At 43.6% G+C, this 72,089-nt stretch overlaps 1 protein-coding gene, 1 long non-coding RNA gene and 1 pseudogene across 5 annotated transcripts; 2 read left to right on the forward strand and 1 right to left on the reverse strand.

Moving 5' to 3' along the window:
• Positions 1-6,783: 6,783 nt before the first annotated feature.
• KLF17 (KLF transcription factor 17) lies at positions 6,784-13,410 on the reverse strand. Of its 3 annotated transcripts, none has more exons than XM_083443929.1 (3): positions 12,656-13,410; positions 9,990-10,989; positions 6,784-9,275 (listed from the first exon to the last, which is right to left on the reverse strand). In XM_083443929.1, exons 1-3 carry the CDS (start codon positions 12,746-12,748, stop codon positions 9,100-9,102), a joined length of 1,269 nt encoding a protein of 422 aa, XP_083300055.1. In that variant the 5' UTR covers positions 12,749-13,410; the 3' UTR covers positions 6,784-9,099. The 3 variants fall into 3 exon arrangements, with proteins under 3 accessions (XP_083300055.1, XP_083300057.1, XP_083300056.1); XM_083443931.1 differs by having other exon boundaries at positions 9,990-10,977; positions 12,656-13,409; XM_083443930.1 differs by having other exon boundaries at positions 9,990-10,980; positions 12,656-13,402.
• A 9,766-nt stretch (positions 13,411-23,176) lies between these two features.
• On the forward strand, positions 23,177-48,059 carry LOC310680024. Its single transcript, XR_014512617.1, has 3 exons — positions 23,177-23,227; positions 46,548-46,689; positions 47,688-48,059. It is a non-coding gene; the product is annotated as an uncharacterized lncRNA (long non-coding RNA).
• Positions 48,060-56,563: 8,504 nt separating this feature from the next.
• On the forward strand, positions 56,564-57,539 carry LOC310680266 (exosome complex component RRP4-like; annotated as a pseudogene). The gene has a single exon. The product of its transcript is annotated as an exosome complex component RRP4-like (transcript).
• The last annotated feature ends 14,550 nt before the right edge of the window (positions 57,540-72,089 follow it).

Consider the following 72,089-nt stretch of genomic DNA (forward strand, 5'->3'; position numbering starts at 1 on the left):
TTTGATTTCTGCCATGAATCAGCTACGGTACCTCCATCTAGCATGCTGTTGAATTTAGTGAGCCATGGTGTGGCTTTATAGAAGTTGCTAGTGAACCCATGTTCCCTGGGTGATTCACCACTTGTGAGGTGTTTCATAGTGTTAATAAGACTTGCTTCTGAGTTGACATTGTCACCTCCCCCCCCCAAAAAAAATTAGAAAGCTACAGACATCATAGTCTAAGATATCCTTTTTGAGCTACAGCAACTAGAACTGTACACAGTATTCCAAGTGTGCTTGTATAAGGGCATTGTGCTACAGGCAGTTTTGTTTTTTATTCCCATCCTAATAATCCCTGGCATGGAATTCACCGCCTTCACAGCACACTGGGTGAACATTTCATTGAGTTGTCCACCAAGCTCCCTTTCATTGTGAGCCACTGCCTTTTTGGATCAAATTGGCCTATGTGTGAAGCTATTCCCCCCCCCCCATCACTTAAATTGACTCTCATTTGCCATCTTGCTGCTCAGTTCAGCCAGCCAGAGAGGTCTTTTGAATCCTTTGTAGCCTGCTTGCGTTTTCAGTATCCCGAATAATGTGAAAATTGAGATGCCACAGATGAAACTGTGTGGCTTGATGACTCATGGAATTTGGAAGCTAGGGCTATCATGATGACTATGTATTACCTCCAGGACCAGAGTCCGTAAGCCTCTGAATCCTCAGTGTTGCTGGGGAACACAAGCAGGAGATGGCTGTGGTGTGCTCATGCCCTGCTTGTGGACTTCTCAAAGGCACCTGGTTGACCTTTGGAGGAACAGAATGCTGATGGAGATGGGCCTTTGGCCTGATCCAGCCCAACCTTGTTGATTATGTCTCTTTACTCCCCTACCTGGGGTGTATGGGGTGTTCGGGCAAGGGTAGTACCACTGGTGGGGGACATGTCATGTTCCTTTTGAGGTAGTTTGTCCACCTTTGGTTCCCATCCAATGCAGCTCTCACCTTGTGGGTCCTGGAAGCTGTCAGCAAGTGACAGCAGCCACACCCTGGTAAACAGTTTTGACTGGCCGGCTTTACCAGGTAACAGTAGCCAATGGATCTTAAACCCTCAGTGATTAAGGGACTTATCCCTGCATGTGAAGACAGGCTCCAGCAGATTGAGTGGACAAGACCAACAGTGGGCCCAACACTCAGTAAGGTGGTTTCTGCACATGCTGTAGAGGGAAGTGAGAGGCAGAGGGGGCTCATCAACCTCGGAACAGAACCCGTCTAAGAGGAGGAAAAACTGATCCTAAACCTCCGCTGCCTTGTGGGATATCTTCAGGAGAAGAAAAGGCTAAGGAGTAAACCCTACACAAATCTGAAGCGTAGTCCCTAAGATGGTTGGATGGTGCCTTGTATGCCTCCTTCCAGCCACTCTTACAGCCAAGCTGATGCCAAAAGCTGAGCTGATGCTCTGCTTTCTTTTGGACCACTTCAGTGAGACTGGGGTGGGTGGGTCTTGTCATCTGTGCAGCCCAGGACCTCCATCTATACTGCTCAGGCTTGTGCCCCAGGGAGGTCACCGGTGCTTCTAATGCAGTGGTTTGACTTCAACCCCAGAGGTGCACTCCAAGGTCTCTTGAGACAGGCGGGTGCCAACAAACTCCCCTATGTGAATTTCTTATTCCATTTCAGGACAATTATTTAAAGTGCAATCCTATACATGACTACTCAGAAGAACTAAGGCTGTCAGAATTAAATAGGGCTTGCTCCCAGGCAACTGGGGTAATGCACTGCCGACTTGTTTTTGGAAAGAAGAAATACATATGATTCTAGCATTCTTATCGAGCTGTGTTAATAGTACACTATACAAAGTCTTCACAAGGGGGCATAATTCTACTTTGGAAATGTAATTGACGTTAGGACAAGATACAGTACAGCCTCTTTGCATCAAGACCTGCCAGCGACTGAGTTCTTCTGAGAACTCTGACCCTAGCTTTTGTTCTACAAGTGCTGCTCCCTGGAAGCTACCTAGCATGCAGGCATACAGAACTGCTACACTAACTCCACCCAAAGCAGCTCATGTTTGTGATTTTTACAAAGCTAACACAGAGAACACCAGCCACTTCATGATTTGCACTGAGGGCCTCATTCACTTCCAATGGTTGGACCATCACGTAACGTATGCAAGCAGTCAGGATGAGCTGGTTCCACTCGAATTACACACCCCCAGCAGTTCAGTGAGCAACACCTTAGAGGCCAAGTATTGTGATTCTTTCTGCCCTGTTTATAGGATCAAGGCCTCATCACAATATCCAGGTGATTCGTGTTTTCTGTCATCTTAGGGCATTGCCGTGCTAGTTGCGTTTTCATTTTCCCTTACCCCACAGAACAGGAGTTTATATTATCACCAAAGATGGTGGAGATGAGGAGCCTATAGGCCCTTCCTCTTGGTACCATCTTCTTTCCCCTCCATCTTTCACATTTTGCATAGCTGTACTCAGTCCACCCCCCTCCATCCCAACACATAACATTCCCATTAGTACTGCTTTTTCTTTAGATGCCATCTGAGCATTAGACTTGTATCCTATTTCTAGGTGTTGAATAGTCTCTTTAAATGTGAAGGTTCATTATTGTTCCACAAGATGTGTATGTCTTTAAGGGCCAGAGCAAATACCGAGACCCAGTTTTACAGCTGTGAAACAGTATAGCAGGTGCTGCTAAGTTGTGTTAATTAAGCTGTGTCAGCAATTGGTTATAGTATATAAAGAGCAGCACCTAGCTCTCTCAGTACCCTGGGGGATGGGTTGGTGTTGGGTCATGCTTGTTGATATATTTAGTGTAAAAGGAGTTTTTGTTTTTATTATTAAAACCTTGTTATTTTTGAGTTCCTTGTAATGCGTGGTCGCCCCAGCAAGCTTTCTGCAGCGCAACTAAACTGCAAATAGCCAACACCAGGGGCATACCTAGGGGTTGGCAAAACCAGCCCCAACCAGGGACTCAAGCCAGGGGTGGGACAATAATCACTTATCAGATAATGGAGTGTATGATGTATATATGCAAGATCAAATGCGAGAGAAGTTTCCCGTCCTTGTTGCACCATGGCACAAAGGTGTGCATTTTATTTATTTATTTATTTATTTGCCCTTTCTACTCACCTCGCCCTCACTCTGAATGCTTTGAGTACTTGAATCACGTAAAATGTAGTAATTTCTACAGTAGCTATTGTGGTAAAGTGTTTTTTTCTGGCACCAGTGCAGATACAGCTCCTTGCCAAAGGTGCAAAGGACCCTAGGTAAACCTCTGCCTATTTCAGTTTTAGAAGCTGTATAAGGAGTTTCAGAACAATAGACGCTCCAGCAGCCAAAGCTTAGGGAGTTTTCACCTGACCATCTTGCCTAAAACAGTAAATATTTGTATCCCATAACATTTTCGGTTTTGTTTGGTACACCACCTTCTCTCTAGTAAGCTATAAACACTATGGGAACAAATGCTTTATTCCCTCTTGCAAAATATATGAACAGAGCAATACACCACCAAAGATCTAAGTAACCGTGCTGTGGAAAGTAGGGTGTTGTACTCATCTTCAAAAAGGGGGGAAATTAAATCTCATTTAACTACCAACTGGTAAGCTTGACACTGATACCAGGAAAGGTCCTAGAACAGTTAATTCAACAGTTGGTCTGTGCACACTTAGAAAAGGATGCTGTGATTATAAAGACCCAATGTGGGTTTCTCAAAAACAACTCATGCCAGATCATGGGTGTAGTCAAGCCGGGGCAGGGAGGGGCAGCTGCCCTCCCCCCAAATCAATAAAAAATACATAGGAAAGGTTCTTCCCTGATCCCCTACGAAAAGGCTTGCTTCCCCCAACAAAAATCCTGACTATGCCCCTGTGCCAGATGAATCTCATTTCTTTCTTTTTTATAGTTACAAGCTTGGTAGATCAGGGGAATGCTGTAGACATAGTATATCTTGATTTCAGTAAGGCTTTTGGCAAGGGCCCCCATGATAGTCTTGTGGAGCAGCTGGTAAATGTGGATTAAACAAGGTAATTGTTAGGTGGATTTGTAGTTGGTTGACTGACCAAACCCAAACAGTGCTCAGTAATGGTTCCTCATCATCCTGGGGGAGAAAGTGACAAGTGGGGTGCCACAAGGTTGTCCTGGGCCTGTTGTTGTTCAACATCTTTATAAATGACTTAGATGAAGGTATTCAAGGGATGCTTATCAAATCTGCAGTTGACACCAAACTGGGAGGGGTAGTCAATGCTGCTAAAGACAAAATCAGGATTCAAGATTACCTTAACAGATGGGAGAACTGAACCAAAACTAAGAAAAAGAATTTCAACAGGGACAAATGTAAGGTTCTACACTTAGGCAGGAAGAACAAGCTCCACAAATTATAAGATGGGGAACACTTGGCTAGCCAGTAGTAGATGTGAAAAGGATCTAGGGGTCATAGTAGACCACTAGCTTAACAATGTGATGCAGAAACAAACAAACAAACAAAGCTAATGTTATTCTAGGCTGCATCAACAGAACTATAGTGTCCAGATCAAGGGAAGTAATAGTTCCGTCCTATTCTGCCTTGGTCAGACCACACCTGGAATACTGGGTCCAATTCTGGGCACAATTTCAGAAGGAGAGCAACCAAGATGATCAAGGGTCTAGAAACCAAGCCTTGTGAGTAGTGGCTGAAGGAGCTAGGGATGTTTAGCCTGGAAAAGAGGAGACTGAGAGGAAGTATGATAGCCATCTTCAAGCATCTGAAGGGCTGTCACATGGAAGATGGAGGAAGCTTGTTTTCTCCTGCTCTGGAAGGTAGGACTTGAACCAATAGCTTCAAGTTACAAAAAAGGGTATTTTGACTAAAGATCAGGAAGAACTTTCCGACAGTAAGAGCTGTTAAGACATTGGAGTGGTCTCCGTTAGGAGGTTGTAGACGCTCCATTTGAGGCTTTTAAGCAGAGATTGGATGGTCATCTGTCATGGATGCTTTAGATGAGATTCCTGCATTGCAGGGGGTTGGACTATATGACCCTTGGGGTCCCTTCCTACCCTAAGATTTTATTATTCTATTATCTGTCATTCCACATAATTTCCCCCCCACAATAATCGCAGGCCGTGGATATTTGCTGAGAGCAGGGGAAGTAAACTCTGAATCCAGCTCTTCCAGTGTTACAGGATGTTTGTAGGAACTAAGAGGCTTAACTATATCAAGAGCAGTGGTGCTCTCTCTCTCTTTCTTTCACAAACACATCCATACACTTGCCTGATTAATCAGGTATTCAGCTTATCCCACACCTCTTTCTCTGGTCTGTAAACAAAGACACTCCTTAGAGAAGTATCACACACACAAACCTGGATCTATTAGAAAATCTAATTTGAGGCCAAGATCTTCTTCCATTTATCCAGCCAGACAAGCATATTTCAAAATTCAAGCAGAGGCGGCCAAGCTTCACACAAGGGACCAAATTAGTTTATCAACACACAAGTATAAAACCAGAAATCTGCACACCAAACTAGCTAGTTTGAAATCAGGTTATGAGCTAGTGATTAACCAAATCCAAAATCATGTCAGCACTAGATTTAGTGAGTCACAACTAGTTCAAATGCTTCCAGCAGGGTGAAATAAGATTTACACCGTCAGCATGAGCAGAATCTAGCTCCCTCTGTTACAGCAAAGAAGTGAGTAAAAGTTATCCTTTCTGGTGAGATGCACACAATTAATTGCATGCTTTCTTCAGATCTCTCTACCAACCAGCTGCCCTAGAATATCCCCCACAGGATAGCTGCCCTTACTTCATTTTAAACCCCTTAACAAGTCTGCAAAGTTCTCAGGACAGATCGCTATATACACCCTCCCATTCTGCACCTCGCTAAGTAATCTACAACAGAAAAGCTCCCTCCACCAGCATGACTGAGTGGATGGCCACAGTCCATCATCCCTACAGATTCCTCTGTTCAGATGTAGCCTCCAGTTCCAGCCACAGCTCATGAAACCCATCTTGTTTGGGACAGTCATTTTGCCTGTGCTAATAGCTCCGCATCAAGTTTGCACAAGCCCAGCCCTTAAAATGAGTATGAGTGCCTGTGGGAGGGAGGGAGAAAGACCTGCTTGTTGGGCTTGGGACCTGCCAGAACTTAGTCACCCTTATTAATTTAAAGAGGAAGCCTTCGTGCCTAGCAAGGAGTGAAACTACCAGTAGATCCAGTGCGGGAGCTCAGCTGAGCCAGAGGGATGGGTCATGCCCAGCCTTGATAGAATTTGTGGAGGAACCTGTCCTCTAGCCACCTGGCATCACAGAGACTCAGAAGTCCTTGCTTCCTTTTAATACAGCTGCAAACACAATCCTGGTTCCTGAGTAGGGTGGCCAGCTGCAGACAATGATGGGACTCCTGCGCCTTTAACAAGTGTGTAAAAGTGGGGATTTTAGCAGGTACATAAACACCACTTACTTCCACACTACTATTAACGGGGAACCCTATCCCTCTTTGCACCTGGCCACTTCATACCTGAATTTCCAACTGTGTTAGCCACCCAAGCAAAATGGGGAGCAAACTGAAACTAGCACATCGGCAGGTTTCGTTAGTCCAAGTGTTACTGAACTCCCAACTCGTATCAGCCACAAGGGATTGGGAATGACAAGAGTTTCAGTCCAACCACTTCTGGAAGGCCACAGGTCCCCCACTCTTGTTTTTAAACCTAACTTGTGAAACAAAGAGCAGTTTCCTATTTTAAAAGATGTCTACCTTGCCATTTCAGACGCCATCCTCCTGCCCACTTTTTTTTTTTTTGGCAGTTAAATTAGAAATAAACTACTTTAGTTCAGATTTTTTTATTATTTGTCTGCATCAGATCAACAATCTTTAAAAGTTATGCATATAGAGAAAACTAACATTTTGCATGGTAGATTGCTCGATGGGCCCAAGCCAAACGCACACACGAAATTAACAATATAATACAGACAGGTGCAGTGCACATACCAGGGCTGAGGTCATTTACCCAGCCTATAAAAAAACAACAACAACAAAACAACAACAATACATTTACAGCATTTTTAAAAAGAATTACAACTTGTTTGCAGGAGCTACATATTGAGAGGGTCCTTTTCTCTTCGGAAAGAAAGTTTCAAGTATAGCAGAAATGGACAAAAATGCCCTTTACAAAAAAAAATGAAAAGTAAAAAAGCTGCCATGGCAGTTGTAGGAGAGGGACTGCAGCTGCAGCAGTACCTGGCTTCATGATCATCCTTTGGAAGGAGACACCAAAACAGATTTTAAAAGGTTATCAGTTAATCAACCGAATCGTTAGCCTTGTAGAACAGATTGCTTTCATGATCCAAACAGCATCTTTGCTTTGAGCAAAGGAATAGGCAGTTCAGGACAAATGATTGCAAGAACAGAACCATAGTTTTCAGTTGTACTTTAACAAAAATGTCGCTAGTACATAAATCTACAAGAGGCTTGGAGCATTCGTTGCCTTACACATTCGTTTAAGAAGCAAGCAAAGATGGCTTTCTTTCCCATTTACGAAGACAAGAGGTTGAAAATCATGTTACATTCTCACAAAGCACCTAGAGGTATTGCAACTAAGCAGATGTATGGACATCTTCTTGTCAGTTAAAAGCTAAGACAGTTTGGTTGCAGTACTATGCACACTTATCTGTGAGTAAGCCCTGCTGAAAAAAAGTGGGATTTATTTTTCAGTAAACATATAGGATTGTACAGTTAGCCAGCCAAAGCACAATTCTATATAAACTTATTTAAAAGTGGCTCCCACTGCATTCAGTGTGACTTGTTCCCTTGAAAGCAAAGATTGCATCCACAAGAAATTTAGCTGGTTGACAGCACCGAAGTAGTACACATTTATACCTTTATACGGCAACTTTTTCAAGGTTTCGCCTATAAATATGTGATATCTCAATTTTGCAGGAAAAAAGTGTGTTTGAATGTTAAGGCATTTTTGGCAATGCTTTAGCAGCATCCCTGAGTAGGACAAGGTGTGGGGGGGATTAACATTGCAACTCTAGGCATACTTTGGGGTTAATGGCTGGGGGAAAAGACAGGATTCCTCTGCTTAATAAAAGTTGTGTAGAAGATGTGAGCCTGCGTGACAACTTACAACTATACAACTAATTAAAGGTGCCAGAGTCTTGTCCTCTTTTTCAGCTTGGCCACCTTAGAACACTTGCTAAACTCAATGGTGCTTTTTTTTGAATGCATGGATTGTGCTGTTAGTCCCATTAAACTCAAATGAGACTGGCTTCTGAGTTAAGTATCAGCAGGATTGTCCTGCACTACATTGGTCCTTGAAACCCTTCAGCTCATGCAATCTTCCAGAATAAGTTTTGCCTTTTGTTCAGGGTTTATATTTTGGTTTTACAGCCTGTTCCAGAAGTGACCATTTTAGAAAAAAGAAAAAAGTTGACTTCCCCCTAGTCCCTTCCCTGGTCATTATATACATTGGCAAAACATGAGGTAACACCCCCCCCCCAATCTATCTTTGATTTAAAAAAAATAGTATGAGATGCAGATGTTTTAATTCACTGGGGTAACATAGTTCAAGCCAACCTTTTTGGATCTGTCCCTTTTGGCACCATCCCTTTGAACAAAAGGAGCCAGCAAGTTTAAATTTGTCCCTCTTTTCCTCAAGGATACCTACTACAAAAAGGTAGTTCGACAAGAGCAAGCATTTTACATTACAAGATAAAAAATAAAGACCATTGTACAGAGCAAAACATTAAAAAGTTAAACTCGCTTGAGGCAATTGACATAGTCTTTGAACTATGGCTGTGTGCACACTGAAGATTTGGAATGGGAATGGCAGAGATATGCTGCCACAATTATAGTGCCCACACACAAATATTTCCAGTGCAATTTTTCATATACTCTGCTGCAGTTAGATCTGTGTAACTATTCACTCTTAAATACACAAACGTTTTCCATATTGCCATGGATGAACCAACTGGGTTTCCTCTTTAAATATTAAAATGTTTTACTAATATATACATAATTTACCTCTTCCAATAAGAAAATATTCCATCCCTTCATAAATAGAGTTCAGAGTCTCTTTGCATCCCTGTCCCATCCCCCTCTTCTTCATCCCACCCAGGTGCCCCAGGGAGCAGGCCATGCTTCACACATGCCTCTTCATGTGCAGGGCCAGGTGATCTGACCGGGAGAAGGCACGGTCACAGAGGTGGCACTGGAAGGGCCGGACACCAGTGTGTTTGCGGTAATGGCGTGTTAGTTCATCTGACCGTGCAAATTTCCAGCCGCAGCCTTCCCAGTTACAGTGATAAGGCTTCTCACCTGGAAAAACAGAAAAGGAGAGAAAGGTGAACTTTCTAGCCTGGTGAAAAGGAGTCTCCACTCACCCTGGGGCAAACACTCGCCCAAATAAAAGACCAAGTGAGTCTATTCCAGGGAATGTGTTCTCCACTGATCTCACATCCCTGGTGAAAACTGGCCCCAACGATGTCCTACATTGGACATAACCGCTTTACATCAAACTAGCATTAGTTCAAACCTAGTCAGCGGTCTTAACTGGAGAGTTCTGTAAACAAACTTCCGGGCAAACAACAGGCACAGGATTGTACTGCGTGCGCCTTTCCAGAAACAATTTAATTCGCGGAATAAAGCAACAAGGCGCACTGGCGCTGTCCTGCCAAGCTCTGCTCCTGCAGCGTCCCCTGTACACAAGCCGCACATTCCCGGGAAGACAGGATTGGCCAAAGCACGCCCAAATGTCAGATAAGATCAGCCTGGCAGAGTTTGCTGCCAGTTTTCGCACACTCGGCGAGTCTGCCCCGCGTCCAGTTCTCCACATTGCTACACTCTGTGCGCCCACGAAACACCTCCGCGCTTCCCCCGCCCCGCTCCTCCTCTTGGGGAGCCCTTCTCCGCCAGCCCGCTTCCCCACATCCACCCACACGAGGCGATCCGCACCCCCCCCCCACCCCCCAGCGACCCTTAACTCCACTCCCAGCCCCGCGCCCTCCTGCCCGGGCCCTGCGCCCTCCTTACCCGTGTGGGTCCGCATGTGCGCCTTGAGATGTGAGCTCTTCGTGTAGGTCTTGCCGCAGCCGGCGAACTCGCAGTTGTGGGTGGCCGTGCGCTTGCGCGCCCAGGACCGGCGGCCCCTCTTCGGCTTGCACTCCTCCGGGGGCCCCATCGGGGCATAGTAATCCAAGACGGGCGAGTTGGGCGGCGTTACCAGCAGCCCGTGCAGGCCCTGGGCGTGCGCGTTCAAGGACTCCCGGAAGACGCTGAAGTGTCCACGGAACTGGGGCTGCATCTGCCCGGCGAAGTTGGGCGGGAAGAGGTGGGCCCCCCGGGGGTAGTGCTGGGGGGCTCCCATCTGCGCGTGCATGTCGCCGGCCACCTGGCACTGGGCCGCGGGGCTCATCTGCTCGCTGGGGAAGCCGGAGGGCGCGTGCTGCGGGAGGGGCGGCTGCTGCTGCTGGTGCTGCTGCATCATGGCCTGCATCAGGAGGGGCTTGTGGTCCAGAGGAGCAGGCCCCAGGCAATCGGGGCTGCCGCTCATCATGCACGACTGCCCGTCCATCGGCTCCTGCTTGACGCGCAGGTGCTCCATGGATAGGCCCCGAGCTAAGCCTGGGGGAGCGTGGGCCAAGCCAGGGGCGCGCAGCTCCGTGTATTCCCGCTGCTGCAGCTCGCAAGGGCCCGGCCCTGCTGCCGGGTGCTGTTGCATGTCCTGCGTGAAGAGCTCGGCCATGTAGCTGTGGCCCGGGCTGGGCATGTAGGACGCGGCGAACTTGTTGGAGGGCTGCTGGTAGTTGGAGCTGTCGCTGTCGTAGGTGGTGCCGCAGCTCTCGGGAGTCTCGGGCAACGGGTAGTTGGGGTTGGGGTGCGGGGGCGCCGCCACCCCCGTGGGCTGCCCGTTCGTGGTGTGCGCCAGGATGAACTCCAGGTCGACGAAGTTCCCTAACTCGTCCGCTTCCCTCTTGATGGTCGCGGCGCCCTCCACGTGGGTGGGGATCCTCTGCTGCTGCTGCTGCTGCTGCTGCGTGGATAGGAGCAGCGGGGTTATGGCGGGGAAAGAGTTAAGGTGCCAGGCGCAAACATGCTACTGGGGAGCCAAATCCAGACACTATTTATAGCACCCCCTAACCTGAAAAACGGGTTGCGCGCACCTTCCCTCTCCGATGAGTTTAAGGGCAGGGCGCGCCTGGCACTCAAATCACTTCGAATTAATACCAATCTGCTAGGCTCCACTGGATCCCACCCGGTCCCCTCGTTATGGTTTGGAGGAGCGGATCCTGCGTCTACACAGCCTGCTAGTACGCCAGTCAGGAATGAGCCGGGATCGCTTCCTGATCTCTCCAAAATGTACCCATCTCCTCTTGGAATGTAGTTAATTATGGAGGAGTTAATTGACTTGACCCCCCCACTAGCCCCGCCCTCTCTCCGCCCCCGCCCCAATATTTGATTGGTTCCGCTCAGCGAGAAGCCCCTCGCGCTGGAATATGACTGGTACGCTCCGTCCTTTGCAGATTACGGCGGTCTTTACCAAAACGTCCCGCGGAGAGTTAAGTTTAAATTTCTCGGCCGTCAAAAAAACTTCATCCCTGCATCCTTTCCAAGTCCCACAAAAATATGTTCAAGGTGTTTTTGTTTCTAGCTAGCCTTTACGTAAATTGTTAGATCGCCCAGAAATTGTCGTGGGACAAAAATACATTTTGCACGCAAATAAGTATAAGGGAGCCGTGACGACCTTTAAGAAGAAAAGGGAGATTTTAAGGAGGGGGGGAGAGCAATGCTTAACCACCTTCCTCCTCCACTAGCACGCTTTTCTGCTCAAAGGCTCTACCCCAATAGCCTTTTTCGTAGGGACACCCATTCCGGCTTCAAAATGCCCCTCTCCCAAAGTTTCTTTATTAAACGATCAGAGCTTGCACGCGCCGCCACTGCCCCTCGGGGTGCCTAACGCTGCGCAGGATCGGGACACAAATCAGGTAGGAATTCCAGTAACTGTGAGGGGCTAACTTTGCTACCGAACAATTCGGGCATCAATTCAGCCTGATCAGGAGCTCCACCCTTACTCTTTGCACGTACTCCTGGACCAGGATAAAACTCGCTTATATACATTCTAGTATCCTGCCCGCGCTCCAAGAGGCTGAGTGCGGTATTTTAGCCTCACAGCTGTGAGCTGAGTTTAAGGCATGTGCCACTCCAAAATTCTTAAGATAATTTCGATAAGTTTTTTCTTTTTTTTAAGCGAAAACCTCAATAACGTTGGTGTCCCCAAACAGCTGAGGCAAGAGTTTTAAATTAACATCGTTGAAAAATCTTATTGCTCGCAGCCGATCCTGACCTGTGTCATTTTTATATGATCCAAGGTAGTTTATCCTTCTACGAGTGCAAAGACCAGGAACCTCCCCAGCAAAGCCAGGCAGGTTAGAAGTGGGGTGCAGCCTCAAGGCGCCGTCGCGCAGAGTTTCTAACACCCCACCTCAAAATACACATCTGGATCCTGGCGGCGGCAAGGGGCGCAACGGGGGGCGATTAAGAACGGGAAAACTGTCCCCGGGGGCCAAGGGCACCTGCCCCGCAACCCCTCCAAATAGTCTCGGAGCGCCATTCCGTTAATATTAGTTTTAAAGGACGGGAGGGTCTTCTTTGCGCCTTGCCCCTCCGGCGCTTTCCCAAGCAGTTCCGTGCGCCCTCACCTGTACCATGTCGGGCTGCCGGTCTTCCAGCGGCACCAATCCGGCAAAGGTGGAGATCGACGGCAAGGCAGCTTCCTCCACGGCTGCGCTCATCTTGCACGGTGGCTTGAGCGGGAAAGAGCTAGGAAACTGCCCCGAGTCCGGCAGCTCCCCTCCAGGCACTGAACGAGCGCTGAACTTCTGCAAGCGCCAAAAAAAAAAAAAAAAAAAAGTTTCCTTGCGTTCCAGTAGTAAAACAGCTGAGCTCCCGTGCGCTCTGATTGGCCGAGGCGAACTACATATTCAGGAGGCTCATCTTTGGAATTTATTACAAAGGAAATGGCCACGCCCACTACAAAGGTCTCGGCTGTAGTCGAAGCTCCTTGACAAGCAAATGGAAATGAGCAAGAAAATCCCATTCTTGGTAAAGGAAGGGGGGCAACTTCCCACTTTTTTTTAGATCCAGAAGCAGACCTACTAAGTAAGCGGTCTTTACTCTGGAGCAATTGTCACGGAATGCTTCCGGTAGGCACTTCGTAGGAAATCGATTCGGAGAGAGCAGCCTACTCCTCGAGATCCACGGTGCTCTAGTGATTAGTTAGTGTCCGCCCGGGTTTGCGGAGAGGCAGGTTTAAATCCCCACGCTGGCCAACTGGCGATGGCTAAGAGACCACGCAGGAGGGGTTGTTGTATGCGAGGATAAAATTGCAGTGTGTGTATGAGAGACAGAGAACATCAAATACTGTACCCTGCTTTTCCTAGAAGGAGAGGTGGTGTGTGTGTGTGGTCGATAAATATAAGATACAACTTATAACTAAAGTCAGGATCCAGCTTCTAGGGGAAGCTATGAACCTATGCATGGAAGCTTGGAAGTCATTCTGCACACTTCATGCATAATTGCAAAAAACAGAAGTGCAAGTGGTGGTTGCCCAGTTAACTGTAATAGCAATGTCAGGGAGTTGTGTTTTGCCTCTGAACATCTCATGAAGCAGAGAAGGAAACAGCTACAATGAAGGGCTGTAAGAAGATCTTACGTGCCCCCACCCCAATGTCCACAGCTGAAAATGGCATAGTTGGGGCTACTGCTAAAGTTCCAAAGAACATATACCAACACCCATTAAAGCCCACAGTTATGTCTTATGCAGTTATGCTGCTTTCTATTTTGTTACATTGTATGTCTAATTTAAATTGTTTTCTTCCTTTCTATAAGGTGTCCTGATTTTTCTTTTTAAACTGGACATCCTATTGGTATTGTTCATAAGTTTTAAAAAGGGCATGAAATAGGAAAGGCAGATCAAGGTGGCTGAACAGGCATGTTTATCTTAGAGAGTGAGAAGGAATATTGAAAGTCACGTACAGTACTTCAACAACCTATACCCAATCAAAATGTTTCACAGCAGACTGAAATCCTCCACAAAGTCTTCACAGAAAGGCATCCCATAACTGCCCTTGGACTCAATTCAGAAATTCAGAGATGCCCATTGTAAAGGGATATTAGGGGTCTATAGAAATACAGTTCTGCTATTCCTCTTCAGTAATTGGCTGTGGAAGTAGCATCTATAGCAAATGAGTTCTGGTTCTGATGCATGATTTTCCCTCTACGGAAGAAGGTAAGTGGAGAAACACACAGGGTGATAGACATAATGTTTGGCACACAATGTGTTTCATGGGTATCTCCACAAAAAGAATGATTAGAATTGAGTGAAATAATTTAAGAGAAAGGTCTGACTTCCAAGTTTAGAAACCAAACGGGGCAAATTCTTAGCCCCACCTCCCAAAAGACAGCAGGAGGGAGATGTCACAATAGTGAATGAAACTCAAAATCATAATGAGATCAATCCTCTGCATGATTACTCAGAAGTAAGCCCTTGAAGCCTGTCAATGAGTTCTAAGCATAATGTGCATTAATCATCCTTTATATGCAAAACCAAAGTCGGTAAAAGTTCTGGGTAAAACTGGGACTTTAATCTATATTTGTGATGGTGTGTAGAAATCAAGGGTTGAACATTTTTGGGCAAAAATGATGGATAGTATCCAACTAGGCCATACTCAGAGTAGACCCATTTAAATTAATGGACTTGAGTCCGTTGTGATTTTGTATGTTATGTCCATATTAACAGTGTTCTGAGGACAGCTCCGTTGGTAGAGCATGCAACTCTTAATCTCAGGGTTGTTGTGCAAATGATTCCTGCATTGCAGGGGGTGGGACTGGAAGACCCTCCTGGTCCCTTCCAGCTCTACAATTCTATGATTTCCTAGAGCTATAGAAAACAAGCTGTTGAAATTAAACAATTAAAATCATTTTTTAAAATAGACAATCTGCTGTTTAAATTACGTACTCCTTCCTTTCTTCCTTGCCTCCTCTTATGTATGAAACTGCTACTCACATCACTTGAATGATGCTCTGCCTTAAATCCCAAACCTATCTTTTCTGTGAAGCCTTTGACACAGTCTCTATTTCCTATTGCAATTAAGCCTAAATATGTGTAAACTAGTAATGCATATTCTTCCCTTATTTACCCTGGCTTCAAGGTACAAAGAAAGGAGATTCTAAAGAAACATCAGAAGAAACTTTCAGATAGTAAGAGCTGTACGACGGGGGAATAATCTCCCTCTGAAAGTTGTGGACTTCCATGGAAGGATCCTTGGAGGTTTTTAAGCAGAGGCTGGATAGTCATCTGTCATGGATGCTTTACCTGAGATTCCTCCAAGCCCAAGGGGGTTGGGCTTGATGAGCTTTGGGGTCCCTTCCAGCTCTATGATTCTATGATTCTACATTCCCCTCTCCTTTCTCTGTTGTCTCCCTGTGATAGATTATAGGTTATAAACCCTATGGGCAGAGACTTATCCCTTTGTACTCGATAAAGCCTCGTACACGCTGGTATTTATATAAATCATCAACAAAATGTTGCATCGGGGAGTGTTCTAGGCAGCCAACCTTGGGTTTTAAAAGCCAGGATATTATAGATTTTTAAAAGTTTCTATATCATTGCTATTGAAAACAGTTGCTTTTTGTTTTATGCTCAGTGGATAATATGTTGTCCATTTATCTTCTAAGATATTTAAAAAATATTTGCAAACTCTTCAACATATCTGTCCTAACTTTATTTCCCCTAAGATGGACTTGTTGCCCAGTTTCGTTAGCCTTTCCAGCTAGGAGTACTTCTAGATTCTTTGCCATCTTTGTTGTTTTCTTGCGAACCCCTTTGTTGCCTGTTAGCAATTTTTCTGAACTGCAAGTGCCTAAATGAATGCAATACTCCACCTTCAGCTAGACCTGGGTGAGTACCATGTGAGTCTTAATGACAAAGAACACTTACTTCACTTCTTCTTAGTCTTAGAAGTGATGCTTCTGCTGATAACAGAAAAAGACATTCACCATATTTGTCACAGAATCGTATTGCTGACTCATGCTTGGTTTGTTATCCGAGCTAACACTGATACCATTTTCAGCACTCTTGCTGCCTGCCTGGTTGTTCTCCTATCTTATTCCCAAACATTTGTATCTTCTTTGCCACTTCTAACACATATCCCATATCTAACAGATCTGCCTTCATGTTTGTTGCTGTCTTCTCATTTTGGTAGTTTATTAGCTGGGTTTTGAATTTTGAGCTTCAGCAATTGATAAGGCTTACATTTCTCTTACACCTTAGGATTGAATCAGACTGGAGGGTCATATTGATTGGATTAGGGTTTTAGAGCAATATTAGCATCCCAATGCTGAAATTACATCCATTAGCAGCATGAGATTGCCTGAGGCCACAATGCTAACCAAAATGGAAGTAGGGAGTAGAAAGGTGTGATTGGTAAACTATGGAGTAAATAATGGGTTATTCTAGGCCTACAGATCTCGCATGTCAAGCTTCTTGAAGACCTAGCTCAAACGGGTTGAAGGAGAAAGTTCACAGATTTGTTGTGATGATCACATGAGGAGAGGGATAACCATCCTTGAGCCTTGATACTACAGTGGTACCTCTGGATACGAATGGGATCCATTCCGGAGCCCCGTTCGCATCCTGAAGTAAACGCAACCCACGTCTGTGTGTGCGCGGGTTGCAACTCGCCGCTTCCATGCATGCGCATGACGTCATTTTGACTGCGCATGCGCGAGCGGCGGAACCTGGAAGTAATGCGTTCCGTTATTTCCAGGTCACAGTGGAGCGCAGCCCGAAAGCGTTCAACCTGAAGCAACTTCAACCTGAGGTATGACTGTATAACTATAGCCCAGGTTCATATCAGAATACTCTAGCATGCAGTTCCTCCAGATGTAGGATCATCCACAAATTTTATAAAGTTAAATGTACTAGACCCAGCAGTACTTCTATGAAATGCCAGTGGCTGTTTATTTTCAGAATCATATTAATCAATTTGTAACTACCAATACAGTGGGACGCGGGTGGCGCTGTGGGTAAAAGCCTCAGTGCCTAGGGCTTGCCGATCGAAAGGTCGGTGGTTCAAATCCCCCCGGCGGGGTGCGCTCCCGTTGCTCGGTCCCAGCGCCTGCCAACCTAGCACATTGAAAGCACCCTCGGGGGCAAGTAGATAAATAGGGACCGCTTACTAGCGGGAAGGTAAACGGCGTTTCCGCGTGCGGCTCTGGCTTGCCAGAGCAGCGATGTCACGCTGGCCACGTGACCCAGAAGTGTCTCCGGACAGCGTTGGCCCCCGGCCTCTTGAGTGAGATGGGCGCACAACCCTAGAGTCTGTCAAGACTGGCCCGTACGGGCAGGGGTACCTTTACCTTTAACTACCAATACAGTCGTACCTTGGATCCTGAATGCCTTGGCTCCCAAACAAATTGGCTCCCGAACAATCAAAACCCAGAAGTGAGTGTTCCAGTTTTTGAATGATTTTTGGAAGCCAAACGCAGCTTCCTGCAGCCAATCAGAAGCCACGCTTTGGTTTCCGAACGTACGACTGTATTGAAGAGTTGGAAGGAACCCCAAGGATCATCTAGTCCAACCCCTTGTAATGCAGGGATATGCAGCTGTCCCATCTAGGGATTGAACCTTCAACCTTGGCATTATAAGCAACACACTCTAACTCAGCTATCCCAGTTACTCAACCCATCCATTCCTACCTCTTCAATAAAGTAGCAGAAGACAATAGGAATGTAGTTTGGATTCATCAAGGCTTTGGATGTAAGAAAGCTTGAGGAAAGTGACATAAAAGAGTAACATAAATTCTACTTTTTCTGCTGCTTGTTTAGCATGCCCAGAGCTGAGCCCACCTACAAGAGGATGCGTGCACATCAAGTTGTAGAAACAACACATGCATTTCCCTATGTGAGGAGATGCACAGGCTTAGTTTTAGGTGACAAAACCCAAATGTTTTGCTTGTTCTTTCCCACCCCCTGAACAATAGTTTTAAATGTCTGAAGCAACTCAGACAATATAGCAAGAAATGAAATAGGGAGGCAGGTGGTTGCTGCTGCTTCCAGGACTAGAACAGGGCCTCCCATCAATTATCTCTGACTTTCTGTTCATGTGTAAACTCATATCTAGTAATAGGAAATGCAAATATGCCCCTCCCCTCCATGATAAAAGGTGCAGAAAGCAACATGTACTACACACATTTTCAATAAGAGAGGAAATGCGAAAAGGTATATTGTTCTATTTGCTTACTACACAAGTGTGGACACATGACTTCCCTATGCATATTATTTCCATTCTCTGTGTTAGGGCATCCCCACACATGACTTCATAATTTGAAGTATTGTATGAATGCCTCTGTAGTTCATGAATGGATCCTATCCTCTCTTGGTTTCTTGCCTACCTACATGACTGATGGGGGAAGTTACGAGAATATCCCCTGATTTCACTATGGGGATGCCCAAGGGAAAGTACCTGCTTATTCTAATTACCTCCTCTGTTTCTGCACTGCAGCACCAGACTGGCAGTGCAAGCGCTGCTGCATGAATATGGCCTTACCTGCCAATCTGAAGCACATTTTCTTGGAAGAAGCCTAACAAGTGTCAGCTGCTACAAAATATTGCACTGTATGTATGCATACACCATACAAGAGATACTGACTTCATTTGCATATGTGTGTGTGTGTTAACCTAACACTCATGTCACAATAAACCAATTAGCCCTTAAACTGCCACAGCACCCTTGGTCTTATTAATTTTAATTACACGATAATGCCTCAGAAATTCTCTGCATTGGAATGTTTATGTTTCAGTCCTGATCTGGTCTTCAGAGTTCCCTTCTTTTTTAAAAAACAACAGCAGCAGCAACAGACCATTCACTTCCAAGTATGGATTTTTTTTTCTTTCTAGATAACTTGAGTGTCTGCTGGTGATGTTCGTTGTATATTCCAAGCAGTGATAGTTTTATCACTGAGTACGGGGTCTCAGCTGCTGCCTTTTCCGTGAGGTACAGTAGCTGTATATATGTGTGGCAGGAGCGAGATAATTGGTTTTTTTATGATAGAGAGAAGTTTGCAAAAATGTTAAATAAGCAGCGTTGTGAGTGGGAGAACCCTAACAGTGGGAGAACCTTTTGTGATCCATTTGAACATGCAGCAAGCACACCCCAAATGCAGACAGGGTTAAATGTTGTACAGAGTCCCTGTGACCAGTTAGACAGCTACTACTGATCTCAGAATATCAACATTAATTATTTCAGCTCTTCTGGCATGGGGTGTATTCCTTTTGACAAGCTGGGGCTTTCCATACCCTGGGCATGAAAGGCAGGCTCCTTCTCATATGAGCTCTGCTTCACCTGCCAATGTGCAGGATAGTTGGAAGAGTGACTGTCACTGGGGATATCTTGGCAGATTCCCAAACAGGGCATGGGCTGGCACACAGGGTGGTCTTCAGGCCCTTGAAGAACTACACAGGACTGTGCCAAGTAGCGAAGCAATGTGTCTTCTGCTTTCCCTCTTTAGCTGGGATCTGGCTTCCAGCCACTCAGTACCAAGAAGCTCCTTAGCTGTTGAGTTTGTCGAGGAGAGATAGGTCTTATCTCCCCAAGCCTCTTGTCAACACAGGGTTTCCCATATCCAGTTACCTTTCTAAGAACTTTGGGTTGATTCTGCTGTTTGGAAAGTGCACAAGACAATTCTAAGTAAAGTGGATGCACTAATAACCATCAGGAGAGAGGCACACTGGATTCTCGAGCCTGAATCAAAAAGCTACTCTTCCAGTTACTCTCCTTACCAGACCATAATTATCCGGGTGGAGCAGGACAATAAATGGTTGCCTTAATCCAGAAAAGCAACAACTATGCAAATCTCTCCCCAAGAGATGCAGCACTCCTTCTCAAGGCACATGCCGGTCTCTACAAGGAAATTGGCTCCACACTATCCCTGTTGCTCATCTTTGTTTCAAGCTCAGAATTAATTCACTGACAGTGGCAGCGCAAGACCTTGAAGGCTCTTCTGCCTTCAGGGTAAATTCAAAAGAAAACAGGTCTCTAACCTGGTGAGCAGCAAGCTGCTTTGCTTTTGGTATTAAAGTGACTCATTCAGCCAGTGAGCAAGGCACAAGCCTTAAGCATATTTCTGTCCCAAGAGTCAAGGATGTGGGGAAATGGTGTAAACAGCACAAAATGAGCACAAAGCTTTGGCATCAGTTTGGAGGGGATCCAAAATTTCAGGGTTACACGTTAATGAAGCTGGTTTGTTACCTACAATCATTCATAGAAAATGGAAGCTACAGCACATCTCCTCTTAAATTATGCAACGGACAACCAAAAATCTCCAGTTTAACCAGATGCTTCAATAAAAGTGCCATCTATAGAAGAGTACCTTGATGTATGGTGTCATTGGGGGTGGAGAAAAAGTGAATTTGGATAATGGATATTAAAGAGAATTTGATATATGTGGTTTGGGGAATGAGATGTTGAGGTAGAAAATGTGAGCCAGTGTGGCGTAGTGGTAGGACTGCAAAGGCTTGGATTCAAATCCTTACGCAGACAGCGGTGAAGGTCACTGGGTGACTTTGGACTGATCTCTCTCTCTCTCTCTCAGCCTAATCTGTCTCACTGGGTACTGAGAGAACAAAATCAGAGGAGAAAACTATGTACAGTGCCCTGAAATTTTTGGAAAGACATAAATGTAATGAATTAGTTTTAAATATAAAAGTGGTGTCACCACTGCAAAAGCTGAGAATGCAGTTCTAAGCATAATTACCTTAAAGTAAGTCCCTCTGAAATCAACTGGATATTTTTTGAGTATGTAAAGTTGGTTAGGATGAAGCTGCAACTGGGAGCAGGGAAGTATGGTAAGCCTTACCTCAGCCCCTAGTTTGAGCCATACCTCAGTCCCTTCGGCCACCCGCTATCTCTTAGCTTCAGCACCATCGCCTCCCCTCTGCAATATGGGGATAATACATAATATTCATTGACTCTGCAGAGCTCTTGTTATGAGGATTACTGAGATGCTATTGTGAAGCATGCTTGGTTTTTAAAACGCACACCCTGCCACTAAGTTAAAAATGTGCAAGGCAGCTTACAATGATTTCAAGGAGACTCACACTGACAAGTTTAGCAATACTGAAATGCTAAGTGTGTTTCTTGCGGTGGTGGCCTCTTCTAAAAGCGCATGTACACACACAAAAAGAAGGTCCAGAGGCAGAGCAGAGGTCTCAGGTTCAGTGTCTAGCATCTCCAGGTAGGGCTGGGAATATCCACTGTCTGAAACCCTGGAGAGCATAGATACAGTCTGACTCAGTATAAAGCAGCTTCTTAACTTCCTGTGAGATGAGATGGGCTGAGGAGCAACAAGAGAGAGTGAGGCCTTCTGAGTGTAAAAGGTAAAAATGTTTTTGGTTGGTTTTTTTTTTTAAATCCAAAGCAAATTAAATTTTGCTGGATTTTGTTTTATTCTGCTTTCATCAGCTGCTTATGTCTCCCCACCCACAATTTAATTTCTGCTTACATATTGTGTTTTGTTTTTGTGTATTTTCAAAGCCAACCCAAAGGGATATAAGCCGAGCTTACCAATAAGCTCGATTTGGAGAAAATACTAAGCTGAACCATAGCTTAGCTCTGGCTAGCATGGTGGCAGCAGGACCAGGAAAGGAGAGCTGCAGCTGCAGTATTCAGTCAATGAACTCACAAGCTTGCTCATTTGTTCTCAGCTGTGGTTTGGTTTAGCATCACATGCAAGCTGGACAAGCAACAAGAAAAATGCAGAGAGCAAAACCAAACCCTGTATATGGCATTTATTGACCTGACTAAGGCCTTTGACACTCTAAATTGTAACATCCTGTGGACTGTCCTTCTGAAAATTGGCTGCCCAGATAAATTTGTGAACATCCTTCAGCTCCTCCATGATAATATGATAGCAACTATCACAGATAAGAATGGCTCTCAAAGTGAACCATTCACGGTGGTATCAGGTGTTAAACAGGGTTTAACTCTATTCATTATTTTCATTCCCATTGTCAAAGGGAAACTCCCCATTGGGTAGAAATCATATATCGAACAGATGGAAAGCTCTTTAACTTGAGTAGGCTGAAAGCAAAGAGTAAGATTACCATAACTTCCGTCATGGAGCTTCAGTATGCTGATGACAACGTAGTGTGTGCACACCCAGAGGATGACCTCCAAACCATCCTAAATATTTTCGCAGAAGCTTACAAAAAGCTTGGCCTATCAGTCAACATCCAAAAAACCCCAAAGTGCTGCACCGACAAGCACAAACAAACCCTCTGCAGTGCCACAAATCCAACTCAATGGTGTAATGTTGGAAAGTGTCAATCACTTCTCCTACCTGGACAGTTATCTTTCCACAAGGGCTGACACTGATGCTGAAATCCAGCATCGCCTGAGCTCTGCGAGTGCAGCTTTCTCCCGATTGAAGCACAGGGTGTTTGAGGACCTGGATATTCGCAGGGAAACCAAAATGTTTGTTTACAAAACTATTGTACTACCAACCTTACTGTATGATTGTGAAATATGGACCACTTACAAACACCATCTCCAACTCCTTGAAGGATTCCATCAATGGTGTCTCCGTAAAAATTTACATATCACTTGGGAAGACAGGTGAACTAATGCCATTGTACTGGAAGAAACAAAGATCACCAGTGTCAAAGCAATGATTCTTCAACATCAACTTCATTGGACTGGTCATGTTGTTCGGATGCCTGAATGCTGTCTCCCAAAGCAACTACACTATTCTGAACTTTAAAATTGAAAGCGTCATGCTGGTGGTCAACAAAAGAGGTTTAAAGACTCTCTCAAGGCAAATCTTAAAAAGTGTAGTATAAACACCAACACCTGGCAAACACTGGCCTGCGAGTGCTTCAATTTGAGAACAGCCTTTACCAAAGGTGTCAGGGGCTTTGAAGACGCTCAAACTCAGGATGAAAAGGAGAAATGTGCTAAGAGGAAGGCACGCTTGGCAAACCCACTGTTCCCACTGTGGAAGGACGTGTGGATTGGCCTCCAAAGTCACTTACAGACTCACTGTTAAGACCATGTTTATGGAAGACAATCTTACTTGGCTACGAGTGATCGCCAAAGAAAGAAGACACAGTTGGCATGTGGCCCATGACTGATTATCGTTGAAGGAATGCAGCCTTGAGTAGAAAGAAAATAGCCTGTTGGTGGTCTATTTGAAAGAGGTTTCATAGGGGCCAAGGTATAAAGTTACAGAATCCAAAATAAGGTGTGTTTTTCAATTATGATCTCTGATTTATGTGTTCCGTAAAACTAGAGTACCTTTGAAATAAGAAATGCCTATCATGTTCCATGAAGTTGGATTGTTGCAGAATAGGAGACATAATTAAATGGACATTATTTAATTATTTGATGCCTAGAAGCAGGTGAGCACAGAGGTGTGCATTTCTATGGGTTGTGCCTTCCAATCAGCTCTTGCACCAGAGTTTTTAGACTTCTGTGAAAAAGAATGTGTAATTATTCCTCGTTTCCCAGACCAGGAAACAAGGAAAGGATGTGAACAGACTTGATCCAAGTCACTACCAGTAAGGAGTAGTCAGCCCCTAGACTTTTTGATTGCCATGAAACACACTGGGTGACCTTGGCCCATTCACTCACTTTCTCAACCTAAACTACTTCACCAAGGCTAGAATAAACTGGGAAAATTTACATCCATGTATTATGTGGAATTATGTGGAGACAAGAAAGTGCTTATTTGTAAAATATTTTGCTAACAGAGCAACCCCAACTTCTCAGATGAACAGCGTGAGGTTTGCCCATTGGTGCCTCCCCAGCAGCAGAGATGAGTTCCACCAGTGGAAAAGGTGCATGTCTAGAGCCAGCCATGTTCCCAGTGGCAGTGGCTGCCATTAGGCCCCCAAACAGGACATTCCCTGGGGTTGAGACTATGGCAGGATAGCCTATGGCCAGCCTGGAGCTACTGTAAACAATTCCACCGATTAGAACCAATGGAGGAGGGGGGAAGAAGAAGAAGAAGAAGAGGAGGAGGAGGAGGGGGGAGGAGGAGGAGGAGGAGGAGGCAGCTGCAGGGAGGGGGTGAAGGCTAAATAGGCCCACCTTCCATCTCCTCAAACAATCCTGGCTAGCAGGAGTCTGCAGAGCTTTGGAAGTGGTGATAGAGCTGCCGTTTCATACACATACAGCAGCTCTGCTTAGGGTTGCACTCAAATTCAAGGAATTTGCTGCCACAAGAAGCAGTAATAGCCACTAGCTTAAATGGCTTTCAAAAGAGGATTAGCCAAATTCTATCAACAGCTATTCCCCATGATAGCTAAAGGGAGCGTCCAGGGTCTGAGGCAGTCTACCTGCTGGAGGAAAGATGGAATTTTAAAAAAATATGAATAGTATTATTAGCATTCACAGCAGTAGAACCTGAGCTTACATATCCTATTTGGGACTTGCATACACCAGAAGCTGCTCCTCCCCAGAAGCATTGGGCTCTAGGAGTTTGATTGTAGGGAATGGGTCACTTTGGGGGTGGGGGAGGCCCAGTCTCAAGCGCTCCACCTCCATGACTTTGGTTTTCACACACATACAAAAGATTTCTACATAGCAACCATTTCTCTTTGCTTGACTCACAAGTCCTTCTTATCTTTGAAATGGGTTGGGTACTTAGCATTACTGGTGATACATAACCTTTCAAAACACCCTCTGAAACAAAAGAGAATACTTGGGTTCATCTACTACCATTATAGCCCCCTCAGAACAGCAATTAACTGTCTCTATGCCGTTGTTTTTAGCCAGCGTTGCCAGCTTAAACTTTGTGCTCTGAAAGAACAGCAAGGCCTTTTGTGAGCATTGTCTAATTGTCACCTTTGAGTCAGTATAACCAAACCACATGTAAAGGCGGGCGGGTGTTCACATTATAAATGTGTCTCTTAAAAACAAAGCAAAGAAAAAACGACTGTCACGTAATATTGCACTCCCCAAACAGAACTGCGTGAGCTAACCATTTATCAGGTGTAGATTAATACAGCCACAAATGCTGTGCCTAGGCAGTGGGGTCAAAATGAAAGTAAAAACAACTAGAAGAAAATGAAATTCAACCTAGAGTGGCCTCAGATTAAAGGGAGATTCACTTATCAAGGCTTGGCAGGTCCTTCCCTTGGATGGAAAGAAAACAATCTTATCAGGAGTAGCATTCATTTTCATTTGTAAGGAGTTTCAGAGGTGGTGGGGGAACTCCAAACTTTGCTCCAACCCAGGGTGGTAACACACTCCTTTAGGGGGAGAAACAGATTGAAGTCCTGAAAATCAAATTATGTATGCAACTAGCTTTTCTGGAGGCTATTAGATTAAATCATTACTTGATTAAATCAAGTAATTGTTCTGATGGAATTTACCTGCAAGTTCAGTCATTGTCGTTGAGAACCATCACTATATAAGAGGCTAATTAATCTCTTTCCTCAGCCTATTCCAAAGCTATCTCATAAGTGTCTTTAGGATTACAGTCCTGCAGTTGGTTCAGTCTAGAACTATTTAAATAAACAGGAAAATAAATGGGGACTTCAGTTGGACTCATGTGACTGTAATGTGATTGGACCTGGAGGCTTCCAATAAGAATATTTGTGTGAAAATTCTGGGCACATGCTTATCAGAAATTAAACCAAATTGGAACTAATTTTGTACTTATTCAGTTTGTTTCTGTCAGTTTGTATTCAAATGGTACAATAATAGAGGCTAAATAAGAATGTCATTCTCTCCTTGGGACTAGAGAGAAGCAACTTAGTGAATGGGTTCTCCCAACATTTGTGCCCTTCTAAAAGCAGTTGCTCAGTTATCCTGCACGGTATGTATACAAATTAATAATATAGTATTTCATAAAGACATTTTTTTAATAAATCAGCATCTAGCATCAGGGTGTAAAATATGCCTCTTTAGAAACCTTTCTCTTTCCCCCGACTTTCTTATTTGTATTAATTCATAAAACTGAAGTTAGAATGATAGTTAATATTGACTATTCACCCTGCTAAAGAGAGTTGTATAATCTACACCTATTATAGTCATGAATCTCCTTTGAAACCTTTAATGGTTAGAGACATACAAAATATCAATTAAAAATTTCCATACTAGAAAATTACAGCACCACCTATTATTAGGAAGAAGATTTATTATTATGGTTATTTTCCAGGACTATAAAAGGCAAACAGACTGAAATGGCTAGAAGGGCACGAACTCTCCTTGTGTCTGTGTATTAGCGCGCACACACACACATGTTCAACTGCAATGTAATCAGACCTCTTGGCATTATGAACTGAACAGACATTACCAAACATATAATTAAGGCTACAGTCTCAAGTAAACCTACAAGCAGTTCAGACATTAAGCTGTATGAGACTTACTTCTAAGTAAACAAGGTTATGATTTGATTATAAGGGTACAGTCCAGATTCCACTGAAATCAACTGGAAAACTGCCATCGATATCAGTGCAATATGGTTTCCCTTTTGGTCTCTGCTGCCTACCCAGGCATGCACACACTTTCATGCAGAAGCACACGCATACTACAGTTACTTGGACTATTCTGTGTTGGAACATTTTCACTTTGATCATGTTCCTTGATGCAGTGGTAGTTCTGCCACTTCACTGCGCATCCCTTCGACTCTTTGTTATAGAATTCACTGGCCCTGTGCATTTCTCTTTATATACCCCTGTTATTTTTAACTCTGCCTACGCAAATCCCAGATCCGGAATGAGCTGCGGCTCAGGGCCAAGGGGAAATGGACACGGCACAAATTTCCTGCCCTTTTTACCTCTCTTCCTCTATAACATGCTAAGAACAACTTTATTTTCTCCTACTCTTAACTTTCACTGTTCCAGGAAAGCTTGCTGGCAGCCCAAATGAGTGTAAGAAGGAAGAGCCCCCAGGGTCCGAGTCCTTCAGATGGAGAACAGCTTAGCCCAGCCAGGCCCTGTGATTGTAGTGTCTTCAAGGGATGTTGAACACCTATTGGATAAGGGATCTGTCAGGACAAAAGGTCAGCCTGTGAAGCAACAGGTACAACCTGCATATGCACTGTCTCCAGGCCAGGCAAGTAGCAGGAGGAAAGCACAAAAGAATAGACAGACAGATGTGCACACATCTAAGGGGGCAGGTGCATTTCAACCTGTCCAAACATATGAGTTGCCTTCCACCCTGCCTAGGGCCACTTGCCATCCCAGCTGCTTCCCCAGTTGGGTGGAAGGTGAACCCATAGGAACAAGATAGCTTTTGTCTTCCCAGGTTAGGATATCTCTTCATCACATTGAGATAATCACTGTTAATGGCATATTAACAGATACGTCCATGAATTGCAAGTATTCAAATTTGCAAGTAAGCCATAGCAGATGTTATCTCTTCGTTCAAGCACTCCCATTACCAACCCAGATATCAAAGTTTTACTACTAATACTGTTCTATAGTACATTTCAAGAGCTCTGAGTACTTTTTATATCTCATCTTAGTAATTCTTACAACCACCCTGGAGGGTAGGCCAAGTATTGTTACTTTCATCTTACACTGACTAGAGTAGTGTCTTTGTACTACTGCATAATTTGCCATGCTTTTGTCAAATCCACTGCATGGTTATCCTGAACCATGAAGTCTTCATAGTTGTCATACTCACATCGGTGGGTGTTATATATGTACACATTTGTTTGCTTGTGATACATTAAGCCAGTGGTTTTCAACCAGTGTGCTGTGGCATCCTGGGGTGCCTTGAATGATGGTCAGGGGTACTGCGGACAACACTGGCCTCTGTCCCTCATTCCTTCCCTTCCTCCTCTGATGCCCTCTCGCGTCTCGACCTCCCAAAGGCTTGTGTGGCTGTTTGTTGCAGCAGCCCTGGCTATAAGCACCCAGGCAAATGGTGCCTCTGGGAGGCACCCCTCTTTTTTTGCAGCTCAAAGACCAGGGGTGGCTGCGGCGGCTGCCCAGGAGACTCCCAAGGAGAGAGGAGAGGAGGCTGAGGGAACAGGGGCAACATAACTGAGCTTCTGAGCCCCGCAGGGCTGGCACAGAAAGAATGTAGTTGGTCAAGGGAGCCATGGACTCAAGAAGGTTGAAAACCTCTGCCTTAAGCCTTTAAGATAATAAGGAGAGCCTTGTGAATCAGGCCAAAGATACATCTAGTCTAGTATCCTGTTTTCTCAGTGGCCATACAGATGCTTATGGGAACCACTTGATAATACACAGAGGTGAGCCCTACTTAAAATCCAAATTTTAAATTAAAATTTAAATCAAGTGAATTAATCACATTCATTACTTGATTAATGTCTGCCACCCAAATTCAGTGCAAATATACATATGATATCTGTAGAACGAGGGTGTTAACCTTTTTCAGACTATGCAGACTAAAGTGTGTGAACTGGCTATTTCATTGTAGTCAATTGCTCACGTCAACTGAAGGCCCCCCCACAAATGTCACTGTTCATGTAAGTGTTTCCAATACGTTATGTCATGCAGTCTTGAGCTGCATTAAATCACATAGCTCAAAACTAAGTGTGTTTACTCACCACTGAATTCTGTCCATATCAAAAGTAAATGGGCATAGGATTGCAACCTTATCAACGGGTGTGTGTGTATTTCACTCCAAATCACACTGTTACAGGTGTATCACACCTGCTAAAACAGCATTTGATGAGATTACCAGAGCTGGGTTAATGCAAAGTTTTAAAAATAATTATCATGACACTATAGAGTTGTTGGAGGATAGGTCAACTATTGCTACAAGCCACAGAGGTTTGGTTCCAAGTCCACTGTCAGAGGCAGTAGGCTTCTGAATATTGGTTGCTGGGAATGGACAGTGCATGAGAAGGAAGAGATTGAGATTCTGCTATAATGCCTGTTTCTCCAGGGAGCTTCAACAGCTCAAGCTGGGAGCTTTTATAGGAGCTGAAGAATCCACCCATTCCTGGATCTCAGCCAGACCCTAATCTGGACAGGCTTCTCCCTCCTTTCAAGTAGCCTCATGTGCAGCTAGTGGTGGCTCTGGAACTTCTGTCTAGCTCCCTGTCTCTTCTGGTGTTGGGGGAGGTGGGCAGTGGTGGGTCTGAGAGCCAGCAAGAAATCCAGGTAGCTGGTATGAGGACCTCCAGTCCTGGGGTGGGATTGGACAGTTCTGAGCCATTGGCAGTATGGAGATATGCTAGGGTTCTGTTGTCCCTGTTCCTCATCCAATGAGATCTCTGGTTCCAGGGCTGGGCAGAGATGGCCCCTTCCAATCCAGAAAGCATGGAAGCAGAGTATCTCCTACATTTTTTTTGGAATTCTAAATGGCTTCTGTTTGGGTCCGTTGGGAGAAAGCAAGAAATCAACAGAGTGCACATTTACCACACCATGATGACCGCCTAGTCCTGATTCAGTTACTGAAGCAATTAACAGAAGGCATTAAAATCCTCAAAAGGAGACTTGACTGGCAGACATTCTTTCTGAATCTATTGCCTTCTCCTCCAAATCACTTCTGTGTATTTTGGTAACACTGGAATGCAGTTTCCCAGCCATCTTTTAATTAATAATGAATTATTATCTTATGGTATCTGGGGCATGGATGATTCTTAGATCTTTGCCGTTAAGGTGGCAGATCAATATTTAAATAAGAAGGACCTTGTGGAGTTTTCCCATGGGATTCCTTTATGAAGATGGATCTTTGCCATGGGTACCTGTGAAGATCATTTGTTCTATGGAATTGCTGAGTCTCTTAGGCGGTTATGTGGCAGTAGTGTGCTCTATACTGCAAGCCATAAAGCAAGGCACACCTGGCTTTCAAACTCAGTAGCCTCTTCTTACTCACCTGCTAGAGATGGAGGCTGTGAGGAATTGCAACAAACAGAAGCTGAATGAAACACATGTATATCCCTGAACATCAGGGATGGATAACCTGTGATAGGACTACAGTTCCTATCATGCCTGAGAATTAGCTATGCTGTCTGGGACTGATAGGTGCTGGAGTCCAACTACAACTGGAGGGCCAACTGATTAGCAACCTCTGCCATACGTTTTCAGTTTCTCTACTGTTTTCCAGTTGTATGAACCCAATAGTTGCTGTGAAAGTTCATTCAGCACATACAGAGTTAAACAATCACACAATATTAACTGCTCAGCTTATAATACTCCTACAGGGCAAGTTATCCAAGCACACACCCACACTATATGTAAAAAAGTTCTTTTAGATAACAACGAGTAAGAAAAACAACAACCCCAACTTAATATCAGACATGTAACATATGCTCGGGCATTCTGTTTGCCCTTCGCAGCAACACACACACACACACACACCAAGTAGACAGCCTTGGTAAGGCACAAAAGGTCTAGAAGGAACAATATCCTTCTCCTGATCAGGGAGCAAGCCGCTTTCAAGTTGCATTACGTAAAGCTTCCTCCCTCTGCTCCAGGAAGTGTCATTTAATTATCCAGCTTTCATATTGGTAAATAGGTTTGCTACACATCACAAAAGGGTTGCAATTTTTGGAAGCAGGTTTGTTCACTGTTCAGATTAGCTAATCTCTTGGGGCTCAGGTTCCAAAACAGTTTCGGTTGCTAATAAGCAAGGAAAAAAATTAGGAACATGCTTTTCATCTTCTTTCTTTTAAGAGATCCATTGCTGTTTTCCTCACTCTCTTCCCACTTTCAAGTGCTTAGCAGGGAACTTTGGAGTCTTCATCTTCATCACCTTCTGCCCATACTAAAAAAAATAAATGCACAAATATATGTCACTGAGTTCATTACCTGAGATCAGTCCCTTTCTTCAGTTTGGGCCATTTTATTCAGTTATACAAGTGTGATTGGCAATAAAATGTGGTTGTATGGAGGGCTCCCATTCAGATTTCTAGCCAGCCCGGCATGCTATTTTCTAGGATACTCTATTTAATTTTGTTTCCCTGGTTTTCTATTTCCCCCCACCATTCATCATTATCTGGGCACTGAGCACTGGGCTGTTTTGGGGTTATAATTTCCCCAAGACGCCCCCTCAGAAAAAATAGTTGTTGTGCTTCTGCAAGGTATGAGATTTTCCTAAGCCTGCTGAGTTCTCTTTGTTGTTGTTGTTTAGTCGTTTAGTCATGTCCGACTCTTCGTGACCCCATGGACCAGAGCACACCAGGCACTTCTGTCTTCCACTGCCTCCCACAGTTTGGTCAGACTCATGTTTGTAGCTTCGAAGACACTATCCAACCATCTCGTCCTCTGCCGTCCCCTTCTCCTTCTCTTTCCCAACATCAGGGTCCTTTCCAGGGAGTCTTCTCTTCTCATGAGGTGGCCAAAGTATTGGCACCTCAGCTTTAGGATCTGTCCTTCCAGTGAGCACTCAGGGCTGATTTCCTTAAGAATGGATCCGTTTGATCTTCTTGCAGTCCATGGGACTCTCAAGAGTCTCCTCTAGCCCCATAATTCAAAAGCATCAATTCTTCGGCGATCAGCCTTCTTGATGGTCCAGCTCTCACTTCCATACATCACTACTGGGAAAACCATAGCTTTTACTATACGGACCTTTGTTGGCAAGGTGATGTCTCTACTTTTTATTTATTTTTTACTTTTTTAGAGTTCTCTTATGCATGCATTATGCCATTTTTAGCTATATAATGCTCAACACTTGGAGGATAAGTTCACTTGCCCTAAAATAAATAATCTTATTCTCTCAGGTAGTTTGTTTCTCATTAAAATATGATAGGTGTTGTTAATATATTATTATTTATTAAATTTATATACCCCCCTTCATCGGAAGATCATGGGTGGTTTACAGTATAAAAACACAAAAATACATAACATAATAATAAATAAAATAATAACAAAGTGATGAGATGGCACGCAGTTTGTTTAATCATTCACTGTTAGTTGGCTTCAAGAATGCTGCTGAGATGTTATGTTGCTATTTGCTTTTGCTTTCTTGTCAGTTTGATTTCCAGCATCCGGTTTGCATTCTTTGAGCTAGACTTTTATAGCAGGCAATTGCTGCACATGTAGCCTGTCCCAGAAGAGGACAACCATTCAAAACCCTTAGTCCTGCTTTAATTCCAAACATGATACTCAGACATGTATTGTAAAAGGGGTGCACTGGCAGGAAACTTGCTGGGGATCATGAATGGGAGAGTGCTGTTGCACTCATGCCATGCTTGTGGGTTTCCAGTTAACATCTGGTTAACCACTGGCAGAGCACTGGGAGGCCCTCTGAAAGGGTGTCTCCTCCCATGTCAAGATCAGCAAGGGGTTTTTGTGACTTCTCCCAGTCAAGGATATATGAAGTGAGGGGCCCAATAGCAGGGCCTTTTCAGTGGTAGCTACAAAACTCTGGAATGACCTCCCTATGGAAAAACATCTTGCTTTGTGGTTGCTTTAATTGAGGAGACTGGTAAAGATGCAACTTTTCCACCAGGAGAGGAAGTACGATATAAAGTATAGGCATTGCAGAATGATGTAATTGTTGGAACTGCTGAATGTTTGCTGATGTTACTTTAGTTTGCTGCTTAAATCACTTTAATGTTTTATATTAGGTATTTATGAAGTCTTTAATTTGTAAACTGCCCTGTGTCCATTTGGTAAAGGGTGGTATAAAAATCTGTAAATGAATAAACAGAGTGCTGGACTGGTTGGTCCTTTGGTCTGTTCTTAACTGGTATATCCCACAAGCCAAACAAAATTGATATATGACAAATTCATCTTACGACTCACTTCTGGCCTTCTGGCATTTTTAGCTTTAGCCAGTCTTCCAAATACTAACATTACAAGAAGTGGGAAACTAGCAATATACAAATTCCATGGCCCACAGGTTTCTTTCCAGTCTTTCTCTTGATCCAGAAAAAAGCACCAGTCAATCTAGCTAGTAATATGCAGAAAAACCAGCAGTGACAGCATCCCACTAAAGTTTTTTTGCAGGGTTACATTAAGGCTAAATCACGGAGGCAGGGTCACAGAGATAGGAGAGCAAGTGGGACCTAAAACAAAATGTTGTAGTAGTGAATGCTCTTCAGGTTTCCAGCCAGACATACCTTCCTTCAGGGTTCTTCACTGTGTTCCACATGAAGGTGTGTGCACACAAACACACACAGGATTCCAAATGACACAATATTCTATTGTCAGTCCTCACTGGTCTGTTTTTAAGGGAGTTTGTTTCATAAAATTTATATGCCGCTTGTTGGGGGGGGGGAACTCCTCAAAGCGGTTTACAAAAGATAAGTTGGCCACTTAGGTTTTTTGGTTTTCTAATTACTTCTGCACACCTTGAGGTTCTTCCTTCCTCAGCAATGCTGATGTCTCCCTCTTGTTTCTCAGTGCCTTCCTTTGGGCTGTCAGTTATCATCATCTGAGGTGGCTGTTAAAAGGAGAGCGTATCTGCTATCTGGAAGGGCATCTTAGGACTGCCTCTTGAGCTGGACAAGTCATGCACTGAAATTCTCCTCATCCCCCTGCACAGCACAGAAGGAGAAAAAGATGGTCGGGATTCTGAGGCTTTCATAGAAGGCAACAACTAGATGACTAGAAACGTGTGAGGAAAGCAGCCAACAAATATTTACTTTCACAGGGTCCTGATGCTCTTAAGAAACATTTTCTTAAGAGAAGTCTCTCAAAATTCAAATACTTTCCTTCTCACAGTTTGCTTTCTCAGAACATTTTCTTTCCATCATCCCTCATGGTCAGGTTGATTGGATATGTTGTGTGTGTGTTTTATATGTATCTTAAAGCCACAACAAATATTGCATTAGGGTTTTTTTTATAGGTATAAAAAAATCCCTGGCTGTTGAATAGCAGGTGTGGTCCTCACTCCACGCCAAAACCAACAGTCACTGTGTAGCAAATAACCCTATGAGCACAACACACACACACACACACACACACACACACACACCAGAGAGATGTCAGTCAGAGAGAGAAAAGCAGGCAGGCTTCCTAGATAGGACTCATAGGCTGTGTACACATTACTGTTTACTCTGGTTCAAATGCACTCCCACAGCTGGCTTTTGAATCCGTGTACACACGACGATACTCATGATACTCACAGCTATCCTGTAGTTTCTTGAAAAAGACTGATGTTTGACATGTTTCCCTTCAAATTAGCTTCAAAAGGAAAACTTAAGCCAAGTTCACTTCACAGTTAAGCTGAGGTGTGTACATTTGTGTGTGTACAGATAACAGCACATGTATAGATAGCTGGCACGTGCATGAATAGGAGTTTAGAGATGGTTTGCAGGGACAGGGTAACTGAACAGGAAATGTGCATTGGGTGAAGACATCTGGTGTGCACAGCAATGTGCAAATGTGACTTGAAATACAATGGGGTGGGGGATGGACAACCTACCTGTATCTTAAGTTGCTTAATGTGTGTACACGTTACCAGATTAACGTGCAACAAGGCTGTTTTTCCCTGCTGCATTCATTCCAAGTTGCATTTGCATGTCACTGAGCACATCAGAGAGGGGGTAGGAATGTCTTCACATGATGCATATGACCTGATTCGTTTCCTTGCCCCTGCAACCCCCTCCCCCGGAATGCCTATTCATGAACCTGTGCATACACAATAGCTATCTCAAATATACACACCTCTGTTTAACTGTGAAGTGAATGTGGCTTAAGTTTTCCCTTTAGATTGAAGGTGATTTGAAGGAAAACAGATCAAACAGCAGCATTTCTCAAGGAGACACAGGATAATTCTGCATCGTGGGTAATAATGTAGGTACACGGATTCAAAAGCCAGCAGTGGGAGCACACTGGAACCAGAGTAAACACTAATGTGTACACAGCCCACAGTCAGTTTGGAGATGGTTTGGGGAGAGTTAAGGACTAAAGGTAGAAGCACAAGCTGATAAAAGCTGTCTTGGGAAACTGCTTTGTGAAGTCTTTCAGGAAATCGCTTGTATTTTTGTGCTTTAAAGTATGTAGGTGAGATGGAGAAAATGGAAGTGCCATGCCAGAAAGCTCAGTTCCGCTTTTCCTCAGAATCAGCCTTCAATTTATATAACAGTGCATAGAGGCATCCAGGATGTTGTCGGTGCTTTCCAAGCATATGGGGACAACCCTTGCTGTTATCACCTGCAAATGATCACATCCATGTATGCGCTGTCCAAACAAAACTAAGAGTCAATACCACCCCAACCTTTGCCAGCCTGGTGCCCTCCAAATGTTTTCATAGCAGGGTGGTTCTGTGCTGGCTGGGTCTGATGGGAGTTGTAGTCCTAAACAATTGATTGGTGAAGGCTGCCTAAACTCTAGTAGTAACATAGATTTGGTTCCCCATTTCACTCACTAACCTGCAAGCAGTAGGGAAAGTATAAGTTTGTTTGTGTGTGAGAGAGTGTGTGTGTGTGTGTGTGTGTGTGTGAGAGAGAGAGAGAGAGAGAGAGAGAGAATAAATTAACTCACTGACTGAGAGTGTGATGGGTGATTAAGTGCTCAGCAGCTAATTAAGGCTAAAATCTTATGCACTGGGAGTAAGTTTAATCGGACACAGTGGGACTTCCTTCAGTGTAATCATGTTTAAGAGTGTGTTACCTTCTTCAGAGAGGATAATGCTGTTATAGTACAGTCATTAACATGTTTAATCATTGTAAAATCTCAATGTATTCCGTTGGGCTTATTCTCAAGTAAGAGTACATGGGATTGTAACTAAAATCTGCTGCAGCAAAAGTGGCTGTATTATCATCAGTTGCAGCTGCTGCGAATGGACACCTTGCTAATTTCTACAGTTCAAACTGCTGTCAGACAGATAGCTACCAGGGCCAATTTAAAGTTAGAAGCTTCACAGCTATTGTGTTGTACGCAACTATCTTTTACTCAGAGTAGACCCTTTAAAATTAAAGGAGCTAAGTTAGAGTCATGGTCATAAATTTCAGTGGATCTACTCTGATGAAATGTTAGTTGAATACAACTCATTATCAGCAGCTCACCAGATGGTAGTAACTTTCCGTTTTAAACTGTTGCAAAGTGAGCAGGGTTCAGCTACAAGCATTTGAAAGTAGAGACGTGGCGGGCTTTGGGAATGGTGCGGTAAGTACTAGGCATTTGCACTGGTGATGAAAATCCAGAAGAAAAGCACACACACCAAACACCCAAGGCAGATTAGAGTGCATTTAATTGGTTTTGGTGGAACTCACTTCCATGGAAATGTGTCTAGGACTGGAGGCAGGTGAATGAATACTGCTTTGTGTTTCTTCAAAGGCAATACATATAAACCCTCATCTAAGTAGGCTTGTATCCTCCTGCTTGCATTTACATAATTTTAGATTCCTGGGTGCACTGTTGTAGATTTCTTGGAAAGATGGTGGGAAGGAATTGCTCTTTAAGAAGAGACTGCCACTGTCAGAAATGCTCATGGCAAAGGGGTGTGCAGAAAGCCCTGAGAAGATTATTTATAAACACAGCCCTGACTACTCCTCTCCAGGTATTTGCTGGAGGAATTGCACACCCTGCTGCAAACAAGCAAATATTAAATCTGGGGAGTACCAGGCATGTAAACACAGTCCTCTGGTGGGGCAAGCTGCCAGCCAGTCTCAGTAGCAGGCAGGACGTTTCCTGCGTAAAATGATTTGAGTCCTGAGGCACTGGGATTTTGCTGAAAATGTGTGAGGGGGAGGAAGCAGATTGTCTTTGCTCTGTGTTGAAGGGGTCAAGCCTAGTTTAGGGTACAACGTATGCATTGCTAGAAAAGAGGAACTGCATTGCCCACCTCATAGAAAACAATGAAGAACACAGACTTGTATAAAATTTGCATATGCTAATATATATGCATATGTGCACATTTAACAGCATTTCCTGTCATTTAAACAGAAATGCAACCATCTTACCATAGTAAGGACTGGGATCAGGGGACCTGTGTCTCTGTTCAGCCAGCTGTCTATGGGATGTTGATCGCCAGCTTCAAGGCCTCTGTGCTCACTTCAGTTCTTTATATGTAAACCTGACTTGGACTGGGCAGCTCTTCCAAGAGGACGCCTTAAAATAGAGGACTGTGCTCTTGCCAGTCCTTCAAATAGAGGACTGTCCTCCATATTGTAGGACACAGGGACACCGTAAGGCTGCCTAGTTGACAAGGCTACATTTCAAAGTGCTGGCCTTAACATCTGAAATCACTGTATGGCCTGGAATCAGTGCACCTCAAGAACCAGCTGCTCCCACCTAAACCAGGCCAGATTTTGGATCCTATTCAGAGTCCCTTCTTTGGGCCCACCTGCCTTCAGAGACAGGACTTTTTTGCAGCGGTGTCCTGGCTTTGGAATGCCGGCTTTATGGCATTCCATAATGATAACTTTGTTACCTTTTCAGCATCAGATAATGACCTTATTATTTGCCCAGTCCTTTTAGATGCTGCTTTAGCTCATTTAATCATACTCAGGCTTATATTTTTATTATCTCAACAAACATGAATTCAGTCTCACAACAATCCAAAGGGGATACTTATAAACTTTCTAAAGCAACTTGTTCAATTCCCAACCCAATAGAATATTCTTTCCAATAGTCTGTTCCATTGGAACAGAGAAAACTACCTTCTTAAGACCATTGATCCATTTAGTTCAGTGTTGTCTATCTGGCAGTGACTATCAAAGGCTTCAGAGAGGAATCACCCCAGACCTACCTGGAGATGCCAGGGACTGAACCTGTGACTTTCTGCATGCAAAACCTGCCCTCTACCATGAGCCATTGCCTCTCTACTAAAAATGGTATTCCTAGGCACTGGCAGTCATTCCCTTAAATACTAGCTAGACCTGACACGATTTGGCTTCTGAGATCAGAAGAGATGGAACTTGGATAGCTGCTTTATATTGAATCAGACCATCGGTCTAGCTAGCTCATTGCTGTCAACCCTGACCAACAGTGTATTTTCTGGGTTTCATTCAGGGAGTCTTTCTCATCTCTTCCTGGAGATACCAGCGATTTAACCTGGGACTTCTGCCTAAGCATTATTTCATGCTCATGGGTGTGGCGAACAGTTCTCCAGTTCTCTATAGCCGCCTGCTGCATTTGAAACTGCTTTCAGTCATCTTCCACTTTTAGTTTCTTTCCTCTAAATAAAGTATGCTGCCTGGTTTCTTCCACCTGTTTCTTTTGCAGCCTTTCTTAAAGCATGAAAGGGCCAGTCACTTGCTAATACGATGCTCCTCTCAGATGAGATGCTGCTCTCTCTGCTAGAGGTCCAGCACCGAGGGCCTTCTGGCGGTTCTCTCACTGCGAGAAGCCAAGTTACAGGGAACCAGGCAGAGGGCCTTCTCAGTAGTGGCGCCCGCCCTGTGGAGCGCCCTCCCACCAGATGTCAAAGAGAAAAATAACTACCAAACTTTTAAAAGGCATCTAAAGGCAGCCCTGTTTAGGGAAGCTTTTAATGTTTAATAGGTTATTGTATTTTAGTGTTTTGTTGGAAGCCGCCCAGAGTGGCTGTGGAGACCCTGCCAGATGGGTGGGGTATAAATAAATTATTATTATTATTATTATTATTATTATTATTATTATTATTATTAGTCTGAAGTTGTTTATTTTCTATTGGGGCCGGGAAGACAGTACTTAAGATATTAACTTTTGGTATTTGCAGCTTTCTAGCAGCAAGTTACTGAGAAGGTACTTGGTCAACATCTTCCATTCAACTCAAGCATCATTTATATGCAATCACACCCAGAAACATAAAACCTGCCTCCATACTGATGCAAAACACTACAGGTCATGGCACACAGCCAGGGTATGGGAGGGGGGTAGTTCCCAGGTTCTGGTATAGGTAGGGCAGTGTTACCTTATGGCCATACTCCTAGAATCATTCAGAGGTGAGTCTCGTGCTGTAGCACACCCAGGGGTGTGTGGCAGGCAGATGGTGCACTCTGTAACTCTGCCAGTCTCAAAAGACTGGTGCAGGGCACACACCCTGCACACAGCATTGTCTGACCAGGGAGGCCCCATGTTTTATTAATGCGGGAAGGCCCTTGGTAGCAAGAGATGCTATATTAAAAGCCTTCCTTATCTGGGGACTCCTGGAGCAAATCAAGGCAGCCTAGCTAACTTTGAATCTTGCTATATTCTTTGTGATTCAGTTGAATATATAGAAATTTAATTAATAGCAATAATAAAAATGTGAGAAAGTTGAGTTTCTGTCATGAGAGAACCATATATCCCACCAAGCATATTGATTGGACTAGATGTCACTAGATTTTAATTTGTACGCTGCTTTTCCACAGAAGGGATTGCATCGAAAGCATCTCACACAAACAAGAATGTCAGCACTACATGATAAAACATGTTAGCAAACACCCATAAGCATTTCAATGACATTTCATTTCAAAACAAAATACTGACATTTCAGTAATATGGCAGTAAGTCATAGAAAATAAAATAAAATCAAAGAATTACCTGTCATCTCTGATAACTCTGAAAAGAGATTTTGAATGTAAAAACTTGTATTTGTGTTTGGCAAATGCTGGTAGGGGAAGGGTGGTGGCTCAGCTTTAGAGCACATGCTTTTTCATTCAGAAGGGCCAAGTTCAATCCCTGGCAGCTCCAGGAACGGCTGGTAATAGCCTCTGTCACACTCTGGTGAGCAGCCGCCAATCAGATAATTCTAAGCATGATGGACCAATTGTCTGACTCAGTATAAGGGAGCTTGCTTAAAGTTCCTCTTGCTGTTCTCTAACTGAAACAAACAAACAATTTCTTTGCATATGGTGTTTTAACCCCTTGTTTATCCTCCCCACCTCTGTTCCCTCAAAAAACCCACAAAAACCAACCAACAAACAAAAAAACCTAAGGCTATTTCTTCAGTTATCTGTATTATGTAAATCTACATCCCCCCCCAACTCTGCAAGTTATTTACAAATGCTTGAATGGCTTGTAATCTTTTCCTCCCTTGTTCAAAAATAAATAAAAATGATTTATAAAAAGGAGAGGGGGGGAAATCCTTCAAATGAAGTACAGTAGTCAACAACAACAACAACAACACCTCAGTATAAAGAAGTGCCACAACAACAGAGAGGGCCTCAACTGGAGTTTGAAAAAACACAACAATGAAGAGGTTTGTAAACCACCTTCCAGCCCCCTTTTTATTTTTGCCTTTGACACTGTGGCTACCCCTTAGACAAGGGACGTTTTCGGTATCTTAACCAATTATCCCTCTCATCTCATGATGGGACATGGGATTATACCTTCACTCTCTATAGGAAGACAACCTCTGTGTACCAAGAGAAGACACTCGGAGAGAGAGAAGGAGAAAATTACGAAGAGGCTGGGATTTTTTTGTTTATTTATTGGATTATTTAGCTGCCCCTCACCATAAGGTCCCCCTCACCATAAGGTCCAAGGATGGGTTGCAACATTAAAATAGTATGTACAAAATTAAAAACAGTTAAAACAATTTACATCAGGATATTGACTATCAAAACCAGTTAAAAGTGGTTTTATATCAGAAGAGGAGGGTAGGTCCTAAAATGTATATTGTATCTGTCAGATACAGTTTAAGACTAGCAAGTCCTGCTATTTCTAGGGGTTGAACTATGAAGATCTTGATTCCATTATTCTTGTCAGGGGTGAGAGCAATTTAATGTACCCCACAGCAAGTCAGTGGTTCTGCCATTAGAATACTCTGAGAAGCGCCCCAAAGTAGCAAGAAACTCTTCAAATGTTTCTCAATTTCAGTTAAGGCCTGAAATGTGTTCATTTAGAAAATTACTACTAGAGTTGTCTGATGTCCTATTTTTAAAGGACAGCTCCTGATATTAGAATATCACACCCTCCTACTCAAGATGTGGTGAGGGGAATAAATCACCCTCTAATTCCATACAGAAGCTGTCTTTATCCTTGTCTCAATTTAGTAGGAATAGGTTTCTGCGGCATTCCAGCAAGGGGGAAACAAAACAACCTCTAATGTTGCCTCTCCAGCTGGGAAGGCAACATCTTTCTATCAGAATATAATGGAGATTTCCACCTCTCTTTGGTCCAAAATGATCTAGTACTGAAACACTAGCCTACCCAGCCAGGAATCCAGGCAAAAAGAGGATTTTTCCACCAATATTTTAAATAAATCAGAACACCACGAGGTATTTTGCCTGGACGTCTGCCCTCCTCATGCCTCATTGTTTTGGAACAATATGAGCAGTTTATCACATGTTGTCCTCTAGCCATACAATTCCACTTGTCCATTAAAAACTGCATTGTTTGGAGGGAAAAATTATAATCACAGCCAGCAAGGCTGGTGAAGACAGATATTGTGTGGCATTTCAGCTGTTGCACTTTCAAATGGAATCAGGGGGTCCTGCAGATGTTTTCCATTCTACAATGCTGGTGATCTAAAAGGAATCCCTCCCTCCAGTGTTGTAAAAACAAGGGATTTGAACATCAAAGAGTATGGAAATGAAAGGTCACATGAAGAATCAAGGGCAGTTCTGGGATCCAAATACCTCCCCCCTTCTTCAGAGGTGGCTTGGCTTCATAGCAATACCACTTTCCTCACCTGATACCTCTAGAGGAGGGACATATCATAGCAATTGCTGGGCTGAGCCAGAACAAGTGCCCATACCACAGAGAAATCTTTCTCCAGATCTAAAGCGCTCCTGAAAAAATGAGGTTCCACATCCAGTCTTTATCATTACCAGTTTAAGAAGTATCAGGTAAGGGTTGCTTCCAATCAGAGCAGATTATTATGGACTAGATGGACAAAAAGCCTGACCTGGTAAAAGATAGTTTCCTGTGTTCCGTTAAAATAAACATTTGTTCTGTTGATTTTAATCTTGGTTATAGTGTTGCATGGCACCCCAGTCTCTAGCAGTGCAAGATTCCTGGTGTTCCAGACCAGGAGGTTCTGGAGGTTCATGTTTCCTTTTGGACTGTGGTGTCTTTATGATATATGCTTTATTTACACATCTATACAACCTGAGCCTGCGAAGGAGGGGTTCACAGCATCAACACACCCAAAAGTTATTGTTTCTCCCATAACCACAGCCTTGGATTCAAATAGAATCCAAACATTTCTTTCACACTTTGCCCCGACTTTCTCTCCAGCTTGTTGCTTTCCTTCTAGGTCACATCACTGCTACTTTCAACTCAAAACTCTGGCTTTGTCTTCTAACTAACCACGGGCAGCCCCTCCCATTTTCTGTCTCACACAGAGCCCTTTCCTCCATTTCCCTTAATGGCCCATCACCCAGGCTGTCACCTCTACACAGGAAGCTAGTGGCTTATATGTCAACACTTGCTGGATTCAAGGGACAGGAGAATCTCACATATAGCCTTCTTCTTTGGCAATCACTTATAGCCGAGTAAGATTATCTTCTATAAACAGTTTTAACAGTGAGTCCGTAAGTGCCTGTGAAGACCAATTCTGGATCCACATGTCCTTCCACAGTGGGGACATAGATTTCCGAGCGGGAGTTGATCATGGTGAAGGTTTGCCAAACGTGCCTTCCTCTTAGCTCGTTTCTCCCTTTCGTCCTGAGTTTTGAGCATCTTCAAAACCCATGACACCTTTGGTAAAGGCTGTCCTCCAATTGGAGCGCTCGCGGGCCAGTGTTTCCCAGCACATAGCCTACTTCCTCCCTAACAAACTCATAACAATATTATTATCCATTGCTGGATCAATGAATTTCATGGGAATAGTTGGACTCACCTATTTAAAAAGCCATTTTATACATCCTAAAGTGGCTACCTAGCTTTTTAATTTGTTGTTGTTTTCTATTTTGTTGTTTTTAATTAATTAATTAATTAATTAATTAATTAATTAATTAATTGCAGGCATGTAGAGTGACAGCTGCTCTAGTGCTGTGCCTAAGAGACATGAGTTGCAAAGTCCTTCCCTACATTTTGACTCACATCCTTGCCTTGAACTTTCTCCCAAGCCTTAGGCTAACCCCTCTCTCTTTCAGTTACAGACAGCCCCATTCCCATCTACAATGTATGTGGATTCATGATATCCCTGCCCAATCAATGAGGTCTTTGAGAAAGTCAATTTTAGCTGTCCCCCATGGCTTGTATGCACCAGGAGTCCTGCATTCTATATTGTGGTCCCAAGTTTATGGAACTCACTTCCAGTTGAGGTTCCAGACAGACCCATTTGATAGTATTCAAGCCAAATATTAGAAAAAGGAATATCAAGGGAATGCAATTTCCAAAGAATTTTTTTAAAAAGGAAAGGAAAGTAACACCAGTGGAATAACTCTGTTAGGGCCAAATGAAATGTCAGAAACAGTGAGCAGGTTTTCAAATTTCCCAAAACTCTTTTTCAGGCTAGGAAATAGACACATTAAACAAAAAAAGCAACAGTAGGGGGAGATAAAACTGGAGCGATGGAAAATCCTCTGTCTGCATTTTGCCAAAGTCTCAAAGATAGAAGATTGGTGCTTTGCAGACTTAATTAGGTTAGACCTCTCCTTCTGAAAGCAGAAAAGCCAAGCTATCAATTATGCAGATCTGTCTCTAATCTGTTATTCAGATTAAGATCAGACCAGTTAGTAGCTCATGGCAGAGTCTCTTTGTGTGCGACAGAGGACTGGCTAATGATGGCAGTACTTTGTGATCAACCTGAATGTTAAGTCAAAACATGTGAGGAGGTGTTAATGGGGAAATTCTAAACAGCAACTGAGTAGTGACTCAGCCCAGTAGGAATGCTTTGTATGGATGCTGTTGGGAATAGTGCTGGAGGCCCAGGGGAATCTCATAAAGTGCAACCCTAAACAATATTCTCATAATTAAGTCCCATTGATTTCAATGAGGCTTACTCCCAGATTTATAAAACAATATTCTCATAATTAAGTCCCATTGATTTCAATGAGGCTTACTCCCAGTTTATAAAATGTTTGCAAGTTATATCATAGTTTCCCTGTGTGACATGTGTGACGGCACTGATCTTAGTAACTGGGCAGGTTGTTAAGGAAGAAGGCACTACAGTGGTACCTCGCAAGACGAATGCCTCGGAAGACGAAAAACTCGCAAGACGAAAGAGTTTTTCGTTTTCTGAGTTGCTTCGCAAGACGGATTTCCCTATGGGCTTGCTTTGCAAGACGAAACGTCTTGTGCCTTTTTTTTAAAACCGGCAATGCATTCCTATGGGAAACCGTCAATACACAGCGGTGCTTCACAAGATGAAAAAACTCGCAGAACGAAAAAACTCGCAGAACGAATTAATTTCGTCTTGCGAGGCACCACTGTATTTTAGATATTTTAACTCTTTTGTGTATATGTAGTATAAGCATCTTGAGTTGGGCTAAAAAGCAAATTGACAAGCTGAACAGAATACTTAGTAGCCAGATAGGTCACCTGTTCACAGTCTTTCTGAGTCTATTCTGAGATGTATTGCATTATTCAAATTAGCATATGCAAAATTTATGTATATTATTACTATTATTATTATTAATGAGTCACTTTCCATGAGGCATTTCCCCCCCGCAAAGGCCCACTCTTCCATCATCTCCTGAGACAGACACATGCCAGCAACAATGAGGCAACCCAAAGTGATTTAAAATATCTATGTCCTCTTTTCTTCTTTTTCATTTTTTTATGATGCATTTTGTCTTCTTTTTTGGTGGTGTGGAAGTAGCCACTGGGTTCAGTTGATCATTTGCTTGTGATAAATACTGCAGCAATGCTTCCAGAATGTAATTTCTTTTTCGTTGTCTTCTTCCAAGAGAGAGACAGGCTTTTACATGTCATAGGCATGTGGGAAATCGGTACTCATCGAGTTCCATCTCACTCATTTTGCCTACTATGATATGAAGCTGATCAGCTTAGCGTGGTTTAGCATCCCAAGTAGGCTGATTTATATCTCCAAAACGAAAGTGCTGATTATGTCAGCAGGGCCAGCAAAATACATTGTGCTACTTGAAGAAGAAGAAGAAGAGTTTGGATTTGATATCCCGCTTTATCACTACCCGAAGGAGTCTCAAAGCGGCTAACATTCTCCTTTCCCTTCCTCCCCCGCAACAAACACTCTGTGAGGTGAGTGGGGCTGAGAGACTTCAGAGAAGTGTGACTAGCCCAAGGTCACCCAGCAGCTGCATGTGGAGGAGCGGAGACGAGTCCACCGCTCGTAACCACTACACCACACTGGATCTCGAAGCAGGTATATCAGCCTCCTCCTCCTCCTTTGAGAGGTGTTACTTCCATATATGTGCTGGTGCATTAGCAGTGGTGGCACAGGCATTCAAGACTTCAAACAACATTTGCAGAAGTATTCCACCTACATTGTCAGAGACAGGCCAGTTGCTGGGAACAAAAATGGGGAGAGCACTGTTACTTTCAGATCCTGCCTATTAGGCATCCAGCTGGCCACTGTGAAAACAGAATGCTGGACTAGAAGGGGCTTTGTTCTGATCCAGCTGGGCACTTCTTATATTCTTAATGGCAAATACTGAAGTTTCAATGTAGCAAATAGTGAAATTTTAAACAGCTATTCTCTAGGACACCCTTTCACACAATTGCATTCTTTGGCTTGCAAACAAAATGGCAGCCTATTGGCCAAATGTTGCATAGGCAACATTCCATACAGCACTTTAAGAGCCCTGCTGCCCTTTGCTGCAGCAGCCAAGTGGTGGCTCTCCTAGAGGCCACACCATAATGGATTGGGGGTGGGGGCAGCAATACGCAGCAAGCCATCAGCAGTTGCAGCTCACAGCCCCATGGGCAAAGCAACAGCAGAGGGGCTGGGGGGCACTGATCCATCACCTCTCACATTGCTTAATGAGGGACCCACCCTATATGCCAGTCTTTAGATATTTCTATAGTAGAATGCCTAAGTACTTAGTTTCTATCTACTTAGTAGAATGCCTATGTACCGGTACTTAGTTTCTCCTTTATGATGGTTATGTAGCAGTTTGCCCTATGGGGTGTTTAGGTCTTGGTGTGATTAATGTATGTGATGCCAGATTGTATTTTCTTTATTCCGTGCTTTTATGTACAGCTCTTTTATTGTATTGATTTTAGTGTTGTTTTGTATCTATTTTATTGTATGGTGCCATCTTTTTTGGAGGTGCAAGGCCTGTGAGAAAACCTCTTCTGTAATGGCCCCCAAACTTAGAATTCCTTTCTTATACAGGTGCATCAGGCACCATCTCTTTGCAGCTTTAGCTTGTGGCTGGAGATGCACCTGTTCTCCTTGACCTTTCTCTGTTGAAATGTTATTGTCAGTGCCTCTCTGGTATGTAATGGCATCACACTGCAGTTCACTTGGCCACAGACAGGTGCTTTTTGCGAAATACGGTGTGACCACAAACTGGGCTCTCAGAGCTGCTGGATCATCGCATCAGAGTTGGAGGGCGAGACAGAGACAGTTGGGCAGGTGGCCCCTAGAGGGTTGCAGAGGTTTGGCAAGTGGGAGGTGTTTCTTTGGCAAATTCTATTGGGAGGGAAGGGGCTTTGGCAAGGAGTAAAGATTGGGGGCAGGTGGCTTTGTAAAGTGGAGTAGATGGGGGGTATGCAGTGTTGGGAAACAAAGCAAAGAGGGGCCACAGCCGCTAGTATGTATGTGTGTGTGTACAGAGAGACAGACAGACAGACAGAGAAAATGTTATGCTGTTGTGGGTGGGGTTATTTGATTTGTTGCGTTGAACTGTGTTATATTTTGTATTCTTCCATGAAAAGTTTGACCTGCTACATTGGAGTGTGTCAGGCTGCTGTTAAAGCTGTAGGAGCAGAACTAAGAAGAAACGAAGAAAAGAAAAAGTGGCAACCTTCCTTGGATGGGGAAAACCCAGCAAGCATCCACGTGAGAGGCCCTCCCAAGGTGAGTGATGCATCATCAACATAAACACCAAATTAGAGGCCTGAGCCTGTGGCTGAGACAGCCCTAATTACAAGTGGAAATGAGCCTTATAAAAAAAATAAGAACATGACAGGGTTTCACAATCCCTGCAGCAAAGAAACCAGGAAGAAAAGACAAAGGGTTGCAGGTCTACATTTTTGTCTAGCAGGAGCTTCTTTCAGATATTTCATTGTGCTATATTTAACAATGAATAGTAGATTTCAGTTACTATCAAGGGTAATTTATATAACTCTTTGGAAACGTGCAAAGAATTTTAGCATATTTATTTTGCACTGCCCTCAAAGTAACTTTATGAAGTAGGTTGCTCTTCCCTTTTCACAGGTAGGAATAGGTTCTTTTGTTCACTGTATAAATTCTAAATTAAATTGCCGCTGTTATCTGTTGCAATTCATTTAAGGATCTCTTCTTAGGTGTAGTAGATAAGCTCTTGGTGAAACATTTTGCATGAAAAAATAACCTGATAAATAGAAAGTAAAACTTGATGAGTAGATTTTAAAAAGGAAGAATAAATAATCTAATGTTATTTGGTAGTCTAATGCCAAAATAAGAAGGGCTTACAAGATAAATGAGCAAGGAACCTGCTTTCTACATAGCAAGATCTTTAGGCCATCTTTTTTTAACTTCTTCTCTCTATTTGGAAATCAGACTGTCTGCTGAATACAGGAAAGTTGCCTTATAGAAAATTGAACTGCTGGTCCAACTAGCTCAGTATTGGCTACACTGATTGGCATCAACTCTCCAGAGTTTAATTGAGACCTATTACATTGTTTAGCCACATAAGGAGACAAAAGGCTTTTCCAAATATCTGTTTTATTTAACAATAAATCCGTTGTCACTTTTTACAGGGGTCAAAAAAATAGCAAATTTATTTGTGGACAAACTGCATTTTTACCAACAATAAGCTGCCAGCACATGCTGTTTCTGGGCAAATTTCCCACAACCATTTTTCTCCATTACAGACTAGAACATCATGTGAAATGTGGTTGTATCTGTCATAGGAGCCTTTCGGTGCGTGCCAGTGACATCATGACTGACCAGTGACATACTCTTCCATGGCTCCGATTCACTCCATTTTCAGAACTTTTAAAAAAGGTTGTGTAGAATTGAAAATAATTTTCCAGAACATTCCAGAAGAAGTACTAATGTAACTCTTCAATAGTTTGGAAATGGAAAAGCAAATGACAAGACTATCTTCACCCCACTGTACCCTGTAATTTTGCAACATGTTCCTCTGCTTTTGCGTAACTAGGGGATGCGCTCCCCTCTTTTCAGTGCTGGAATCAGTGTGTAACTACTGAGGGTGAATGTTTTAAAAGCCCGAAGGAACAGACTGTTTATCTTTAGTGCTGCAAGGCTATTCAGTACCCCCTTCAAAAAAAACCTGTGTGTATAGGTTATTGTGCCACTTTACTGGAGCTATACAAAGGTCCGTATAGTAAAAGCTATGGTTTTCCCAGTAGTGATGTATGGAAGTGAGAGCTGGACCATAAAGAAGGCTGATCGCCGAAGAATTGACGCTTTTGAATTATGGTGCTGGAGGAGACTCTTGAGAGTCCCATGGACTGCAAGAAGATCAAACGCATCCATTCTTAAGGAAATCAGCCCTGAGTGCTCACTGGAAGGACAGATCGTGAAGCTGAGGCTCCAATACTTTGGCCACCTCATGAGAAGAGAAGACTCACTGGAAAAGACCCTGATGTTGGGAAAGATGGAGGGCACAAGGAGAAGGGGACGACAGAGGACGAGATGGTTAGACAGCGTTCTCGAAGCTACAAACATGAATCTGACCAAACTGTGGGTGTCAGTAGAAGACAGGAGTGCCTGGCGTGCTCTGGTCCATGGGGTCACGAAGAGTCGGACATGACTGAACGACTAAACAACAACAACAACTGGAGCTTAGAAAATAGAATCCATTTTCTGCCATCTGTAACGACCCAAATACAAAGCAGAAATGAGAGCAAAGTGCAGTATGCTATGCAGCTGAAATTGGAACTGTAAGATTATGTGAAAACATCACAGACTTCATGTGTATCTGATGAAATGGGCTCTAGTCCACTAGCATTTATGCCACAATAAATTCATCAAGTCTTTCAGGTGCCTAAGACTCTTTGAGGTTTTGCTGCAACAGGAATTAGTATGGCTACCCTTCTGGGAAATATTATGTGTTTGGCTCATAAACACAAATAGCAGTTTACAAATGCTGTTCTTCACTTTGAAGCTGATAAAAGTTCAGTATCTCACTGCTTCACTTTAGCCAATACAATGAGAAGCTACCGTAATTGCTTACGTGCCTCTTTCACACGCCCCTCTTCAGGCAGCTAAGTCTCACAAGAGACAATCATGTTGGTCAATGCTGTAATTAGAAAATTATTGTGCTATGACTAGGCCTATGTTCTGGACAATCAGGGCCCGCCCTAAAATATCGTGCCAGTTGCAAAAGAAATGGACTTTCACCTATTGTCTGATTACACCTCCTAAATATGACGGTGATGACTTGTAACTCTTGTGTGGGACTCTTTCCCCCCTTTCCATTCCAGGGATGGGTTGGGCTACACAAGCAAGCATCTTGTTCACAGACATATCTATACAGAGTTGAAGGATTAACATCCCCTGCTCCTATCTTCATTACCACCTGCTGCTGAAGAGCCTTGACTATACTTAGGTAAACCTGCAGGGGTTTAAACTAGAAAACTGTACATGTATCTTTAACTAAAAGTGAGGAATCAATAACTCCTACCCCATTTTTTTCGTTGGGGTAGGTGAACAGGGAGACAGAAGTACCAGCTAGGGTACACAGTGGCTTTCACCCTTTTTTTGCCCTAGGATGTGTAAAGGTATGTATCCTATCTCTGGCATAAACTCTCCAGTCTCACCTGAACGAACTGGAGATAAGATTGGGTCAAGAAACAAACGTGTCAAGCAGGGCAAGTGTGGCTTGTAACACAATGCTCCAGCAGCATGGAGTTTTCCAGCCAGACAGCCATGTCTTCCTTCATGATACTCTATTGAATAGTATCTCTTCCATTACCCCTCCCATTCAGTCTTATCCCTCCACCCCAAGTCAGTATTTTATGGCCACTGAGAATGTCCAGCCTTTTCCCCTAATAATTTTATACTTCTGCAAACCTTGGGGTTTCAGCAAGTCTCTTGATACCTCCCCCTTGTACATGGATGGTGCAATTTCTACTACATAAGAGATCCACACTCCTAGATTTTGGAAACAGAGGGATTCATGACCCACTAAGCAACCTATGAATATTGTCGATAAATATAATTTTAGTAGCAGAAACACTAAAGGGCATCGTGGTATGTCTGGTTTGTGTCACCTGTGCCCCATGATTCTACTCTGTTCTTGGCACAGCATCTACCATGATTTATTGTTATCTTTCTTTCTCTCTGCCTCATTTAATATGTTCCTTTGGCTTGAGCCATTTGGCTACTCAAGCTGTTTCCTAGAATATGCTCCCTGTCTTGCATCAGCAGTCTCTTGGATGAAAGGACACCAAGGAAAGGAAGTAAAGTGTTCAGCAATAAAGATGCTGCTGAGGAATGTTCCTTCATTACCATCTAATTGAACGGATGGGTGCTGAGGTCAATGAATACTTTACCTGAGAACTGGTGTGTGTGTGTGTGTGTGTGTGCACGCGCACACACCTTTTTCTGGGGAATTCTGTAGGCTGTCTATGTGGTGCTTACAAACAGGTTCTATTTGTTTGTTTAGCAGTTACCATTGCTGTGTGAGCCACTTAGTTTGTTCTAGTGATAGCACTTAAATGACCCTTCATTCTGCAGAATTAGAACCTGAACTTCCTGGTGCACAGCAGTCAAATTAGCCCTGGCCTGAGGACTTTGCAGGATTCACTCCTGTAATAGTTGTACGTTTTGTTTTATTTTCATCCCTCCTGGATTTCCGTGCATCTTTCTTTTTGTTTTGGTTTCCAGCTGTTGCATTAAATGCTAAGCTTCTGGCAGACACACCGTCAACATGAGCTGTTCCTTGTGTTCCTTGTTGTTTTATTTCAGTTCTGATAAACTCAGTTAACCTTATCCTACTTGCATCATGAACTATGGGCACTTCCTTCTCTCTGGACCATGGCAGCTGTATATAAGTGCCAGTGGGGCAGAACATCAAAGGGCATGCTTGGATCTGCATACTCATGGGCAAGAGACAAGGGCAAAGAAAAGAGCTGTCAACCTGCCACAGAGCTGTAAACAACCTCCAGTGACACCTGCCCATTAGTGAAGGAGACAGTGTGGGAGCTGGCAACCGGAGTAAGGCTGCTCCCACACAGCTGCGTGAGTAACATACCTGAGTAATAACAGCATCCGAAAGGAAACTCACTGCGGCAGGCGTGGCTCAAATCCCAGGAGGAAAGGAGCACCTTGCACCACATGCTTCCTGCAAAGTCCCCCTAGAGAGAATAACTACAGGGAAGACCTAGACCAGGGGTAGACAACCTAAGGCCCATGAGCCACAAGCGGCCCATGGTGGTCATTTAACCGCCCCACGAGCTGCCCCCGAACCGGGCCGCCTGCTCGGTGAGCCCCCTGCGCTAAACCGGCTCAGCGTACCCTAGACAGTCACAAGGAGACCCCTTCCCTGCCGACCCCTGCCCTAGACAGTCACAAGGAGAACTATGCGTCTTGGGAGCGGGGACTTAGTAACTGTTGCAGCAAAAGGGCGACCCAGAAAAATGTGAGGGAGAGGATTTTAAAAAATTTCCCACATTGACATATCAGATATATTAGGAGTACCATCAGCAGCTCAAAAGAGAGAGAAGCCTTTAACGCTTCTTCAATAACAGGCTTGCTCCATCCTCCATGTGGCTGGGTGTGGAGACTTGGGGGCATGGCAGGGGGTGCCACAACTATGATGTAGAAAGGAAGGCGAGAGGTGGTGGTGGGGTGCTGAATTTTAGCGTTGCACAGGGCGCCACTGGAATTTGAGACCCAAAGGTCCGCCGCTGTTTCCAGCCCCCAATAAATGCTGCTGAATGTGTGTGAGTCACAGCTATTCTGTAACAATAACAAGATTCATTGAGAGATTAAGCATTCTAATAAACATCCTTATTTATTTTTTTGAAGGAAACTATTACAGTTAGTTTACTAACACACCCTGTTTTGGAAGCCAGCGCAAGACAGGTTAACTATTGTGGAATAAATTAGAACAGTGTAGAGGTGGTGGAGAAGAGCCTTCAGAAACGTACAATGGAAAGAGGGTTTATGGCCAGTGACCCCAAACTTGCAGCAATCTATGGTCTACCTCACAGGACTGTTGAGTGTGAAATCTGATTACCTAGAAGCAAGTGCACAATCGTAAGTTAAATTAACTTGTCTGGAAAAGCCTGTAGGCATCTCTGATGACAGCTCTAGAGGTATAAAAGAGAATTAAATTAAAGGATGTGGAATGCTCCCTTTAGGGAAGGCACTTTAGTTCGGTGGTGCTCATATGCTTTGGACTGAAGGAAATCTCTGGTTCAGTCCTGGAATCTCCATAATAAGTGATGAGGAAAACCTCTGGCTGGAGAAGAATGGCTAGATGAAAAAGAAGACAGGACTTCCGCACTTTTAATACTTGTGTATAAGAGGGAATTTCAACAGGTGCAGGTTTTTCATGCAAGTTTAAAGGTAAAGATATACCGGTAGGTATTCCTGACAGTTAGGTCCAGTCGCAAACAACTCTGGGGTTGTGACGCTCATCTCGCTCTATAGGCCAAGGGAGCCAACGTTTGTCCGCAGACAGCTTCTGGGTCATGGGGCCAGCATGACTAAGCCGCTTCTGGCGAACCAGAGCAGCGCAGGGAAATGCCATTTACCTTCCCACTGGAGCGGTACCTATTTATCTACTTGCACTTGATGTGCTTTCGAACTGCTAGGTGGACAGGTGCTGGGACCAAACAACGGGAGCTCACTCCGTTGAGGGGATTCGAACCGGCAACCTTCTGATCGGCAAGCCCTAGGCTCTGTGGTTTAGACCATAGCGCCACCTGCGGTTTACATCTCCTGAAATTTGGTCTTACATACAACTATTAAAAGTGCAGGAGCCCTGTACTCTTTTCCACCTGTCTTACCCCAGCTACTGATCACAGTAGGCAATGCTGGGCTAGGCGGAGAAAGCATGACCTGGTATAAGGTAATTTCTTGCACCCCTTGGTAGGAGAACAGGGGTATTACCAGAGCATGCTCGTTTTCATTTGTGAAATAGTGAAGGGTAGGTTTTGTTAGATTCCGCAACCCCAAATATGAATACTCATACTGCTTAACTCAGAGGAACCTTATTCTGTGTAAATGTGCTTGGGATTATTTTGTAAGTGTGAGCTGCTCTGAGTCAGGAAGTCCTCAGCTCAGCTACAAACATGTTAAGGCTGCAATCCTACACACACTCTGTGGAACAATAGGATTTATTTCTGAGTAAGCATAGGATTTTCCTATTTACAGTGCATAGGATTACATTTAATTAAAGTTGATTAACATGAACTATTGTGGATGTAGGATCATCTTTTTCATCTTTCACCTGGTCACTTTGCTCAGCCTATAGCAACCAAACAGCAGTCCAGAAGCTACTAGCTGAATTCAGATCAGATGCATTTAGCCTTCCTATCAAACTAGATTGGTTTATTGTGCTCTGTTGTACTTAGGATGTTGAGTGATCCCCACTGCCATGTGTGCATAAGGTCTGACTAGGAGGATGTGAGCCAGCCCTTTGCTTCCATCATTGTTTCTGTCTCTGACTGCCAGACCAGACTTTAATAGGTTCGTTCATACCACAGAACGCCGATCTAGAATGGTAAGGTGTTTTTATTAGGCAGTCCTCTATTTGAAAGATGAAGAACCATAAAAAGGGAGAGCAGGGACACTGAAATTGCCCATGGACATTAGCACCTAATGTCAGCAGACTAAGCAGGCACCCAGGTGACTTGGTCAAATTCTTGTCTGCTATAGCAAAATGTATTGCATTTTGATTCAAATTATAGCAATTATTTATAAAATCTCCATCTCTACCTGTAAAGTAGCATATGGAAATTTTATATAAATTTCCATATGCTACTATATACCGTATTTTTCGCTCTATAACATGCACCCGACCATAACACGCACGTAGTTTTTAGAGGAAGAAAATCCGTAGGCATGCCACCCATAGGCATTCCCTCCATAACACGCACAGACATTTCCCCTTACTTTCTAGGAGGAAAAAAGTGAGTGTTATGGTGCAAAAAATACAGTATACAGTGATGCCCCGCAAGACGAATGCCTCGCAAGACGGAAAACCCGCTAGACGAAAGGGTTTTCCATTTTTCAATGCGCTTCGCAGGACGAATTTCTCTATGGGCTTGCTTTGCAAGACGAAAATGTCTTGCGATTCTTGCGATTTTTTTTTCGCTCCCCACCCCCTTTTTCTAAGGCACTAAGCTGCTAATAGCCTTTTAGCAGCTAATCCCTTAAGCCTTTAATAGCCGCTAATAGCCGCTAAACAGCTAATAGCGCTAATCCGCTAATAGGGTTGCTTCGCAAGACGAAAAAACCGCTAGACGAAGAGACTCGCTGAACGGATTCTTTTCGTCTTGCGAGGCACCACTGTATCTGTGTCCTTCTTTTAGGTGATTCATTTGCTTTTTTCAGCGATGTGTATGTGGCTGCCATACATTCCTCTATACCTATCTGTCAACAGAAGCTATTTAGATTCTATTTGCCTTTCTTTCCTGTGTTGCTTCTGGACGAAAGGTGAGATGTCAGTGCCCTGGACAGAACAGTTCCTAGTTGCGAGATAGAGAATCTGCAGTACAGTATGGGAGCTAGTTCAAGTTTGGTGGCACCTTTTTCACGCTGTCCTTCTGTTGCAACTCCTGCTTTCCAGAATTTGTCAGCTGTGGCTGTAAAGTTGAGCATAACAACAGACCTAGTTAAAGAAAGGTTGCTAGGCTATGTGATGACTCAAACCTGAGCTGGCAGAACAGGTCTTGGGCTGGTACCGCTCACTTGCCCATGCATGTGAGGGAGCAGTGAGTGGCCCCAATCCCTGCCTCTCCCAGGACCTGAGCTACCTTTAACTTCCCTTTCTCCTTTCCTGCATGAAACCCTAGCGCTTGGGCTAGGTCTGGGCCAGACCATCTAAGTCAAGCAGACCATGATCCCTAGTGGGCTCAGGGGGAAAACCCATGTCCATGATTACCTGGATCTGATGCCTTCAAAGCAATGTGATGAATGAGATCTGGTCTAACAGCTTTGCAACATATAGCCAACTTCCAGGAAATGCTATATTTTTCCAGAGTTGCCACAGAGTTGATCAAGCACTATTAACTATGTAATTCTAAACATGCCTACTCAAGAATAAACCACACTGAGTTCAATGGGACTGACTCTAACGTAATTGTGTTTAGGATTGCAGCGAAAGAGATCGACTGTAGCTCAGTTCAGACTGGAATTTAGAGCCAAACAGAACAAAATGTATGTAGAATTCTAAAATTACTTTAGTGGTTAGACTTTGAACATTCACAATTTAAGAAAGTGGCCAGAAAAAGTAAAAAATGCCTGGTCTGGTTTTGCTGATTTTGCTGCCAGCGTGGTTTAGAAGTGGGAAATGTTATATTGATGTTAATATGTAGTTAATGGAGGGATAGTGTACCAAGGGTCGAAATCAGGGAAAGAAGAAAAACCTATTCTTTGAATTTTCAGTTGTTGGCAAGTTTGTCTCTGCCAGTTAGTTCTTTTTAGAAATCTCAACTTATTCGTACCAATTTCTCTACACTGCCAGTTACGTAACAGAACCCAATGCAAGTTCACACTATTGTGTAACATGGACCTACCGAACTGAACCACATACAAAGCATAGATCATTATCAGTTATTAATATCTGCAGTCCCAGCAACTACCTAGCTGCTTGCTGCAGTCCCTTAGGAAAATAAATGAACAACAGCTCATAAGGAGGGCTCTCTCCTTTTTCTTCATGCTGGTCTCCGACTTGGTTTGCTCATGCCATGCTCTTTTCCATATTCCCTTGTCTCTACTGAAATGTATTTCATATTCAGATACATTTGTTGTCTTTGACAGCAGCACTCATGCACAGTCAGACCAGGAAACTGGAACAAGAATGACCAGATTGTATCTTAAAACTGGTTATTTTCCAATTAGAAAGCAAGACCCAGTAATTAACTCAGAGAGAAATTAACCTAAGGATGGAAATTATGCTCCTGCTACAAAACATACATCAGATAGTCAACATGTAGGAACATAGAACAGATGTTTCTGTATAAATAGGACTATAGAACAGAAGTTTCTCTAGGTTCTACTAGCGGGGAGTGCCCTGTGCTTCCCAGGAATTTGTAGAAATGAAAAAAAAAATAGTCTGATTTTTAAACAGCTTAATTTGTGAGTTTGGACCATCTTGGGAGTTTCTACCATCTTGATTCAAAATGGTGTCTGGCATCCAAATGTTGATGAAGTTCCCCACCCCCCACCTTGGAAACCCTTGTGCCACGTTTGGTAATGATATCTGAAGAGGCAGCCAAAGCTATGCCAAAAAACGAGCAGTCACACCAAAGCGATAGTTCATTCTATCTTGTTCCAAAATGGTACCTGGGATCCCAACATCAATGAAAACTGCCTCCCCCACCTCAGGAAGCCTTGTGCCGAGTTTGGCAATGGTGGCCAAACCTATAGAAAACAGATGGACAGACGGAAGAACCACTTTCCAATATATATAATACATTTTTTATTTCTGTACACTACTTAGGTATTCCCTGAATGTTTATAAGTTCTGAAATAAGTAAAATGAATGAATGATGTGTGCATGCCCGGAGTTAAAAAGGCAGAACCGGAGGCAGCGCTTCAGGGAATCATGCGGCTGCATACAGTTCCCTGCCCTCGCCTGGCTCAGAGCTTCTCCAGCAGGGCGGGCAAGTGGGACAAGGACCTGGGGGCCCCAGGGGACACCATCACCACTGACCCAGGATACATGAGAGGCCATGGAACATACCTGGGAGAAGGGAAGCTCATTGCCTCTGTGGCTGGTGTTGTGGACAGGGTGAACAAGCTGGTCTGTGTGAAAACTTTGAAAATGAGATACAATGGTGAGGTCAGTGATATTGTGGTTGGACGAATCACAGAGGTTCAGCAGAAACAGTGGAAAGTCGAGACCAATTCCAGGCTGGATTCTGTCTTGCTCCTTTCATCCATGAATCTTCCAGGAGGGGAGCTGAGGCGGAGATCAGCAGAGGATGAACTGGCAATGCGAGATTACCTGCAGGAAGGGGACCTTATTGGTGCAGAAGTCCAAGCGGTGATCTCTGATGGGGCTGGATCGCTGCACACACGGAGTCTGAAATACAGAAAGCTTGGCTAAGGTGTGCTCATCCAGGTGTCCCCTTCCCTCGTGAAGCAGCAGAAGACCCATTTCTATGATTTTAATTGTGGGGCTTCCGTTATCCTAGGCAACAATGGGTTCATCTGGATCTACCCAATACTCAAACAGAAGAATGAGGAGACTGGGGCATTCGTCACGAACCTAGAGCCAGTGCCCTTGCCTGACCGTGAGGTGATTTCCCGACTCTGGAACTGCGTTGTGGCTCTGGCAGAGCAGAAACTGATGCTTCCAGCATCCAGCATCCTCTACTGCTACGAGGCCTCCCTTTCTCCTGAGATCAAGGACCTTCTCAAGCCAGAGGTGATGGAGAAGATTGTGCTGAAGACGCGTCAGAGACTGCTGGAACTGGAGGGGTGATTGGAGAGGGAAAGTGGTGAGGCAGTGATGGTCCTTTCCTTTCAGGGATCTAGCCTCCCCAAGGTTCTTTTTTCCAGTGTGAGATTTCATTACAAATCCCATACCGAATAGAAAAAGGGGAACTGTGGAAGTGATGAGAACTTTTGCTTTAATAATCTTGGTATCCTTTGTTAACCTGTGGCCCTCCCAATGAGGCTGGACTACAGTTCACACCCCCCCAACCACCAGCTGTTCTACCTGCAGGGGCTGATAAGTTGGGTTCCAGCAGGATAGGAGTCCAACAGCTTCTCAATGGCTACTGCTTCCTCAGCCCCTGACCTAGCCGAAATGCAGCATCACAATCCTCTACATGTCGTCAGCATTGTAAAAAGCATCTATGATACTGTGGATGCTTCAAGCTATGTGCGTGCATGCGGGGCGGGGGGTTCTTTCTTTCTTCGTTTCTTTTTTTTTTTTTTTTACTGGAGATATGCCAATAAACTTTAGTTGTTAAAAAATAATAATGAATGAATGAATGACATAAGGTCATTCATTCATTCATTCATTATTAAAAGATATCCCAGATGGGGATAACTTCTAGTATTGACCTGCTATGGGGTGGGGTGGTGGTGGTGGTGCATCAGATTAACCCATCTCATCTGTCTCTTTTCAGCCACTCTTTTCATTCTTTTCAGTACTTTCACGTTCCGAACTCCAGGGCCTGGGCAGGCCTAGGCAGGCTGGGTCATCCTCTTATATACCTACTGGGATTGACAAGGCATCTGACTCTCACCTGAATCTCATAGCTCTCCTGTAGCTGCCTCTGATTAGTTATCATTAACTCTTTGGGGGAAATAGTGGCAGTGGAAGACAGAAGTGCCTGGCGTGCTCTGGTCCATGGGGTCACGAAGAGTCGGACACGACTGAACGACTAAACAACAACAACAACAACAACAACAACAATTAGCATCATACGTCATGTGCATGGAAGTTGCCAAACCAATTAACCAACTAGAAGGATTACTGTTAATAGCACCAGTTTTCATATAACTTGATATTGCTGGATAGTTTTGATGCAAAAGCATTTTTAGTTTGTTGTTGGGAAGTTCAAGGTCCCTGCTCTCCCTACTTATGCTCTTTGTACTGGACCTGGAGACTCCAACAGAGAGCATTCCATGTCAAGAAAAAGGGCAAGCGGGCACTCTATCAAATGACAGGGCAGGAGTTACACGAAGCAGGGCCTTTTCACTGGTGGTACCCATTGTATGCCTCGCTCTTCCAAGACTAGCTCTCTTTTGGCCTGTATTTTGGAGCTTTATAATTTAGGAAGACTTTGGAAGAACTGGTTGACAAGTCTTATCAGTTGCTGACGTATGAGCAGATTTTATTTGCTGCTATTCTGTGCTTCTGGTGCTCCAGGGTTTACACCAGCATAATAGAGTTGGCCAGGATGCCAGAAGGGATACAATTTATGAGCTTTCTCCATTATCTGCACAGCAGGGGGTGTTCAGTAAACAGTGCAAAGGCTGAGCTGAAGCATTCCCTGCTGGTTACATGCTTTCAGCAATAGGGAGTCGCGGTTTGGTGGTACCCAATTGGTTAGCTTTCAGATTCTAGAGCTCCCTATTGGTGGCTCTTAGGTAATTCACAAAATACAAAGTCCATTAATAAAACACTGTTCATTCATAAAGCAGTAACATTGCTATATATTAGGTGTATATTTCAGCGGTTGAACGTACAAGTTTATGGCCATGCTGTAGTGTAGTGCTTATGTGACTGTGAATAAAAGGTGGCTGGGCTCATTGTCTCAGGGTTTAGGGGGGAAGAGGTGACAAAACTGATTTCCAATAAATGCCCCCCTTTATTTCCATAACAAGTCCTTGAGTCTGTACTCTGAATGGTGACGCCAGGGACCTAGAAGGTGCAGGGCTTGTCAGTTCAACCCCTGCACAGTCTCATCAGGGCTGACCTTAAGGCAATTGGAGCAACTGGGCCAAATTGGGCCCTGCAGACCCCTCCTAAGGGGGCCCCTGCACCAGGGCAATCTAGATGGATTTTATTTATATCTATAAGATTTTGCAGACTTTGGCTGTGAACTGGGGCCCTAAAAAAAATTTAAGTTGCGCCCCACTGCTTTAAATTGGGCCCCACTGGCTAGCCCTGAGTCTAATAGTTGCTGGGCCTGAGTTGCCCTGCCCTTGTATGAAGTCTTGGGTTTACAATTTTGGGAGAGGGGAGACTGCAGGCTGGTGAGGGCCCCTAGATTTAGAGGCCGAGTTGTCCTGCTGGGAATGCCTACTGGTATGAATGGGAAAGACCAAAGTTGCTCTTCATATACAAATTTAAATATTTTGGGGGGGAATGGATTAACAGCTAATTAATTCTCAGTTGTGGAGTGGGCAGGCCCTCTGATGACTGATTTGGCCTCTTTGACTGATTTGTCTTTTTATTTACCACTGTGTGTATCTTTTTTCAATTGACCACTGACTTGTTTCTATTTGGTTTTACTGTATATTGATATATTTTATGTGCCATTTTGTATCCATCTTGTTGTAAGTGGTCTTGTGTTAGATGTTCTTGTATAATGTAAGGAAGGATGCTTCTGTAATGCTCTCATAGTTGACAAATATATTTCTTCTTCCATTCATGGCAGGGCAATACTGTGCTACATTCCACCTGAGAACCACTGATTGGGTTAGGGGTGGCTTTGCTCATGTATGCACAACAGAGGGGCCTAACCTGTGGGCCTCCAGATGTTGCTGAACTACAGCTCCCATCAACCCCTAGAACATTGGCCATGCTGCCTGTGGATGATGGGAGTTTGACAACTTCTAGAAGGCCCTCATTAGCCACCTGTGCGATACAGATTACTATCCAATTAGCTTTATAAGGACTTCTTCCCTTTTCAATAATTGCTTCATCCTTTCTTTAGGCCTGTTGAACTTGTTTACTGTTGATTAAATGTCCTAGATAGATAATGTGGTTCCCTCTGTTCTGACATCATTGGCTCCCTTGTCTCTGGCACAGAGGAGACATTTGATCTCATTTGGCATAAGGAGCCCTTTCCATCATCTGTCCTAACCAACGATTGCTTCACACGCCCCTTCAGGTGGAGCTTGTCCATACTTCTACCTGTGCTGTGCTTAGGTTTGCCTCTTTTCCCAGGGAAAACCCGCTCTTCAGTGCTGAATTGGAGCTAGTATCAATCAGGAGAAAACCTGAATTGCTGTTTGGTCCGATTGAGCACTAAACAGTGGTTTTCCCTGGTGGAACACAGTGGGGCAAAGTAGCAGGGCAAAAGGAAGTGTGGGTAAGCCCATGCTTGAAAAAGACTTGTTCTGATGCAGCTCAGATGCTCTTTTTTGAAACATAGTCACATTGCCAAGTCCTTACCATCTCCTTCTCTTAGACAACAGAGCTCACTGCACACTTTGACAAAACACATGCACATCTACAGACATTTACTTCACACCTGTAGAATCTCTATGTATTTTTTTAAAAAAGATTTACCAATTCCTACTTGCCCCAAGTTATGTTCCTGACATGCACATTGTTCTGTTTCTCTAAGAGTTGCTTGCAGTTAGTAATGGAGTCAAGAGGCTACTGCATTTGAAAAGGACGCTAGCTATCAGGACACCAGCTATTAACCATAATAATTGCTCTGAACCCTGGAACCATTCCGAGTGACCCTTTAATTCCATTTCCTAGTTGACCAATGTTTGGAACTACAGATGGATCTTCCAGTGGTCTAAATCGATTTCAGAACAACCCAACATGGTAATTTGGGGCAGATTCCTGCATCTCAGGGAATTGGACTTGATGACCCTTGTAGTCCCTTCCAACTCTATAGTTCTATAATTTTATGATTCTACCATTGTTAAATGGGGTGAACTGAGAACTGGTTGGAGCAATTGTAGTTCCAGCAGATCTCTCTATGGAAATCAAAGTGGTAGGATACCTAGAGAAGAAAAATGCCATAGCATTTTGCTGTGTGCCTACTTGTAGCTTTCCCACACAATCAGAAAACAGCACAATAAAGTTGTTTCCCACTTGTTTTTTCACAGTCCTTATATCTGCCCCATGGTGGTACTTTTGTTATTCATTCATATATATATATTTAGTTAAAATATTTATTTCTTTTAAACAAATTTTTGAGAATTGTTGTGGCAGATCATAAAATAGTAAAATACATATAAAGTAACAGCTGCCAAACACAAAACAAAAACAGAAATGGGCAGATAGTCTTATCTGTAATTTTATCAGCTATTGCACTAAGTAATAGCATCTAATTAAACATTACCCAAGCATTCATGCCCTTAGCATGTCATATCCCTCTAGCCAACTTCATTTTGTCAACTTTCCAAATAAATCTATACTCCAAACCCTTTTATACCAGTATTTTTTGACAACTGCTTCTGAATCTTCCAAAAATTGACCTTCATTAGTTTTGCTGCCATTAAAAGTGGCTTATCAACACTTTAGTTTTCAAATTCTTATTGCAACTGGAGAAGAACTTTTTAAAAATTCTTCAGAGGTTGTGAATGCTTTTGTTATACAACTCCTGTGCAGAGGTGCTCATATAATCTTTTAAGTGGCGAGTGCTAGAAAGTATCCCTTCGCTTTTGCAGCAATGTCCCTACTCCCAATTTTGTGAAAGTTTTGTTTATATACTTTGTTTGCCCTGAACAATCTTTTGGAGGTGTTTCACTCCCCTTCTACCGCATTGGAGAGAGATCAAGACTGCTTCCATTCTATGCAATTGGTGTGGAATTGCCATGCTCAGTTCACTCATTTTTTACATCTATACTATTTTTCTTTGGCCTCTTCCATCTTTTCGCAGATTACAGAAAGTTTGAGTTTGCCCCCCCAGAAGTACAGAAAACTAGTGCAATCTCCCGTAGCATAACTCTTCCACCTTTTTAAATGGGTGGAGTTTCTACATGGCCAGTTGAGTATCAAGTAAATGAACCTATCACAGCTCAGAAACATTAATTCCAGTCTGGCTTCAAGCCTGGTCATGACACTAAAACTGCCTTGGTCACTCTGATTGATGACATTTTTCAGGAGCAGATGACATTTATGGCGGGGGGAGCACAGCGGGACTCTACTTGTTCTCAGTCTCTTGGCGGGTTTCCTTCTGGAGTGTAACTAGGGGTTGGGGGCACTGTGTTTAAGTAGTTCCACTCCTACCTTTAGGGTCATTTCCGGAAAGCAGTTGTGGGAGACTACTGTTCTGTGCCATGACAGTTGTCCTATGTTGTCCCACAGGGCTCTATCTTGTCCCCAATGCTAGTTACAGGTAACATTTATATGAAGCATCTGTGAACCATAATCAGGAGATTTGAAGTGTCAGCAATGTACTGGTGACATCTGGCTCTATCTCTGTGTTCCATCTGAATCAGGAGAGGCAGCAGAGACGTTAGACCAGTGCTTGGAGGCGGTGATGGGCAGGATGTGGGCCAATGAACTGAAGTTGAATCCAGAAAAGGCAGGTGTTATGTGTCCCAAGTTCTCATTTCTGGGAGGTGGGGAAATGGCCTGTCCTGGATGGAGCAGGTCTGCAGCTTGGGCGTGCTCTTGGATTTAACACTGTCACTGGAGGCTCAAATGCTAGGATTGCCTTTTTCCAGCTGTAGATGGTTCACCAGCCACAGCCCCTTTTGGACAGAAATGACTTGGTCCCTCTACTCCATACTCTGATAACTTCCAGCTTGGATTATTGCAATGGGCTCTTTGTGGGTCTGCCCTTGAAGACAGTTTAGAAACTGCAGTAGCCACTTTGGCTGAAGCTCTAGTTAGGTAAAGGTAAAGGGACCCCTGACCATTAGGTCCAGTCGTGACCGACTCTGGGGTTGCGGTGCTCATCTTGCTTTATTGGCTGAGGGAGCCGGTGTACAGCTTCCAGGTCATGTGGCCAGCATGACTAAGCCGTTTCTGGCGAACCAGAGCAACACACGGAAATGCCGTTTACCTTCCCGCTGGAGCTGTACCTATTTATCTACTTGCACTTTGACGTGCTTTCGAACTGCTAGGTAGGCAGGAGCAGGGACCGAGCAACGGGAGCTCACCCGTCGCAGGGATTCGAACCACCGACCTTCTGATCGGCAAGTCCTAGGCTCTGTGGTTTAACCGACAGCGCCACCCATGTCCCTTTGAAGCTCTAGTTAGACCTCATCTAATCCCAGTTTAAAACCAGCTGCATTGGTTGCCAGTTTGTTTTCAGGCCCAGTTCAAGGTGGTCACTTTAGTGTTTAAAGTCCAAAATAACTCAGGGTGCAAATACCTGCAAGGCTGCTTCCTTCATGACCGCCTTCCTTCCCTACAAATCCCCTTGGGTGTTAATATTGGCAGAGGGAGCCCTATTGGTCCTTCCACCACCTTCAGAAACTCGGGGTGGGGTGGCCCAGGAGAGGGCATTCTCTGTGGCAGCCCCAAAGTTGTGAACCCCATTTATTTATTTTTAATCAGTCTTTTAATTAATACCAAAAAGCTTTTCTGGCTATAATATTTTTTAAATATTAGTGAAGTGCTATTCCAATGAAGGAGGGCTATCATGCAACAGCATTATAATGCTATAATTTAAAATATGCTTAAAAAATTTAATTGGTCAGTACCATTAATCATCTTGCTAAAATGGCAGTTACTGAAAAGGAGTTCCCCACCGTTAAAAAAAAAAAAGCTTTATGGTATTATGACGATATGTTATTTCATTCAAGCAGTATTTCATTAATACAGTTGGAATAAATTAAAACTAATTACAATATTGATTAAAAGAATATTGATACAGTAGCTCCCACTGTAAAGGCTGCAGTGAACGTGAGATGAGTTTCAAACGTTTCCTCCAGTGAAGTGGACCTCCTCCTTCCACACCGCCATAGGGAGGGGGATTTATCGGTTTTGGGTTTTATTATGTATTTTGTGTTTTTATATTGTATTTTTGTGTTGTGAACTGCCCTGAGATCTACAAATTCAATAGATAATAATGACATAAATTGATATATCATGCCCACTGTTGTGGATGGAATACAGGGTATGCGCACATAGCAAATGTACAATACTCCCAATAGTGTGGAAAGTCAGTTGTAATTCTACTTGCAGCTTATGATGGTAGAACTATTATTGGGTGGCCAAAACCTGTCTAAAAGTAACTTAACTCTGTTCAGGTATATAGAAATATACACTACAGCTTCTCTCTCTGTCTCTCTCTCTCTCTCCCATGTTATTCCCCACTCTTAGTTTTTAAGTACAGTGGTACCTCAGGTTGCATACGCTTCAGGTTACATACACTTCAGGTTACATATGCTTCAGGTTACAGACTCCGCTAACCCAGAAATATTACCTCGGGTTAAGAACTTTGCTTCAGGATGAGAACAGAAATCGTGCAGCAGCAGCGCAGCGGCAGCAGGAGGCCCCATTGGCTAAAGTGGTGTTTCAGGTTAAGAACGGTTTCAGGTTAAGAACTGACCTCCGGAATGAATTAAGTACTCAACCTGAGGTACCACTGTACTGGGGCTTGAAGCATGCTTTGATAATCTTTTAGTGATCCTGGGAATATCTTCTAGCCTTTGAAATGTGTATAAAACAGGCATGGTGAACCTGTCACACTCCAGGTAGTGTTGTATTGAGTTAGAATTGCATCAGAAACCCAAGCTAGTGTGGCCAGAAGTCAGGAGAGATGGGAACTATATTTCAACAATCTGTGGAGGACCACAAGATCCGATGAAAAACAGGTTTGATTGGTCAGCACAAGCATGCTCTCTTTACAACAGCTGTGTCCTTGCTGAGGAACCACTGGGTTTCAGAAGCTGCATCTTACAGGCAATACTAGGCAGTTTGCCACTCACAAACTGTCATTCAAATAGTGTAACCCACAACTTACATGGCTCAAAGACAAATGTATTTGGTTGGCAAACAGGTATAAAGGCACTTTACGCTAATAACTGGGTCATGTTTTGTACTGACATAAAATAAAGCCAGTTAGTGCAGTGCTCCAATAGTATGTTTGTTGTTCAACTCTATAATTCCTTCCTGCATTCAGGACTGAAGGTAATATACTTTGCAAACATGGTGGTTTAGTTTTTCCTTCAAGCAACCTGCTCTTTCAGCTGCTGAACTATTCACGTCAATAACAGTAAAGGTCCTGGGTGCTGTTCACCTTCAGTTGAAATGTTGCCAGCTCCAAGGGAATTATCAAGGGAGAGATACGGCATGCGAGTGTCGTGAGCAGAAAATAGAACCACAGAATCATAGAATTGATAGAATGTTTGCTCTCTTGCCATTCAAGCAACCAGTTACCTCTGCTTCAGTACCCTGACCTGGCCCAGCCACTCCCCCTGCACTCCTAACCGCACCCATCTCTGCGGACCACTACTGCCACTGAGTCAGCATGGGCAGGAGCAAGGCTGATAGTGTGCTTATAGTTTCTGTTGTACTGTTTGGTTTCCATGATTACGCAGGCCTCAAGAGACAATCCTATAAAATCTGCTTTTACTATAAGAACTTATTAGTTAAAGTGAACTAGAAGGGGAAAATGCACAATTTGGGGTGGGTTTTTTTGTGTGCAATTGGTTTATTTCAATGATACAAACAAGTTAAGGGTAGATTAACTTAAGGAAGTTCACATAAGGGACTTATACTGCCAACCGATTCTTCTTGACACCCTAAAGCTTCTCTGGAAAGTTGAGGAGGCCTTTCTGAACCATGTGGTTGGGGTGCAGGGGGCTGCTGAGGGAAGAGGGACCCCCCTAAAATGGGGTTCGACCTTAATATAACTGAAGGAAGTTTAAGGAAGCCAAGTTTCCCATTCCTTCCTCCTCGCCTCCAGTTGCCCCACCCCATTCCGCATTGTTCAGAAGGGCCCCCTCACCCTTTCTGGAGAGTGTTTTCAGTGGTTGCAGTTGGCTGTGGGAGAGAGAATGAGACAGCAAACTTTCCTTCCATAAACTTGCTTATGTTAAATATTTAGGTAGAGCTGTCAACTTTGGATTTCAAATTTTTTGTCTTGAAGCAGTAATGGGAAGATTACGGCTGAACAGCTGGCAGAATCCTGATTTCTCCAGGGATAAGACAATTACAAAAAATAAATAAAACTCCCATTAGCCTCTGCTGATAGCATGGCCAACAGTCAGGGATAATGGGAGTTGTAGTTAGAAAAGAACAGGTTGCCTAAGATGACTCAGTAGTGTTATGAGGGGAATATATTAAAGTTGAACATTATGAGAGACATTTAGGTCCATCATTGCTTTCATATGTTTCATGGAAGGGAAAGGAAACATATTCATGGACTTAGCTCTGACACAAATACAGTAAAGATCTGTTTATTTATGGAGTATAGTTCAAATGTTCCTGCCTTCCACTGATAACACTGGAGAATATAAAAGATGGGAAAACAGAGAAAGAACAATAAAAAAGCCAAGTTTCCCAAAAGGCATTGCATATGCTGCTTTCCTAAACTCTTACTGGCATTCCAGAGGCCATAAGAAGGTGTTCAATGACATGCGCTTGTTCGCTTTGCCTGCCCACACTCCTAATGAGCACCCTTGGGCATCCAATCACCCTGCAATCTCCCTTTGTTCTTCCAAGGTCTTGTTCCTACCAAGCAAACTTGTTTGCATGAGGACTAAGAGCCCCAGTTACTATGGCATGCTCTGTCATGTCTGGTCCTCACGTGGCACATTAGCCCCATTGCATTTTCAACATTCCTGCTCAGTATGATTCATAAGTGCTTGTTTACCAGGATCAGCTGTTCTATGAAGATTTCAATGTTTCTTATTTGTCCCGATCCTACTTCCTCCACCATCGTGAAGTACCGGTTCATAACTACAGCTGTCTCTAATGGTCAGGCCAGGCAAGATACAAATTATTGAAGGGATGCACACAGTTTCCAAGGCACCCCAGTCACAACGTACCTTCCAATTCTCAATCTCTTTCCCTTGCCTAGTTTTAACACATAGCAGATGAAATGGTAGACCAATGTCTAGAATGCATGTTTAGGCTTACTAGGCAGAATGATCTCTCTTTTTCACTCACACATATATTCCTTCAGACTAGCATGTCATGGAGAAAGCTTAGAAAGAAACGCCCTCACAGACAACTAGTAAATAAAAGTGTGATGTAGGGAAAAGGGATGAGGATAGATGGATATATAACTCTGGAGATCTTTTTTAAAAAAACAACAACACACACACACCTGTACCCATGGGAGGGCATTTAATGTTGTGTTATTAGTATATGTCAGGTCTTGTCCATTAATTTGATAAGGGTGAAAGAAGGTATTTTTAAAAGGAAGGTCAGATTGTTTTGTGTTACGTAGCTATTTTACTTTAAACTAAACAAGGGGGAAAGTAGACAAGCTGCTACAGAAGGAAACAACCCAGAGGACTGAATTGTAGGGAGAACCTTGTGGGATTCGATCTGGTAGGTTTTCTGCCAATCAGCAGAATTCTGTTGTATAGATATTCTGAGGTCAATGCCTTTACTGCAGTCTGTGGTCTCCTGATCTGCCTCACTGAGATTGTTGCAGAGTTGTGAGTTGATGTCAACCACATTTGCTCTTCTGATAGGGCGGAGGGGGGGGTGGAAGGGGAAAGAGAAAAAGATGAATCATTTTGATGCTATGGTATACTAGCAGCCACACCCTGGGTGCTGCGCCAGAAGCCAGGTATGGTAGACAGAACAGAAGAGAGTGTTCAGCAGAGAAAGCTGTATACTGAAGCACCTGACCATTCATGAGAATGATCCCTGGCCTTTCCACCCTATATGCTGCCAGTTCCAGGTTTGGACAGCCCTTGAGCAAATCCTGAGACAGAGAGGAAGGAGCAGGCAAGAGAGCAAGTTGCCCATGGAAAGGAGCTCAGCCAGGGGGGCTCTAGGTAGCGGGCCTTGATGTAAGCCTCAACAGATGTCCATCCTCACCAGTGAATACCCACATGCCCATTATGGAGTAGAGCTCTAGTGAACTTTTTGACATCTCAGTTGGTTCTGATAATCAGCAGTAGGGGACCTCCTGCCTAATTAGGCCTTCCAGGTCTCCTCATTTGGCCTGTCAGGGAGTTTTAGCCAAGCCACACTCACCTGCCCTATGCCTGATGTGGCAGAGCCAAGAGGGGGGTTTCAGGCACTACCAACCCTGCAAACAAATAAATAAATTTATTATTTATACCCCACCCATCTGGCTGGGTCTCCCTAGCCACTCTGGGTGGTTTAAAGCCCCATGCACAATGCTCTACAAGGACTACTAATCAGCACAAGGGAAAAATGGTCCTTCTGACAGCATATGATTGACAGGGGGGCGGCCATGTCTCTTCTGTGAAAACTGATCTGTAGGAGATGGTGGAGATAAGGATTTGGCCCGCCAGTCAGATCCAATTCCTTACCCTTTTAATAAAAGAACTACACTACTTTTAAGGATTTGTTTTTTTTCCTAATAAGTCAACACATCCTCCTCCAGTTTCCTGCACCCTACATTTTCTTCTTTGACCAGGATTCCTTTTCTTGCTTGAGCACTCATTTGTGTGATTCTCCCTAAAAGGAAGATGATGTGGCCGAAACCTGTCTGGGAGCCACCCTGATTTACAAGTCTTGACCCCTAATCTGGGGGACAGGCTCTGGTTTCTCAACAGTAAAGTTCAGTTCAGTTCACTTTTGAGTGGGGTTTTTTGGTGTGTGTTTTACTAAATACACTTTTTTTTTTTACTAAATACAAATTTAATGACAACAATAAGCCCCCCCAACAAAGAAGGGAATACACTCTGCATATGTTTGAAGCATCCTCTCTTTTGTTAGTACAGTACACCTAGTAATATTTTAGTGCAGATATTTCAGGGTTGAGTTCTGGCACTCGAGACGTGTTCTGAGGTTGAGACCACAGGCTCTAAATGTGAGCCCTGGCTCATATTTAAGATCTAAATCCACTTCGCTGCTGGGCTACTGAAATACTTCCATGTGGAAACTGAGCCCAATCATTCCTGGTGTGATTGGCAGGGTCTTGTTTGCTCCTGTGTGCTGAATTCCTTGACAGAGCCAACATCCCCCTGGGCTGAAGAAAACCTGCCTAGGTTTGGTTTGAAATGTTTTGGCAGTGCGCCCAGTACTAAATCTACAATAGGTGAGTCACACCTGGACCTTGTGTATGTGAACCAAGTGTATTTGTGTCAAATAAATGTGTATGCATATCTATGACATGGGAGGGAGGGGAGGGGAGAGAGCAGCCCATGATTTTGTGCGTATGATCTAACGAAACAAATAAGCTGATGGCCATGCCTCACATGGCTCAGTAGGGTGGAACAGGCTCAATTTGTGTTAGAGAAAGTTTAGCATTAGAGTACTTACAACACTGCAGAAAGGAAACCTGGAAGATATATGACCTTTCCTTCCTGTATTTTGCTATGTGGCAGACTTAGAGCTGATTTGCATGTTGCAGCTCCTACACCCAAAAGCAACTTTCCCAGAGGCACATAAAAATGTCCAGATCAACATGTGTGTTGAGTCCTGGAGGTTCTTCTTTGGTAAACTGTAAAATAGCAGAAAGCATGCTTTAAATTAAATGTAATGGGATTATATTTTTCATTATTGTAAGGCAGTGGTAGCCAACATGGTGCCCTCCAGATGGATTCCCATCAGCCCTAGCCAATATAGTCAGGCATCATGGGAGTTGTAGTCCACAACATCTGGAAGGCATCACGGGAGCAGCCCCTACTACAAGTTACTTTAAGTTTTACCAATTAGTGTGTGGATATTGCAATAAGTTTTATGGGTTAGGTCAATATCTTATTGTATGGATCATGTTGTTTTTCTTCATGACCAGAGGGGTATTGATCTGGCGTATCAGAGTATCAAAGACCTGCTACTATTTTTGTAGCAGTGCCCTTGCATGGTCCTTGTTGCCAGTGTCCTACAGCCACCCAATCAACATGAAAGGGGAGCTTTTTAGTCACTGAGATGTCTTCTCACCCTTTGTGCTGATTGGAGTCAATCAGAGTGAAAGGAGGTGAGCCAGCCACAGAGGATTGGCTCCTAGGTTTGCTCTGGAGAAAACACACAGGAAGAACAGTGAGCTGGAGTTGGTCTATATGCTCCAAAGCCAAGCATTTTGGAAAACTGAAAACAGAAGGTGCTTCAGTTTCAAAGATATGGTGTGGAAGTTCTGTTATGTGGAATGGAACTTCAAGGAAAAGACAGTAAGTCACTCTGAAAGGTGATGGAGCACTACAAATAATTTCCCCATGTATGTATGTGTACAGAAAATAGTACATCTAGCTAAAAGACAGCACATGGGGATCTACATTGCAATGCATCCCTAATTATTATTAGTGTATAATTATAAGATTATTGTAAAATGTTAGAAGGGTACTAACTGTAGCTGTGAGGGGGTATATCTATAAGAGGTGTAGCTGTGATCTTCATGAAGGGACCCTGCACTTTTGAATTTGCCACTACGCTATTTTCCATGATACTCCAAATGTCCAAAAATGGTTTGCTGTGGCATGGAGAAAATTGTCTGGACTGTCTAGTCAACAGTCCCCTGCATATGAAAAGCTGCTCACTACATGGTAATTTGAAGTAGTATCTATAATTATGTGTTGGCCTTAGCTATGTTTTTCAGAGATTCTGCTACATTGACTTGGAAGGTCCCAATAACTCCCAGCTGCACTTGCCCTCCATTTCCCCTCTAGATCAACATATAAAAAATCCATGTTATCATGGGCCACAGAGAGCAGGTTCACTGCCTAACAGTACAAACAGATAGTTCAGGACGTAAGTGTGAGTCAACCCTTGGAGAAAGCAAAATCCCCTGGAATTATTAGCTTGCCTGACCTGGGAAAATTTCTGGCCCAGCCCAGTTCCTAAGGTAGTCACGAACATGAGCAATAGCCATCAACCTAGTCATTCCAAGGGAAAAATGAAGTCCTTAGTATAAACAGTTCTAATATAAATTTCTAAGTTTTTCTTTATAAATACTGCTACTTTGGGCTTACAGGTTTACAGTGCTTTCTTTATTAGCATCTTAGTACTATACCTAATCCAGAACACTCTATAGGGGAAGCAGGCCGTTTATCCCGAAAGGTGCTATGCAAATGGTATCATGTTATGGGGAAGCACCATGCAGTTACCTTGGACACATATATTTATGTACATAAACGATCATGCACACTTACACAGCTACTGTATTTCTTAAACTTTATGAAACTATGTTATTCTTCCAAACCTATCAGATTTTCCATGTCCACATTCATACCTACCCCCAAGAGCAAGCAAATCAAAACAGCGCTATTGGGTATATCTGTCCATTTCCTGTACCACTTGTCACTTTCCTTTCCATCAAGTCCAATGCAGCACAGCATTGTGCTTCATTCTTCCTCTTCTTCAGCACCTTTATGTCCTTTGTGCAAATTCATCCTGCTGCCCTCTACATAACGCCTTCCATGGTGCCACTTAAAGTGTCTGGGGATATTTGACAGGAAACACAGGGAAGATTCCACCACCTTAAAAAGAAACAACAACTTTTGAAATGGAGATGTGTACACACTGACTCAATCAAGTATGTTTTCCAAAGCGGATCAAATATGAGCATCTATTTTGGAAATTAAACAGAAGTGCAGAACCAAGCAGCTCAGTCTCCTAACCCCTCACCCTGACCGCAATACCACTTTCAGCAGTTCTAGTG

The sequence above is a fragment of the Podarcis tiliguerta genome (genome assembly GCF_965153285.1).
Source record: "Podarcis tiliguerta genome assembly, chromosome: 6".
In the NCBI taxonomy this organism is placed as follows: domain Eukaryota; kingdom Metazoa; phylum Chordata; class Lepidosauria; order Squamata; family Lacertidae; genus Podarcis; species Podarcis tiliguerta.

What these genes read in the sequence shown, in the direction of transcription:
- KLF17 (XM_083443929.1), bottom strand. Translation starts at nt 12,748, where the DNA reads ATGAGCGCAGCCGTGGAGGAAGCTGCCTTGCCGTCGATCTCCACCTTT. An exon ending in GGCAGCCCGACATGGTACAG is followed by an intron (nt 10,990 to 12,655) that starts GTGAGGGCGCAC and finishes CTATCCACGCAG; the next exon opens with CAGCAGCAGCAGCAGCAGCA. An exon ending in GCACATGCGGACCCACACGG is followed by an intron (nt 9,276 to 9,989) that starts GTAAGGAGGGCG and finishes CTGTTTTTCCAG; the next exon opens with GTGAGAAGCCTTATCACTGT.